The sequence below is a fragment of the Capricornis sumatraensis genome, chromosome 11 (assembly GCF_032405125.1).
Source record: "Capricornis sumatraensis isolate serow.1 chromosome 11, serow.2, whole genome shotgun sequence".
NCBI lineage: Eukaryota > Metazoa > Chordata > Mammalia > Artiodactyla > Bovidae > Capricornis > Capricornis sumatraensis.
Genome location: NC_091079.1, coordinates 1102045 through 1172876, shown reverse-complemented (window position 1 = coordinate 1172876; position 70832 = coordinate 1102045).

The following is a 70832-nucleotide window of genomic DNA, read 5'->3' as shown; positions in this document are numbered from 1 at the left end:
ACCTGCACACGTCTCTGCTGGGGAGAAGAGCACTAGGGAAATGACGTCTGTCAGACACCTTCTGCGTGCTCACCGACTCGGCCTCCGCGTGTGTGGGGCTGCAGACCCCAGCCAGGGGCCCTGTGAGGCTCTAGCTCTCCGTGCTGTGCTGAGTCTGGGCGGTCAAGCAGCCGCTGGAGGAGCCCTGCAGTTGCCCTCCCATTGCCTCTAATAGAGCCCTCACTGCTGGAGCGCTTGGCAGTGTGCAACCCACCGGCACCTAAGCCCTCCACAGGAACGCCTGGGAACTAGGTGCAAAGGCAAGGCAGGAGTGGAGCTGAGGCCAGGAAGGCGCCAGCAGCATCTCCCAGTCTCGCGCAGCCCGCCCCTTTCTGGACTGTAAGCCTATGTGCGAGGCAAGTCTGGGCAAGGCTCGCCCAGGACAGAGCAGCCTAACGCAAGCAACTCTGCCAGATCTGGACTCTGAGCAGAGCTGGAGCTCTGCCGTACTGGAGGAGCACTCGGCTCCGCCAAATCAGTGAATGCAGCCGCACACAGCAGGGCTGCCTTCTCTTCTCCCGAGGAAGCTGGCTTCCCGCATGCTGTCAACTAGGCTTCCAGGAGGGGCCCCCTGCGCCTCCCACAGGTCTTGGCTCAGGAGCTGCTTCCCTGAGCTGGGGCTGTGGACTGGAGCCCAGACACGCAGGGGCAGGCCCCAACCACCTACACACGTCACTGCTGGGGAGGAGAGCACTAGGGAAATGACGTATGTCAGGCACCTTCTGGGCGCTCCCGGAGTTCCCCTCCGGTGTGTGGGGCTGCAGACCCCAGCCAGGGGCCCTGTGAGCCATGTACTTTCCGTGCTGTGCTGAGTCTGGGCGGTCAGGCAAACGCAAGAGGCGACTTGCAGTAGTCCTCCTTTGCCTCTAATAGAGCCCTCACGGCTGGAGCGCTTGGCAGTGTGCAACCCACCGGCAACTAAGCCTTTCACAAGAACGCCTGGGGACTAGGTGCAAAGGCAAGGCAGGAGTGGATCTGAGGCCAGGAAGACGCCAATAGCATCTCCAACTCTCGCGCAGCCTACTCCTTCCTGGCCTGAAAGCCTAGCCGCGAGGCAAGTCTGGGCAAGGTTCGCCCAGGGCAGAGTAGCCTCACGCCAGCAGCTCTGCCAGATCTGGCCTTGAGCATAGCTGGAGCTCTGCCGTACTGGAGGGGCACTCGGCTCCGCCAAAGCAGTGAATGCAGCCGCACACAACAGGGCTGCTTTCTCTTCTCCCGAGGAGGCTCGCTTCCCTCATGCTGTAAACTAGGCTTCCAGGCCGGGCCCCCTGCGCCTCCCACAGGTCTTGGCTCAGGAGCTGCTTCCCTCAGCTGGGGCTGTGGACGGGAGCCCAGACACGCAGGGGCAGGCCCTAACCACCTGCACACGTCTCTGCTGGGGAGGAGAGCACTAGGGAAATGACGTCTGTCAGGCACCTTCTGGGCGCTCACCGAGTCAGCCTCCGCGTGTGTGGGGCTGCAGACCCCAGCCAGTGGCCCTGTGATCCTTGTGCTCTCCGTGCTGTGCTGAGTCTCGGCGGTCAAGCAACCGTAAGAATAGACATCCAGTTGCCCTCACGTTGCCTCTAATAGAGCCCTCACTGCTGGAGCGCTTGGCAGTGTGCAACCCACCGGCAACTAAGCCCTCCACAAGAACGCCTGGGGACTAGGTGCAAAGGCAAGGCAGGAGTGGAGCTGAGGCCAGGAAGGCGCCAGGAGCATCTCCCAGTCTCACGCAGCCCGCTCCTTTCTGGACTGGAAGCCTAACGTGAGGCAAGTCTGGGCAAGGCTCGCCCAGGGCAGAGCAGCCTCACGCCAGCAACTCTGCCAGATCGGGCCTCTGAGCAGAGCTGGAGCTCTGCCGTAATGGAGGGGCACTCGGATCCGCCAAAGCAATGATTGCAGCCGCACGCAGCTGGGCTGCCTCCGCTTCTCACAAGGAAGTTTGCTTCCCGCATGCTGTAAACTGGGCTTGCAGGCGGGGCCCCCTGCTCATTCCACAAGTCTTGGCTCAGGAGCTGCTTCCCTGAGCTGGGGCTGTGGACGGGAGCCCAGACACGCAGGGGCAGGCCCCAACCACCTGCACACGTCTCGGCTGGAGAGGAGAGCACTAGGGAAATGACGTCTGTCAGGTACCTTCTGGGCGCTCACCAAGTCAGCCTCCGGGTGTGTGGGGCTGCAGACCCCAGCCAGGGGCCCTGTGAGCCTTGGGCTCTCCGTGCTGTGCTGAGTCTGGGCGGTCAAGCAACCGCTGGAGGAGCCCTGCAGTTGCCCTCCCATTGCCTCTAATAGAGCCCTCACTGCTGGTGCGCTTGGCAGTGTGCAACCCACCGGCAACTAAGCCCTCCACAAGAACGCCTGGGGACTAGGTGCAAAGGCAAGGCAGGAGTGGAGCTGAGGCCAGGAAGGCGCCAGTAGCATCTCCCAGTCTCACGCAGCCCGCTCCTTTCAGGACTGGAAGCCTAACGTGCGGCAAGTCTGGGCAAGGCTCGCCCAGGGCAGAGCAGCCTCACGCCAGCAACTCTGCAGATCGGGCCTCTGAGCAGAGCTGGAGCTCTGCCGTAATGGAGGGGCACTCGACTCCGCCAAAGCAGTGATTGCCGCCGCACGCAGCTGGGCTGGCTCCTCTTCTCCCAATGAGGCTCGCTTTCCGCATTCTGTAAACTAGGCTTCCAGGCGGGGCCCCTTGCGCCTCCCACAGGTCTTGGCTGAGGAGCTGCTTCCATGAGCTGGGGCTGTGGACGGGAGGCCAGATACGCAGGGGCAGGCCCTAACCACCTGCACACGTCTCTGCTGGGGAGGAGAGCACTAGGGAAATGACGTCTGTCATGCACCTTCTGGGCGCTCACCGAGTCAGGCTCCGCGTGTGTAGGGCTGCAGACCCCAGCCAGTGGCCCTGTGATCCTTGTGCTCTCCGTGCTGTGCTAAGTCTCGGCGGTCAAGCAACCGTAAGAATAGACTTCCAGTTGCCCTCTCTTTGCCTCTAATAGAGCCCTCACTGCTGGAGCGCATGGCAGTGTGCAACCCACCGGCAACTAAGCCCTCCACAAGAACGCCTGGGGACTAGGTGCAAAGGCAAGGCAGGAGTGGAGCTGAGGCCAGGAAGGGGCCAGTAGCATCTCCCAGTCTCACGCAGCCCGCTCCTTTCTGGACTGGAAGCCTAACGTGAGGCAAGTCTGGGCAAGGCTCGCCCAGGGCAGAGCAGCCTCACGCCTGCAGCTCTGCCAGATCTGGCCTTGAGCAGAGCTGGAGCTCTGCTGTACTGGAGGCACACTCGGCTCTGCCAAAGCAGTGAATGCAGCCGCACACAGCAGGGCTGCCTTCTCTTCTCCCGAGGAGGCTAGCTTCCCGCATGCTGTAAACTAGGCTTCCAGGCGGGGCCCCCTGCGCCTCCCAAAGGTCTTGGCTCAGGAGCTGCTTCCCTGAGCTGGGGCTGTGGACGGGAGCCCAGACACGCAGGGGCAGGCCCCAACCACCTGCACACGTCTCGGCTGGAGAGTAGAGCACTAGGGAAATGACGTCTGTCAGGCACCTTCTGGGCGCTTCCAGAGTTCACCTCCGGTGTGTGGGGCTGCAGACCCCAGCCAGGGGCCCTGTGAGCCTTGTGCTCTCCGTGCTGTGCTGAGTCTGGGCGGTCAAGCAACCGCTGGAGGAGCCCTGCAGTTGCCCTCCCATTGCCTCTAATAGAGCCCTCACTGCTGGTGCGCTTGGCAGTGTGCAACCCACCGGCAACTAAGCCCTCCACATGAACGCCTGGGGACTAGGTGCAAAGGCAAGGCAGGAGTGGAGCTGAGGCCAGGAAGGCGCCAGTAGCATCTCCCAGTCTCACGCAGCCCGCTCCTTTCAGGACTGGAAGCCTAACGTGCGGCAAGTCTGGGCATGGCTCGCCCAGAGCAGAGCAGCCTCACGCCAGCAACTCTGCCAGATCGGGCCTCTGAGCAGAGCTGGAGCTCTGCCGTAATGGAGGGGCACTCGACTCCGCCAAAGCAGTGATTGCAGCCGCACGCAGCTGGGCTGGCTCCTCTTCTCCCAATGAGGCTCGCTTTCCGCATTCTGTAAACTAGGCTTCCAGGCGGGGCCCCTTGCGCCTCCCACAGGTCTTGGCTGAGGAGCTGCTTCCCTGAGCTGGGGCTGTGGACGGGAGCCCAGATACGCAGGGGCAGGCCCTAACCACCTGCACACGTCTCTGCTGGGGAGGAGAGCACTAGGGAAATGACGTCTGTCAGGCACCTTCTGGGCGCTCACCGAGTCAGCCTCCGCGTGTGTGGGGCTGCAGACCCCAGCCAGTGACCCTGTGATCCTTGTGCTCTCCGTGCTGTGCTGAGTCTCGGCGGTCAAGCAACCGTAAGAATAGACTTCCAGTTGCCCTCTCTTTGCCTCTAATAGAGCCCTCACTGCTGGAGCGCTTGGCAGTGTGCAACCCACCGGCAACTAAGCCCTCCACAAGAACGCCTGGGGACTAGGTGCAAAGGCAAGGCAGGAGTGGAGCTGAGGCCAGGAAGGTGCCAGTAGCATCTCCCAGTCTCGCGCAGCCCGCTCCTTTCTGGACTGGAAGCCTAACGCGAGGCAACTCTGGGCAAGGCTCGCCCAGGGCACAGCAGACTCACGCCAGCAACTATGAGAGATCGGGCCTTTGAGCAGAGCTGGAGCTCTGCCATACTGGAGGGGCACTCGGCTCCGCCAAAGTACTGATTGCAGCCGCACGCAGCTGGGCTGCCTTCTCTTGTACTGAGGAGGCTCGCTTCCGGCATGCTATAAACTGGGGTTCCAGGCGGGGGAGCCCAACGACTCCTACAGGTCTTAGCTGAGGAGCTGCTTCCCTGAGCTGGGGCTGTGGACGAGAGTCCAGACACTCAAGGGCAGGCCCCAACCACCTGCACACGTCTCTGCTGGGGAGGAGAGCACTAGGGAAATGACGTCTGGCAGGCACCTTCTGGGCGCTCCCAGAGTTCCCCTCCGGTGTGTGGGGCTGCAGACCCCAGCCAGGGGCCCTGTGAGCCTTGTGCTTTCCGTGCTGTGCAGAGTCTGGGCGGTCAAGCAAACGCAAGAGGCGACTTGCAGTAGCCCTCCCTTTGCCTTTAATAGAGCCCTCACTGCTGGAGCGCTAGGCACCGTGCAACCCACCGGCAACTAAGCCTTTCACAAGAACGCCTGGGGACTAGGTGCAAAGGCAAGGCAGGAGTGGAGCTGAGGCCAGGAAATCGCCAGTAGCATCTCCCAGTCTCACGCAGACCGCTCCTATCTGGACTGGAAGCCTAACGTGCGGCAAGTCTGGGCAAGGCTCGCCCAGGGCAGAGCAGCCTCACGCCAGCAACTCTGCCAGATCGGGCCTCTGAGCAGAGCTGGAGCTCTGCCGTAATGGAGGCGCACTCGGCTCCGCCAAAGCAGTGAATGCAGCAGCACACAGCAGGGCTGCCTTCTCTTCTCCCGAGGAGGCCCGCTTCCCGCATGCTGTAAACTAGGCTTCAAGGCGGGGCCACCTGCGCCTCCCACATGTTTTGGCTCAGGAGCTGCTTCCCTGAGCTGGGGCTGTGGACGGGAGTCCAGACACGCAGGGGCAGGCCCAAACCACCTGCACACGTCTCTGCTGGGGAGGAGAGCACTAGGGAAATGACGTCTGTCAGGCACCTTCTGGGCGCTCACCGAGTCAGCCTCCGCGTGTGTGGGGCTGCAGACCCCAGCCAGGGGCCCTGTGAGCCTTGTGCTCTCCGTGCTGTGCTGAGTCTGGGCGGTCAAGCAACCGCTGGAGGAGCCCTGCAGTTGCGCTCCCATTGCCTCTAATAGAGCCCACACTGTTGGAGCGCTTGGCAGTGTGAAACACACCGGCAACTAAGACGTCCACAAGAACGCCTGGGGACTAGGTGCAAAGGTAAGGCAGGAGTGGAGCTGAGGCCAGGAAGGCGCCAGTAGCATCTCCCAGTCTCGCGCAGCCCGCTCCTTTCTGGACAGGAATCCTACGCGAGGCAAGTCTGGGCAAGGCTCGCCCAGGGCACAGCAGCCTCACGCAAGCAACTCTGCCAGATCGGGCCTTTGAGCAGAGCTGGAGCTCTGCCGTACTGGAAGGGCACTCGGCTCCGCCCAAGCAGTGATTGCAGCCGCACGCAGCTGGGCTGCCTTCTCTTGTACTGAGGAGGCTCGCTTCCGGCACGCTATAAACTGGGCTTCCAGGCGGGGGCGCCCCGCGCCTCCTACAGGTCTTAGCTGAGGAGCTGCTTCCCTGAGCTGGGGCTGTGGACGGGAGCCCAGACCCGCAGGGGCAGGCCCCAAGCACCTGCACACGTCTCTGCTGTGGAGGAGAGCACTAGGGAAACGACGTCTGTCAGGCACCTTCTGGTCGCTCACCGAGTCAGTTTCCGCGTGTGTGGTGCTGCAGACCCCAGCCAGGGGCCCTGTGAGCCTTGTGCTCTCCGTGCTGTGCTGAGTCTGGGCGGTCAAGCAACCGCAAGAGGAAACTTGCAGATGCCCTCCCTTTGCCTCTAATAGAGCCCTCACTGCTGGAGCGCTTGGCAGTGTGCAACACACCGGCAACTAAGCCCTCCACAAGAACGCCTGGGGACTAGGTGCAAAGGCAAGGCAGGAGTGGAGCTGAGGCCAGGAAGGCGCCAGTAGCATCTCCCAGTCTCGCGCAGCCCGCTCCTTTCTGGACAGGAAGCCTATGCGAGGCAAGTCTGGGCAAGGCTCCCCCAGGACAGAGCAGCCTTACTCCAGCAACTCTGTCAGATCGGGCCTCTGAGCAGAGCTGGAGCTCTGCCGTACTGGAGGCGCACTCGGCTCTGGCAAAGCAGTGAATGCAGCCGCACACAGCAGGGATGCCTTCTTTTCTCCCGAGGAGGCTCGCTTCCCAAATGCTGTAAACTAGGCTTCCCGGTGGGGCCCCCTGCGCCTCCTACAGGTCTTGGCTCAGGAGCTGCTTCCCTGAGCTGGGGCTGTGGACGGGAGCCCAGACACGCAGGGGTAGGCCCCAACCACCTGCACACGTCTCTGCTGGACAAGAGAGCACTAGGGAAATGACGTCTGGCAGGCAACTTCTGGGCGCTCACCGAGTCAGCCTCCGCGTGTGTGGGGCTGCAGACCCCAGCCAGGGGCCCTGTGAGCCTTGTGCTCTCCGTGTTGTGCTGAGTCTGGGCGGTCAAGCAACCGCTGGAGGAGCCCTGCAGTAGCCCTCCCATTTCCTCTAATAGAGCCCTCACTGCTGGAGCGCTAGGCAGTGTGCAACCCACCGGCAACTAAGCCCTCCACAAGAACGCCTGGGGACTAGGTGCAAAGGCAAGGCAGGAGTGGAGCTGAGGCCAGGAAGGCGCCAGTAGCATCTCCCAGTCTCCCGCAGCCCGCTCCTTTCTGGACTGGAATCCGAGCCTCGAGGCAAGTCTGGGCAAGATTCGCCCAGGGCAGAGCAGCCTCACGCCAGCACTCTGACAGATCGGGCCTCTGAGCAGAGCTGGAGCTCTGCCGTACTGGAGGCACACTCGGCTCCGCCAAAGCAGTGAATGCAGCCGCACACAGCAGGGCTGCCTTCCCTTCTTCCGAGGAGGCTCGCTTCCCGCATGCTGTAAACTAGGCTTCCAGGCGGGGCCCCCTGCGCCTCCCACAGGTCTTGGCTCAGGAGCTGCTTCCCTGAGCTGGGGCTGTGGACGGGAGCCCAGACACGCAGGGGCCGGCCCAAACCACCTGCACACGTCTCTGCTGGGGAGGAGAGCAATAGGGAAATGACGTCTCTAAGGCACCTTCTGGGCGCTCACCGAATCAGACTCCGCGTGTGTGGGGCTGCAGACCCCAACCAGGGGCCCTGTGAGCCTTGTGCTCTCCGTGCTGTGCTGAGTCTGGGCGGTCAAGCAACCGTAAGAATTGACTTCCATTTGCCCTCACTTTGCCTCTAATAGAGCCCTCAAGCTGGAGCGCTTGGCAGTGTGCAACACACCGGCAACTAAGCCCTCCACAGGAACGCCTGGGGACTAAGTTGAAAGGCAAGGCAGGAGTGGAGCTGAATCCAGGAAGGCGCCAGGAGGATCTCCCAGTCTCGCGCAGCCCGCTCCTGTCTGGACTGGAAGCCTAACGCGAGGCAAGTCTGGGCAAGCCTCGCCCAGGGCACAGCAGCCTCACGCCAGCAACTCTGCCAGATCGGGCCTTTGAGCAGAGCTGGCGCTCTGCCGTACTGGAGGGGCACTCGGCTCCGCCAAAGTACTGATTGCAGCCGCACGCAGCTGGGCTGCCTTCTCTTGTACTGAGGAGGCTCGCTTCCGGCATGCTGTAAACTAGGCTTCCCGGCGGGGTCGCCCCGCGCCTGCTACAGGTCTTAGCTGAGGAGCTGCTTCCCTGAGCTGGGGCTGTGGAAGGGAGTCCAGACACTCAATGGCAGGCCCCAACCACCTGCACACGTCTCTGCTGGGGAGGAGAGCACTAGAGAAATGACGTCTGTCAGGCACTTTCTGGGCGCTCACCGAGTCAGCCTCCGCGTGTGTGGGGCTGTAGACCCCAGCCAGGAGCCCTGAGAGCCTTGTGATCTCCGTGCTGTGCTGAGTCTGGGCGGTCACGCAAACGCTGGAGGAGCCCTGTAGTTGCCCTCCCATTGCATCTAATAGTGCCCTCACTGCTGGAACGCTTAGCAGTGTGCAAGCCAGTGGCAACTAAACCCTCCACAAGAACGCCTGGAGACTAAGTGCAAAGGTAAGGCAAGAGTGGAGCTGAGGCCAGGAAGGCGCCAGTAGCATCTCGCAGTCTCACGCAGCCTGCTCCTTCCTGGACTGGAGGCCTAGTCACGAGGCAAGTCTGGGCAAGGCTCGCCCAGGGCAAAGCAGCCTCACGCCAGCAACTCAGCCCGATCGGGCCTCTGAGCGGAACTGGAGCTCTGCCGTACTGGAGGCGCTCTCGGCTCCGCCCAAGCAGTGATTGCAGCCGCACGCATCTGGGCTGCCTCCTCTTCTCCCAAGGAGGTTCGCTTCATGCATGCTGTGCACTAGGCTTCCAGGCGAGGTCGCCGCGCGCCCCCGTCAGGTCTTGGCTGAGGAGCTGCTTCCCTGAGCAGGGGCTGTGGACGGGAGCCCAGATATGCAGGGGCAGGCCCAAACCACCTGCACATTTCTCTGCTGGGGTGGGGAGCCCTAGGGAAATGACGTCTGTCAGGCACCTTCTGGGCGCTCACCGAGTCAGCCTCCGCGTGTGTGGGGCTGCAGACCCCAGCCAGGGGCCCTGTGAGCCTTGTGCTCTCCATGCTGTGCTGAGTCTGGGCGGTCAAGCAACCACTGGAGGCGCCCTGCAGTTGCACTCCCATTGCCTCTAATAGAGCCCTCACTGCTGGAGCGCTTGGCAGTGTGCAACCCACCGGCAACTAAGCCCTCCACAAGAACGCCTGGGGACTAGGTGCAAAGGCAAGGCAGGAGTGGAGCTGAGGCCAGGAAGGTGCCAGTAGCATCTCCCAGTCTCGCGCAGCCTGCTCCTTCCAGGACTGGAAGCCTAGCCGCGAGGCAAGTCTGGGCAAGGCTCGACCAGGGCAGAGCAGACTCACGCCAGCAACTCTGCCCGATCGGGCCTCTGAGCAGAGCTGGAGCTCTGCCGTAATGGAGGCGCACTCGGCTCTGGCAAAGCAGTGAATGCAGCCGCACACAGCAGGGCTGCCTTCTCTACTCCCGAGGAGGCTCGCGTCCCAAATGCTGTAAACTAGGCTTCCATGCTGGGCCCCCTGCGCCTCCTACAGGTCTTGGCTGAGGAGCTGCTTCCCTGAGCTGGGGCTGTGGACGGGAGCCCAGACACGCAGGGGCAGGCCCCAACCACTTGCACACGTCTCTGCTGGGGAGGAGAGCACTAGGGAAATGACGTCTGTCAGGCACCTTCTGGGCGCTCACCGAGTCAGCCTCCGCGTGTGTGGGGCTGCAGACCCCAGCCAGGGGCCCTGTGAGCCTTGTGCTCTCCGTGTTGTGCTGAGTCTGGGCGGTCAAGCAATCGCTGGAGGAGCCCTGCAGTTGCCCTCCCATTGCCTCTAATAGAGCCCTCACTGCTGGAGCGCTTGGCAGTGTGCAACCCACCGGCAACTAAGCCCTCGACAAGTACGCCTGGGGACTAGGTGCAAAGGTAAGGCAGGAGTGGAACTGAGGCCAGGAAGGCGCCAGTAGCATCTCCCAGTCTCGCGCAGCCTGCTCTTCCTGGAATGGAAACCTAGCCGCGAGGCAAGTCTGGGCAAGGCTCGCCCAGGGCAGAGCAGCCTCACGCCAGCAACTCTGCCAATTGGGACTCAGAGCAGAGCTGGAGCTCTGCCGTTCTGGAGTCGCACTCGGCTCCGCCAAAGCAGTCTATGCAGCCGCACACAGCAGGGCTGCCTTCTCTTCTCCCGAGGAGGCTCGCTTCCCGCAAGCTGTAAACTAGGCTTCCAGGCGGGGCCCCCTGCGCCTACCACAGGTCTTGGCTTAGGAGCTGCTTCCCTGAGCTGGGGCTGTGGACGAGAGCACAGACACGAAGGGGCAGGCCCCAAACACCTGCACACGTCTCTGCTGGGGAGAAGAGCACTAGGGAAATGACGTCTGTCAGGCACTTTCTGGGCGCTCACCGAGTCAGCCTCCCCGTGTGTGGGGCTGCAGACCCCAGCCAGGGGCCCTGTGAGCCTTGTGCTCTCCGTGCTGTGCTGAGTCTGGGCGGTCAAGCCACCGCTGGAGGAGCCCTGCAGTTGCCCTCCCATTGCCTCTAATAGAGCCCTCACTGCTGGATCTCTTGGCAGTGTGCAACCCACCGGCAACTAAGCCCTCCACAAGAACGCCTGGGGACTAAGTGCAAAGGCAAGGCAGGAGTGGAGCTGAGGCCAGGAAGGTGCCAGTAGCATCTCCTGGTCTAGCGCAGCCCACTCCTTTCTGGACTGGAAGCCTAACGTGAGGCAAGTTTGGGCAAGGCTCGCCCAGGGCAGAGCAGCCTCACGCCAGCAACTCTGCCAGATCGGGCCTCTGAGCAGAGCTGGAGCTCTGCCGTACTGGAGGGGCACTCGACTCCGCCAAAGCAGTGAATGCAGCCGCACACAGCAGGGCTGCCTTCTCTTCTCCCGAGGAGGCTCGCTTCCCACATGCTGTAACTAGACTTCCAGGCGGGGCCCCCTGCGCCTCCCACAGGTCTTGGCTCAGGAGCTGCTTCCCTGAGCTGGGGCTGTGGACGGGAGCCCAGACACGAAGGGGCAGGCCCAAACCACCTGCACACGTCTCTGCTGGGGAGGAGAGCATTAGGGAAATGACGTCTGTCAGGCATCTTCTGGGCGCTCACCGAGTCAGCCTCCGCGTGTGTGGGGCTGCAGACCCCAGCCAGGGGCCCTCTGAGCCTTGTGCTTTCCGTGCTGTGCTGAGTCTCGGCGGTCAGGCAACCGTAAGAATAGACTTCCAGTTGCCCTCACTTTGCCTCTAATAGAGCCCTCACTGCTGGAGCGCTTGTCAGTGTGCAACCCACCGGCAACTAAGCCCTCCACAAGAACGCCTGGGGACTAGGTACAAAGGCAAGGCAGGAGTGGACCTGAGGCCAGGAAGGCGCCAGTAGCATCTCCCAGTCTCGCGCAGCCCGCTCCTTTCTGGACTGGAAGCCTAACGCGAGGCAAGTCTGGGCAAGGCTCGCCCAGGGCACAGCAGCCTCACGCCAGCAACTATGAGAGATCGGGCCTTTGAGCAGAGATGGAGCTCTGCCGAACTGGAGGGGCACTCGGCTCCGCCAAAGTACTGATTGCAGCCGCACGCAGCTGGGCTGCCTTCTCTTGTACTGAGGAGGCTCGCTCCGGCATGCTATAAACTGGGCTTCCAGGCGGGGGCGCCCCGCGCCTCCTACAGGTCATAGCTGTGGAGCTGCTTCCCTGAGCTGGGGCTGTGGAAGGGAGTCCAGACACTCAAGGGCAGGCCCCAACCACCTGCACACGTCTCTGCTGGGGAGGAGAGCACTAGGGAAATGACGTTTGGCAGGCACCTTCTGGGCGCTCCCAGAGTTCCCCTCCGCTGTGTGGGGCTGCAGACCCCAGCCAGGGGCCCGGTGAGCCTTGTGCTTTCCGTGCTGTGCAGAGTCTGGGCGGTCAAGCAAACGCAAGAGGCGACTTGCAGTAGCCCTCCCTTTGCCTTTAAAGGAGCCCTCACTGCTGGAGCGCTTGGCAGTGTGCAACCCACCGGCAACTAAGCCTTTCACAAGAACGCCTGGGGACTAGGTGCAAAGGCAAGGCAGGAGTGGAGCTGAGGCCAGGAAGGCGCCAGTAGCATCTCCCAGTCTCACGCAGCCCGCTCCTATCTGGACTGGAAGCCTAACGTGCGGCAAGTCTGGGCAAGGCTCGCCCAGGGCAGAGCAGCCTCACGCCAGCAACTCTGCCAGATCGGGCCTCTGAGCAGAGATGGAGCTCTGCCGTACTGGAGGCGCACTCGGCTCCGCCAAAGCAGTGAATTCAGCCGCAGGCAGCAGGGCTGCCTTCTCGTCTCCCGAGGAGGCTCGCTTCCCGCATGCTGTAAACTAGGCTTCCAGGGGGGGCCCCCTGCGCCTCCCACAGGTCTTGGCTCAGGAGCTGCTTCCCTGAGCTGGGGCTGTGGACGGGAGCCCAAACACGCAGGGGCAGGCCCCAAGCACCGGCACACGTCTCTGCTGGGGACGAGAGCACTAGGGAAATGACGTCTGTCAGGAACCTTCTGGGCGCTCACTGAGTCAGCCTCCGCGTGTGTGGGGCTGCAGACCCCTGCCAGGGGCCCTGTGAGCCTTGTGCTTTCCGTGCTGTGCAGAGTCTGGGCGGTCAAGCAAACACAAGAGGCGACTTGCAGTAGCCCTCCCTTTGCCTCTAATAGAGCCCTCAATCTGGAGCGCTTGGCAGTGTGCAACCCACCGGCAACTAAGCCTTTCTCAAGAACGCCTGGGGACTAGGTGCAAAGGCAAGGCAGGAGTGGAGCTGAGGCCAGGAAGGCGCCAGTAGCATCTCCCAGTCTCACGCAGCTCGCTCCTATCTGGACTGGAAGCATAACGTGCGGCAAGTCTGGGCAAGGCTCGCCCAGGGCAGAGCAGCCTCACGCCAGCAACTCTGTCAGATCGGGCCTCTGAGCAGAGCTGGAGCTCTGCCGTAATGGAGGGGCACTCGACTCCGCCAAAGCAGTGATTGCAGCCGCACGCAGCTGGGCTGGCTCCTCTTCTCCCAATGAGGCTCGCTTTCCGCTTGCTGTAAACTAGGCTTCCATGCGAGGCCCCCTGCGCCTCCCACAGGTCTTGGCTGAGGAGCTACTTCCCTGAGCTGGGGCTGTGGACGGGAGCCCAGAAACGCAGGGGCAGGCCCTAACCACCTGCACACGTCTCTGCTGGGGAGGAGAGCACTAGGGAAATGACGTCTGTCAGGCTCCTTCTGGGCGCTCACCTAGTCAGCCTCCGCGTGTGTGGGGCTGCAGACCCCAGCCAGTGGCCCTGTGATCCTTGTGCTCTCCGTGCTGTGCTGAGTCTCGGCGGTCAACCAACCATAAGAATAGACTTCCAGTTGCCCTCACTTTGCCTCTAATAGAGCCCTCACTGCTGGAGCGCTTGGCAGTGTGCAACCCACCAGCAACTAAGCCCTCCACAAGAACGCCTGGGGACTAGGTGCAAAGGCAAGGCAGGAGTGGAGATGAGGCCAGGAAGGCGCCAGTAGCATCTCCCAGTCTCGCACAGCCCGCTCCTTTCTGGACTGGAAGCCTAACGCGAGGCAAGTCTGGGCAAGGCTCGCCCAGGGCACAGCAGCCTCACGCCAGCAACTATGAGAGATCGGGCCTTTGAGCAGAGCTGGAGCTCTGCCGTAATGGAGGGGCACTCGGCTCCGCCAAAGTACTGATTGCAGCCGCACGCAGCTGGGCTGCCTTCTCTTGTACTGAGGAGGCTCGCTTCCGGCATGCTATAAACTGGGCTTCCAGGCGGGGGCGCCCCGCGCCTCCTACAGGTCTTAGCTGAGGAGCTGCTTCCCTGAGCTGGGGCTGTGGAAGGGAGTCCAGACACTCAAGGGCAGGCCCCAACCACCTGCACACGTCTCTGCTGGGGAGGAGAGCACTAGGGAAATGACGTCTGGCAGGCACCTTCTGGGCGCTCCCAGAGTTCCCCTCCGGTGTGTGGGGCTGCAGACCCCAGCCAGGGGCCCTGTGAGCCTTGTGCTTTCCGTGCTGTGCAGAGTCTGGGGGGTCTAGTAAACGCAAGAGGCGACTTGCAGTAGCCCTCCCTTTGCCTTTAATAGAGCCCTCACTGCTGGAGCGCTTGGCAGTGTGCTTCCCACCGGCAACTAAGCCTTTGACAAGAACGCCTGGGGACTAGGTGCAAAGGCAAGGCAGGAGTGTAGCTGAGGCCAGGAAGGCGCCAGTAGCATCTCCCAGTCTCACGCAGCCCGCTCCTATCTGGACTGGAAGACTAACGTGCGGCAAGTCTGGGCAAGGCTCGCCCAGGGCAGAGCAGCATCACGCCAGCAACTCTGCCAGATCGGGCCTCTGAGCAGAGCTGGAGCTCTGCCGTACTGGAGGCGCACTCGGCTACGCCAAAGCAGTGAATGCAGCCGCACACAGCAGGGCTGCCTTCTCTTCTCCCGAGGAGGCTCGCTTCCCGCATGCTGTAAACTAGGCTTCCAGGCTGGGCCCCCTGCGCCTCCCACAGGTCTTGGCTCAGGAGCTGCTTCCCTGAGCTGGGGATGTGGACGGGAGCCCAGACACGCAGGGGCAGGACCCAGGCACCAGCACACGTCTCTGCTGGGGAGGAGAGCACTAGGAAAATGACGTCTGTCAGGCACTTTCTGGGCGCTCACCGAGTCAGTTTCCACGTGTGTGGGGCTGCAGACCCCAGCCAGGGGCCCTCTGAGCCTTGGGCTCTCCGTGCTGTGCTGAGTCTGGGCGGTCAAGCAACCGCTGGAGGAGCCCTGCAGTTGCCCTCCCATTGCCTCTAATAGAGCCCTCACTGCTGGAGCGCTTGGCAGTGTGCAACCCACCGGCAACTAAGCCCTCCACAAGAACGCCTGGGGACTAGGTGCAAAGGCAAGGCAGGAGTGGAGCTGAGGCCAGGAAGGCGCCAGTAGCATCTCCCAGTCTCGCGCAGCCCGCTCCTTCCTGGACTGGAAACCTATGTGTGAGGTAGGTCTGGGCAAGGCTCCCCCAGGACAGAGCAGCCTAACGCCAGCAACTCTGTCAGATCGGGCCTCTGAGCAGAGCTGGAGCTCTGCCGTACTGGAAGGGCACTCGGCTCCGCCAAAGCAGTGATTGCAGCCGCACGCATCTGGGCTGCCTTCTCTTCTACCGAGGAGGCTCTCTTCCCGCATGCTGTGCACTAGGCTTCTAGGCGGGGGCGCCCCGCTCCTCCTACAAGTCTTAGCTGAGGAGCTGCTTCCCTGAGCTGGGGCTGTGGAAGGGAGTCCAGACACTCAAGGGCAGGCCCCAACCACCTGCACACGTCTCTGCTGGGGAGGAGAGCACTAGGGAAATGACGTCTGTCAGGCACCTTCTGGGTGCTCCCGGAGTTCGCCTCCGGTGTGTGGGGCTGCAGACCCCAGCCAGGGGCCCTGTGAGCCTTGTGCTTTCCGTGCTGTGCTGAGTCTGGGCGGTCAAGCAAAACGCAAGAGGCGACTTGCAGTAGCGCTCCCTTTGCCTCTAATAGAGCCCTCACTGCTGGAGCGCTTGGCAGTGTGCAACACACCGGCAACTAAGCCCTCCACAAGAACGCCTGGGGACTAGGTGCAAAGGCAAGGCAGGAGTGGAGCTGAAGCCAGGAAGGCGCCAGTAGCATCTCCCAGTCTTGCACAGCATGCTCCTTCCTGGACTGGAAGACTAGCCGCGAGGCAAGTCTGGGCAAGGCTCGCCCAGGGCAGAGCAGCCTCACGCCAGCAGCTCTGCCAGATGGGGCCTCTGAGCAGAGATGGAGCTCTGCCGTACTGGAGGCGCACTCGGCTCCGCCAAAGCAGTGAATTCAGCCGCACGCAGCAGGGCTGCCTTCTCTTCTCCCGAGGAGGCTCGCTTCCCGCATGCTGTAAACTAGGCTTCCAGGCGGGGCCCCCTGCGCCTACCACAGGTCTTGGCTCAGGAGCTGCTTCCCTGAGCTGGGGCTGTGGACGGGAGCCCAGACACGCAGGGGCAGGCCCCAAGCACCGGCACACGTCTCTGCTGGGGAGGAGAGCACTAGGGAAATGACGTCTGTCAGGCACCTTCTGGGCGCTCACCGAGTCAGTTTCCGCGTGTGTGGGCCTGCAGACCCCAGCCAGGGGCCCTGTGAGCCTTGGGCTCTCCGTGCTGTGCTGAGTCTGGGCGGTCAAGCAACCGCTGGAGGAGCCCTGCAGTTGCCCTCCCATTGCCTCTAATAGAGCTCTCACTGCTGGAGCGCTTGGCAGTGTGCAACCCACCGGCAACTAAGCCCTCCACAAGAACGCCTGGGGACTAGGTGCAAAGGCAAGGCAGGAGTGGAGCTGAGGCCAGGAAGGCGCCAGTAGCATCTCCCAGTCTCGCGCAGCCCGCTCCTTCCTGGACTGGAAGCCTATGTGTGAGGCAAGTCTGGGCAAGGCTCGCCCAGGACAGAGCAGCCAAACGCCAGCAACTCTGTCAGATCGGGCCTCTGAGCAGAGCTGGAGCTCTGCCGTAATGGAGGCGCACTCGACTCCGCCAAAGCAGTGATTGCAGCCGCACGCAGCTGGGCTGCCTTCTCTTGTACTGAGAAGGCTCGCTTACGGCATGCTATAAACTGGGCTTCCAGGCGGGGGAGCCCCGCGCCTCCTACAGGTCTTAGCTGAGGTGCTGCTTCCCTGAGCTGGGGCTGTGGAAGGGAGTCCAGACACTCAAGGGCAGGCCCCAACCACCTGCACACGTCTCTGCTGGGGAGGAGAGCACTAGGGAAATGACGTCTGGCAGGCACCTTCTGGGCGCTCCCAGAGTTCCCCTCCGGTGTGTGGGGCTGCAGACCCCAGCCAGGGGCCCTGTGAGCCTTGTGCTTTCCGTGCTGTGCAGAGTCTGGGCGGTCAAGCAAACGCAAGAGGCGACTTGCAGTAGCCCTGCCTTTGCCTCTAATAGAGCCCTCACGCCTGGAGCGCTTGGCAGTGTGCAACCCACCGGCAACTAAGCCGTTCACAAGAACGCCTGGGGACTAGGTGCAAAGGCAAGGCAGGAGTGGAGCTGAGGCCAGGAAGGCGCGAGTAGCATCTCCCAGTCTCGCGCAGCCCGCTCCTTCCTGGACTGGAAGCCTATGTGTGAGGCAAGTCTGGGCAAGGCTCGCCCAGGACAGAGCAGCCTTACGCCAGCAACTCTGTCAGATCGGGCCTCTGAGCAGAGCTGGAGCTCTGCCGTACTGGAGGCGCACTCGGCTCCGCCAAAGCAGTGAATGCAGCCGCACACAGCAGGGCTGCCTTCTCTTCTCCGGAGGAGGCTCGCTTCCCGCATGCTGTAAATTAGGCTTCCAGGCGGGGCCACCTGCGCCTCCCACAGGTCTTGGCTCAGGAGCTGCTTCCCTGAGCTGGGGCTGTGGACGGGAGCCCAGACACGCAGGGGCAGGCCTCAAGCACTGGCACACGTCTCTGCTGGAGAGGAGAGCACTAGGGAAATGACGTCTGTCAGGCACCTTCTGGGCGCTCACCGAGTCAGCCTCCGCGTGTGTGGGGCTGCAGACCCCAGCCAGGGGACCTGTGAGCCTTGTGCTCTCCGTGTTGTGCTGAGTCTGGGCGGTCAAGCAACCGCTGGAGGAGCCCTGCAGTTGCCCTCCCATTACCACTAATAGAGCCCTCACTGCTGGAGCGCTTGGCAGTGTGCAACCCACCGGCAACTAAGCCCTCCACAAGAACGCCTGGGGACTAGGTGCAAAGGCAACGCCGGAGTGGAGCTGAGGCCAGGAAGGCGCCAGTAGCATCTCCCAGTCTCGCGCAGCCCGCTCCTTTCTGGACTGGAAGCCTAACGCGAGGCAAGTGTGGGCAAGGCTCACCCAGGGCACAGCAGCCTCACGCCAGCAACTCTGAGAGATCGGGCCTTTGAGCAGAGCTGGAGCTCTGCCGTACTGGAGGGGCACTCGGCTCCGCCAAAGTACTGATTGCAGCCGCACGCAGCTGGGCTGCCTTCTCTTGTACTGAGGAGGCTCGCTTCCAGCATGCTGTAATCTAGGCTTCCCGGCAGGGGTGCCCCGCGCCTCCTACAGGTCTTGGCTGAGGAGCTGCTTCCCTGAGCTGGGGCTGTGGAGAGGAGCCCAGACACGCAGGGGCAGGCCCCAACCACCTGCACACGTCTCTGCTGGGGAGGAGAGCACTAGGGAAATGACGTCTGTCAGGCACCTTCTTGGCGCTCCCGGAGTTCGTCTCCGGTGTGTGGGGCTGCAGACCCCAGCCAGGGGCCCTGTGAGCCTTGTGCTCTCCGTGCTGTGCTGAGTCTGGGCGGTTAAGTAACTGTAAGAATAGACTTCCAGTTGCCCTCACTTTGCCTCTAATAGAGCCCTCAAGCTGGAGCGCTTGGCAGTGTGCAACCCACTGGCAACTAAGCCCTCCACAAGAACGCCTCGGGACTAGGTGCAAAGGCAAGGCAGGAGTGGAGCTGAGGCCAGGAAGGCGCCAGTAGCATCTCCCAGTCTCGCGCAGCCCGCTCCTTTCTGGACTAGAAACCTAGCCGCGAGGCAAGTTTGGGCAAGGCTCGCCCAAGGCAGAGCAGCCTCACGCCAGCACTCTGCCAGATCGGGCCTCTGAGCAGAGATGGATCTCTGCCGTACTGGAGGCGAACTCGGCTCCGCCAAAGCAGTGAATGCAGCCGCACACAGCAGGGCTGCCTTCTCTTCTCCCGAGGAGGCTCGCTTCCCGCATGCTGTAAACTAGGCTTCCAGGCGGGGCCCCCTGCGCCTCCCACAGGTCTTGGCTCAGGAGCTGCTTCCCTGAGCTGGGGCTGTGGACGGGAGCCCAGACACGCAGGGGCAGGCCACAACCACCTGCACACGTCTCTACTGGGGAGGAGAGCACTAGGGAAATGACGTCTGTCAGGCACCTTCTGGGCGCTCCCGGAGTTTCCCTCCGGTGTGTGGGGCTGCAGACCCCAGCCAGGGGCCCTGTGAGCCTTGTACTTTCCGTGCTGTGCTGAGTCTGGGCGGTCAAGCAAACTCAAGAGGCGACTTGCAGTAGCCCTCCCTTTGCCTCTAATAGAGCCCTCACGGCTGGAACGCTTGGCAGTGTGCAACCCACCGGCAACTAAGCCCTCCACAAGAACGCCTGGGGAGTAGCTGCAAAGTCAAGGCAGGAGCTGAGCTGAGGCCAGGAAGGCCTCAGTAGCATCTCCCAGTCTCGCGCAGCCTTCTCCTTTATGGACTGGAAGCCTAGCCGCCAGGCAAATCTGGGCAAGTCTCCCAGGGCAGAGCAGCCTCACGCCAGCAACTCTGCCTGATCGGGCCTCTGAGCAGAGCTGGAGCTCTGCCGTACTGGAGGTGCACTCGGCTCCGCCAAAGCAGTGAATGCAGCCGCACACAGCAGGGCTGCCTCCTCTTCTCCCGAGGAGGCTCGCTTCCCGCATGCTGTAAACTAGGCTTCCAGGCGGCGCTCCCTGCGCCTCCCACAGGTCTTGGCTCAGAAGCAGCTTCCCTGAGCTGGGGCTGTGGACGGGAGCCCAGACACGCAGGGGCAGGCCCCAACCACCTGCACACGTCTCTGTTGGGGAGGAGAGCACTAGGGAAATGACGTCTGTCAGGCACCTTCTGGGCGCTCACTGAGTCAGCCTCCGCGTGTGTGGGGCTGCAGACCCAAGCCAGGGGCCCTGTGAGCCTTGTGCTTTCCGTGCTGTGCAGAGTCTGGGCGGTCAAGCAAACGCAAGAGGCGACTTGCAGTAGCCCTCCCTTTGCCTCTAATAGAGCCCTCAATCTGGAGCGCTTGGCAGTGTGCAACCCACCGGCAACTAAGCCTTTCTCAAGAACGCCTGGGGACTAGGTGCAAAGGCAAGGCAGGAGTGGAGCTGAGGCCAGGAAGGCGCCAGTAGCATCTCCCAGTCTCGCGCAGCCTGCTCCTTCCTGGACTGGAAGCCTACCGCGAGGCAAGTCTGGGCAAGGCTTGCCAAGGGCAGAGCAGCCTCAGGCCAGCAACTCTGCCAGATCGGGTCTCTGAGCAGAGCTGGAGCTCTGCCGTACTGGAGGCGCACTGGGCTCCGCCAAAGCAGTGAATGCAGCCGCACACAGCAGGGCTGCCTCCTCTTCTCCCGAGGAGGCTCGCTTCCCGCATGCTGTAAACTAGGCTTCCAGGCGGCGCTCCCTGCGCCTCCCACAGGTCTTGGCTCAGTAGCTGCTTCCCTGAGCTGGGGCTGTGGACGGGAGCCCAGACACGCAGGGGCAGGCCCCAACCACCTGCACACGTTTATGCTGGGGAGGAGAGCACTAGCGAAATGACGTCTGTCAGGCACCTTCTGGGCGCTCACCGAGTCAGCCTCCGCGTGTGTGGGGCTGCAGACCCCAGCCAGGGGCCCTGTGAGCCTTGTGCTCTCCGTGCTGTGCTGAGTCTGGGCGGTCAAGCAACCGCTGGAGGAGCCCTGCAGTTGCCCTCCCATTGCCTCTAATAGAGCCCTCACTGCTGGAGCGCTTGGCAGTGTGCAACCAACCGGCAACTAAGCCCTCCACAGGAACGCCTGGGGACTAGGTGCAAAGGCAAGGCAGGAGTGGAGCTGAGGCCAGGAAGGCGCCAGTAGCATCTCCCAGTCTCGCGCAACCTGCTCCTTCCTGGACTGGAAGCCTAGCCGCGAGGCAAGTCTGGGCAAGGCTCGCCCAGGGCAGAGCAGCCTCACGCCAGCAACTCTGCCAGATCGGGTCTCTGAGCAGAGCTGGATCTCGGCAGTCCTGGAGGCGCACTCGGCTCCGCCAAAGCAGTGAATGCAGCCGCACACAGCAGGGCTGCCTTCTCTTCTCCCAAGGAGGCTCGCTTCCCGCATGCTGTAAACTAGGCTTCCAAGCGGGGGGCTCTGCGCCTCCTACATGTCTTGGCTCAAGAGCAGCTTCGCTGAGCTGGGGCTGTGGACGGGAGCCCAGACACGCTGGGGCAGGCCCCAACCACCTGCACACGTCTCTGCTGGGGAGGAGAGCACTAGGGAAATGACGTCTGTCAGGCACCTTCTGGGCGCTCACCGAGTCAGCCTCCGCGTGTGTGGGGCTGCAGACCCCAGCCAGGGGCCCTGTGAGCCTTGTGCTCTCCGTGCTGTGCTGAGTCTGGGCGGTCAAGCAACCGTAAGAATAGACTTCCAATTGCCCTCACTTTGCCTCTAATAGTGCTCTCACTGCTGGAGCGCTTGGCAGTGTGCAACCCACCGACAACTAAGCCCTCCATAAGAACGCCTGGGGACTAGGTGCAAAGGCAAGGCAGGAGTGGAGCTGAGGCCAGGAAGGCGCCAGTAGCATCTCCCAGTCTCGCGCAGCCTGCTCCTTCCTGGACTGGAAGCCTAGCCGCGAGGCAAGTCTGGGCAAGGCTCGCCCAGGGCAGAGCAGCCTCACGCCAGCAACTCTGCCAGATCGGGCCTCTGAGCAGAGCTGGAGCTCTGCCGTACTGGAGGCCCACTCGGCTCCGCCAAAGCAGTGAATGCAGCCGCACACACCAGGGCTGCCTTCTCTTCTCCCGAGGAGGCTCGCTTCCCGCATGCTGTAAACTAGGCTTCCAGGCGGGGCCCCCTGCGCCTCCCACATGTCTTGGCTCAGGAGCTGCTTCCCTGAGCTGGGGCTGTGGACGGGAGCCCAGACACGCAGGGGCAGGCCCAAATCACTGCTCACGTCCTTGCTGGGGAGGAGAGCACTGGGAAATGACGTCTGTCAGGCACCTTCTGGGCGCTCACCGAGTCAGCCTCCGCGTGCGTGGGGCTGCAGACCCCAGCCAGGGGCCCTGTGATCCTTGTGCTCTCCGTGCTGTGCTGAGTCTGGGCGGTCAAGCAACCGCTGGAGGAGCCCTGCAGTTGCCCTCCCATTGCCTCTAATAGAGCCCTCACTGCTGGAGCGCTTGGCAGTGTGCAACCCAACGGCAACTAAGCCCTCCACAAGAACGCCTGGGGACTAGGTGCAAAGGCAAGGCAGGAGTGGAGCTGAGGCCAGGAAGGCGCCAGTAGGATCTCCCAGTCTCGCGCAGCCTGCTCCCTCCTGGATTGGAAGCCTAGCCGCGAGGCAAGTTGGGCAAGGCTCGCCCAGGGCATAGCAGCCTCACGCCAGCAACTCTGCCAGATCGGGCCTCTGAGCAGAGCTGGAGCTCTGCCGAACTGGAGGCGCACTAGGCTCCGCCAAAGCAGTGAATGCAGCCGCACACAGCAGGGCTGCCTTCTCTTCTCCCGAGGAGGCTCGCTTCCCGCATGCTGTAAACTAGGCTTGCAGGCGGGGCCCCCTGCGCCTCCCACATGTCTTGGCTAAGGAGCTGCTTCTCTGAGCTGGGGCTGTGGACGGGAGCCCAGACACGCAGGGGCAGGCCCCAACCACCTGCACACGTCTCTGCTGGGGAGGAGAGCACTCGGCAAATGACGTCTCTCAGGCACCTTCTGGGCGCTCACCGAGTCAGCCTCCGCGTGTGTGGGGCTGCAGACCCCAGCCAGGGACCCTGTGCGCCTTGTGCTCTCCGTGCTGTGCTGAGTCTGGGCGGTCAAGCAACCGCTGGAGTAGCCCTGCAGTTGCCCTCCCATTGCCTCTAATAGAGCCCTCACTGCTGGAGCGCTTGGCAGTGTGCAACCCACCGGCAACTAAGCCCTCCAAAAGAACGCCTGGGGACTACGTGCAAAGGCAAGGCAGGAGTGGAGCTGAGGCCAGGAAGGCGCCAGTAGCATCTCCCAGTCTCGCGCAGCCTGCTCCTTCCTGGACTGGAAGCCTAGCCGCGAGGCAAGTTTGGGCAAGGCTCGCCCAGGGCAGAGCAGCCTCACGCCAGCAACTCTGTAAGATCGGGCCTCTGAGCAGAGCTGGAGCTCTGCCGTACTGGAGGCGCACTAGGTTCCGCCAAAGCAGTGAATGCAGCCGCACACAGCAGGGCTGCCTTCTCTTCTCCCGAGGAGGCTCGCTTCGCGCATGCTGTAAACTAGGCTTCCAGGCGGGGCCCCCTGCGCCTCCCACAGGTCTTGGCTCAGGAGCTGCTTCTCTGAGCTGGGGCTGTGGACGGGAGCCCAGACACGCAGGGGCAGGCCCCAACCACCTGCACACGTCTCTGCTGGGGAGGAGAGCACTAGGGAAATGACGTCTGTCAGGCACCTTCTGGGCGCTCACCGACTCAGCCTCCTCGTGTGTGGGGCTGCAGACCCCAACTAGGGGCCCTGTGAGCCTTGTGCTCTCCGTGCTGTGCTGAGTCTGGGCGGTCAAGCAACCGTAAGAATAGACTTCCAGTTGCCCTCACTTTGCCTCTAATAGAGCCCTCACTGCTGGAGCGCTTGGCAGTGTGCAACCCACCGGCAACTAAGCCCTCCACAAGAACGCCGGGGGACTAGGTGCAAAGGCAAGGCAGGAGTGGAGCTGAGGCCAGGAAGGCGCCAGTAGCATCTCCCTGTCTCGCTCAGCCCGCTCCTTTCTGGACTGGAAGCCTAGCCTCGAGGCAAGTCTGGGCAAGGCTCGCCCAGGGCAGAGCAGCCTCACGCCAGCACTCTGCCAGATCAGGCCTCTGAGCAGAGCTGGAGCTATGCAGTATTGGAGGCTCACTCGTCTCCGCCCAAGCAGTGATTGCAGCCGCACGCATCTGGGCTGCCTCCTCTTCTCCCGAGGAGGCTCTCTTCTCGCATGCTGTAAACTAGGCTTCCAGGCGGGGCCCCCTGCGCCTCCCACAGGTCTTGGCTCAGGAGCTGCTTCCCTGAGCTGGGGCTGTGGACGGGAGCCCAGACACGCAGGGGCAGGCCCCAACCACCTGCACACGTCTCTGCTGGGGAGGAGAGCACTAGGGAAACTACGTCTGTCAGCCACCTTCTGGGCGCTCACGGATTCAGCCCCCGGTGTGTGGGGCTGCAGACTGCAGCCAGGGGCCCTGGGAATCTTGTGCTCTCCGCGCTGTGCTGAGTCTGGGAGGCCAAGCTACAGCTGGAGAAGCCCTGCAGTTGCCCTTCCCTTCCCTCTGACAGAGCTCGTATTGCTGGATCCCTTGGCCATGTGTCACTCACTATCCCCTAACCGCGAGTCCAAACCACGAACTCCACCCTGACTTCAAAACCCTATATCCCGAACCCAGAAACCGAATCCCGAGCTCCAGTCTCCAAACCGTGAACCTGAACCCTAACCCAACCCCGAACCCAAACACCGACCCCTAAATCCCAAACCCAAAGTCCATTCTCTAAAGCAAAACCCCAAAGCGCGAACCTCTAACCCTCAGCCGAACTCCATACCCCAAACCCCAAGCCCATAGTCAGAACCAGAAACCCCAAACTCCGAACCCCAAACCCCTAACCCAAACACCAAACCGTGTACCCCAACCCTTATACCGAATCCAAATCTCGAACCCCAAGGACAGAACTTCCAACCTGAATCAGGATCCCCTAACCCAAACCCATAGCTGAACCCCTAATCCAAACCCGAAAACCAAGCACCAAACCCCTAACCCATAACCTGAACTGCAAACCCCTACCTTAAAACACCAACCCCAATCACTAACCCCTAACCTGATCAGCGAACCCCTAAACCGAACCCCAATCCATGAATCCCGAACCTTGAGCCCCAAACCCCAAACCCCAAAGCCTGATGCCAAACCCAAAGCGCTAACCTCTAAACTGAATCGAAACCCCAAAACCTAAACCCTTGACCCCAAACTCCTAACTCATACCCCAAAGTCCAAACTGCAAAACCCTAACCGGAACCCCGTACCCCAAACAATGAACCACGTACCCCAAACCCCGAACCACATACCCCAAACATGGAACCCGAACCCCAAACCCCATACCCTGAATCCGAACCCCTATCCCAACTGCAAACCCCAAACCCCGAACCGGGAACCCCAAACCCCTAAACCGAACCGTGAACCCCTAACCCGAACCCGAACCCAAACCCTAACCCGAGCCCCAAACCCCAAACCCAAACCCCGACCCCCATACCCCAAACCGCAAACACTGATCCACGTAGCCCAAACCCCGAATCCATAACTCGAACCCCGAACCCCAAATCCAGAACCCAAACCCCGAACCCCAAACCGCTAACCCGAACCCCAAACCTAAACCCAAACCCAAACCGCACAGCCCTAATCCCTTACTGGAACCGCAAACCCCTAAACCGAACCCTAAACCCTGAACCAAAACCCCTAACCTGTACCCCACACCCCACACCCCGAACCCAAACCCAAACCCCTAACCCCAATCGCAAACCCCTAACCTGAACCCCAAAGCCCAACCGCGAACACCGAAACTGAACCCTAAAACCCGAAACCCAACCCCCAAAACCCAAACTCCAAACCCCTAACCCGAACCCCAAACCCCAAACCCCTAACCGGAACCCCAAACCTCAAACCCCAAACCGCACACCCCAAACCCCTAAGCCAAACCCCAAACCGCCAACCCCTAACTCCTAACCCGAACAGCGAAACTCTAAACTGCACCTCACACCCCCAACCCCAAACCATGAACCCAAACCCCCGAACCCCAAACCCCAAACCTCAAATCTCGACCCCCGAAACACAAACCTCACATACTGAACCCATAATCGGAACCTCGAACCCCAATCCCCGAACCCCAAACCCAAATCCCAAAACCCCCAAACCCCAACCCTGAACCCAAATCCCAAACCCATAACAGGAACCCCAAATCGCGAACCCCTGACCCAAATCCCAAACTCCAAACCCCAAACCCCTAAACCGCGAACCCCTAACCCGAACCCCAAACCCCAAACCCTAACCGCGAACCCCTAACCCAAACCCCAAACCCAAACCGCGAAGCCCAAACCCCAAACCCCTAACCCGAATCCCAAACCCAAAACCCTTAACCCCAATCCCAAACCCCCAACCCAAACCACAAACCCCAAACCCCTAACCCTAACCTCAAACCCCAAACCCGAACTGCGAACCCCTAACCCAAACCAAGAACCCCTAACCTGATCCCCAAACCCCAAACCCCAAACCCTTAACCCGATCCTCAAATCCCAAACCCGAACCGCGAACCCCTCACCCGAACCCCAAATCCCAAGCCCCTATGCTGGACCTTGAACCCCTAATCGGAACCCCAAACCCCAAACTAGAACCGCGAAGCCCTAACCCCAAACCCTGAACTCCAAACCCCAAACACGAACCGCGTACTGCAAACCCGAACCCTGAACTCTAACCCGAACCCGAATCCAAACCCTAAGAAGAGAGGGGATTCCCCGAACCCGAACTCTGAACCTGAACCCTAACAAGTTGAGGGGATGCCGGAATCCTAACCCTAACCCTCACAATAAAACTCTAAAGTAAAAAGAAACTTTTCTGCCCTAAGCCCCGCCCCTTGCGGTCCCCCACCCTAAAGGCAGAAGAGATAAGCCTGGGCTTGAACTTCTGACCCACGGAGCCGGATTGCCTGTTTACTTGGCTGTCCACCTAACCGCTATGCTACCCACATTCACGGGGTTAGAGGTTGCTCCCAGGCACTCTTCAAGCCTCGGCCCACCAGGGCAGGCTAATAAAGCACTATGGGCCCTATTAGCGCTCACTTTAAGCCATATCCCTAACACTAATGCCAACCCTAACTGTAACCCGAACCCTGACCCTGACCTGAACCCTAACCCAAATCCAAACTATAAGAAGAGGGGGGTCCCCGAATTCTAACCCTAACCCCGAACCTGAACTTGAACCCTAACAAGTGGGGGGGTTGCCCGAACCCTAACCCTAAACATAACAATAAACCTCTAAAATAAAAATAAACTTTTCTAGTCTAAGCCCCGCCTCTTGCGGTCCCCCGCCCCCTAAGAGCAAAAGGGTAACGTTGGAGACTTGAACTCCTGACTTACAGGCCACAGTCTGCCTGCTCCCCAGCCTGCCTAACCGCTACGCTACAGAGGCTTCCTGTTGCTGACAGCGCTCCCGGGCCCTCTTCAAGCCTCTGCCCGCCAGGGTCTGGTTCTGTAGAATATCATGGCTGTCCTAGGTCATCTTTGCTTTCTGTAGTCATAGTTTTATCCCAAAATCATAGACAGATCAGCTGAGAAAAAGCTTGGATTGCCTCGGTGGGGTGGATTTGCTTGTCCTGTGTTTCACCTGGAGGCAGTCGCGGTCCCGCCGGCCCGTCCTGGAAGGGGGCGTGGGGGCGGGGCGCACCGTGCGCGCGTCGGGGGCGGGGCGAACCTGGGCGGCTGGTCAGGAGCGCGGCTCACGTGAGCGGGTCTGGGGCGGGATGACCATGGCGGCGCGTCGGGGCCAGGGCTTCCCGGTTGTGCTCTCAGGGCTCGCCATCGCAGCTGGGAATGCTCGTTTCGTGGGCTCCTGGGTCCCCGTCGATCGGCAGCCAGCGAGCAGAGCGGAGGGCTGTGGACCACAGGTAAGGGAACTCGGACTCGGCGGAGCAGGGAACCATGTATTCTGCCCTCTTTGTTTGCAGTCTCGGAGCCGACTAACATGGCGGTCGCAGAAAAGCCTCGCCTTTGGGGCCAACGGTTTTACCGCTTTACCCCTTTGCATAAAGCTCAGACCCGCGCGGTTTTCCCAAGCAGCTTAGTGTATTGCTTCCTAAAGGCCTGGAGCGGATACCAGGCAGGAAGGCCAGGGGTCTCCAGACAGAGAAAATAGACTGCAAGTGTCAGACGTTTTTTTCTCTCTCTTAAGAGGCAGGAGGAGACAAAACAGTGTTGCATTTTTTTTTCTCCATCTTGATACAAATTTAAAAGGAGGTTTCTCGGAAAATTCTGTGTTGCCATGACAACTCCTGGCTCCACCTGAATTTAACTTTTCTCAAACCTTGAACTAAGCAATGCCTTTTTCTTATGGAAATGTTTGTCTTAAGGTATGGAAATGTTTGTCTTAAGTTATGTTAATGTACTATTTACCCAAGGCTCTGTCTTCAGGTCAGTTCCCCCTAAAGGCTCAGAAACGACTTGACAAACCAGTATGTTTACTCATACCTTGTTCTCTTAATCTATGTGAATGAAACTATATATTTGCTTGGAAATCTGCCTTTCTTCAAGATTCATGTCCATCATTTTATGGCCTGGGACGACTCATCTGCTGCCAGTGTTATCTCAATGCATGCTGTGGGTGAGGGGCCTGGTGCCATTCTCTGAGACATTGTCTTTTCTTTCATGCTAGTGGCTGTATAACATCTGGCTAAAGACTAGCAGGGGGTCCTCTTTCTTCCCCCTTTTAATGTCTACGTCAGCAGCTCTCTCGATCTCTTTTATACTTTAATAAAACTTTATAACAGAAAACCTCTGAGCCATCAAGCTTCGTCACTTGCCCTGGATGGAATTCTCCTCTGGAGGCCAAGAATGCTGGCATCTTTTGTGGTTTAGCAACCACCTTTCAGCCTTTTGTAATTCATATTGAATCTTCATTTCAGATTGAAGATGCATTCCACGGTATTGCCAACTGAAGTCTTCTCATCGCTATGGAGTATCTGTCCATGTCTTTAGGGTATTTTTCAGCAATCATGTATCATTTGCAGTGTGCCAGTCTTGTCAGCCTCATTCTGTCCATAGCAAAGTCTTTTATTAATGTTGACATGATTGAAAGGGAATTGTTTGTTTAACTTCCTTTTCAGATTGTTATTTGCTGGTGTATACAGATAACACTGTGTCATCGTTCATTTTTATCAGTTTGGACAGCTTGATAGTTGTCTTTAATTTCTTTAATTTCTCATAATTTAAGATGACCCTGGCTCATATTTTTACAGTCTCACCCCTAGTCTCAGTCATTTCTTCAAAGAACTGTCCCTTTTTTTAACATTACATTATTTTTGACTGTGCTGGGTCTTTATTGCTAGTTTGTCTAGTTGTAGTGAGCAGAGGCAACCCTCTAGTTGCTGTGCCATGGCTTCTCATTGCAGTGCTTTCTCTGTTTGCAGAACTTGGGCTCTGGAGCATGCAAACTTCAAGAGTTGTTCAAAGGCTTCGTTGTCCGTGGGCGTGTGGAATCTTCTACACAGGGATTGAACCCATGTTCCCTGCATCGGTAGGCAGATTCTTTACCACCGGGCCATCGGAGATGTTTTCTGTTCCCTTTTATTAGAGAATGATATTTAAAACATACATGTAGGAGCTCAATATGCTCAGCTGACAATACATGGATATATATATACATGTATTCCAGCTCACCTTTGAACATATTCAGTTAAAGGTAATTTGTGATGATGTCTCCAACCCGATCCACCACGACATGGACATTGTAACGTTTCCTTTTGTTTATCTGTAACTTTGCATTCCAATGGTAAGAAACCTGGCTTCCACCGCTTGTCATACACAGAATTCAGTGCTTGTCCCACGTGGTTACTGAAAAAAAACTGTCAGATTGTCTTTCAAAGGGGGCTCTGCGTGCATGGCACCAGTATCTTGAGGATGTTTTTGTATGATAGTTTACTATCTGTATACCCTCAGTGGCCAGGTGTCTATTTCAGTCGCTACCAATTATGAATGGGCTTGTTTGCTCTAGTGTTCTTGGACAATTCGAGTACAGTTTCTTTGTCAGATATGCCTTTTTTTAGGAAAAGAGTTTTATTTATTGTTGGCTGTGTTGCATCTTTGTGTGTGGGCTTTTCTCTAGTTTTGGTGAGCATGGGCCATAACTAGTGGTTTGCAGGCTTCTCACTGCAGTGTCTCCTCTTGTTGAGGGGCACAGGCTCACGGGCTTCAGTGGCTGCAGCATGTGAACTCAGCATCGTGGCTTCCAGGATCTAGAGCACAGGCTCGGCAGTTGTGGCACACAGACTCCATTGGATGTGGGATCTTCCCATCCTAGGGATCGCACATGCATCTCCAGCACTGGCAGGTGGATTCTTTACTATGGAACCACCAGGGCATATTTTAGATTCTCATTTTCCACACATGTATCTAGTGAAAGAGGCCAGGATCAAGAGGCATGGCAGCTGGGAATCCTCAGCCACAGCTCTGGTGTGCTATCCAAAGCTCTGGGGCCTTTGGTGAGCACCTCAGCTTCCCTGGGACTGTTTCCTGCCATCAGAAATGCCCTGCTTTTGGACTGTACCCACCAAGCTCCTCTGTCCCTGGAATTTCTGAGACCAGAGTACTGCAGGTGGTGCCATTTCCTTCTCTGCTGCTGCTGCTGTGTCGCTTCAGTCGTGCCTGACTGTGCGTGACCCCATAGACAGCAGCCTACCAGGCTCCTCTGTCCCCGGGATTCTCCAGGCCAGAACCCTGGAGTGGGCTGCCATGTCCTTCTCCAGTGCAGGAAAGTGAAAAGTGAAAGTGAAGTCACTCAGTGAAGTCGTGTCCGACTCTTAGTGACCCCAGGGTTGCAGCCTAATAGGCTCCTCTGTCCATGGGATTCTCCAGGCAATGGTACTGGAGCGGCTGCCATTGCCATTTCCTTCTCTACAAGATAGCGTTTTGAAGATATTTTCTCCTGGATATTGCTTTTGATGAAGGAAGGGGGATCCCTTCCAGGGCTTGAGAGTGAGTTCTTGTCTGACACTGGGCAATGAGTTGTCTGAGGAGAGGAGTGCTGTCCAAGCGAGAGGCTTTATTGGGAAGGGCTGCCGGGGTGGAGGGCAGGAGGGTGAGGGAAACGGAGAGAACCACTCTGTCACGTGGCTCACAGTCTCAGGTTTTATGGTCATTGGGTTCATTTCTGGTTTGTCTCTTGCCAGGCATTCTGAATTGGGATCCTTCTTGGGGGCACACCCACCACTCAGCCGAGATGGATTCCAGCGAAGTGGATCCTGGGAGGTTGGTAGGACCTCTGAACTGGAGCCTCCCATCACCTGACCTCTCCAGAATTCTGCTTGGTGGTAGCTTGTTCGTTCCTTGTTCCTTCCCAGGACCTCCTGTTGTAAGATGACTCCTGCAAGTGTTTTCTTTTCTCTGTCGCCTGGCCAGGGTGGGTGGTCCGTGGTTCATTTAACCGTTTGTTTTTGGTTCTCTCGAGTAAGGTCCTCCACAGGGTAAATGTATGAAATGATAAAAGGCAATGTTTTAAATAATTTATATTCATAATTTGGTAAGTTGCCTTTTTGTGTGTATGTTAGACCTGATCACCAGACCAAAGTTCATGTAGAACTTTTGTAGTTTTCTAAAATTTCTATAGTTTTTAAAATGGAGTTACCTTGTTGCAAAGTTTGTGTTTATGTTCATATTTTTTTAAAGAGTTATTACTTTTTAGTTGATTGATCATTGCTTTACAATATTGGTTTGATTTGTCATGCATCCACATTAGGTGTACCTATGTCCTCTTGCTCTTGAATCTCCCTCCCACCTCGCACCCATTCCCACTTCTCTAGGTTACTCCTGAGTCCCAGTTTGAGTTCCCTGAATCATACAGCAAATTCCCATTGGTTGTCTATTTACAAATGTTGGTGTACCTGCATCCATGCTGCGCTCTCCATTCATCTCACCCTCTCCTTCTTGTTCCCCACCCTCGTCTGTAAGTCTGTTCTCCATGTCTGGATCTCCATTGCTGCTCTGTGAACAGACTCGTCAGTACCATCCTTCTAGATTCCATGTTTTTCTCTCTTTGACTGACTCCCTCCCCTTTATTAGAACAGACTCAAATGTGTTCCTTTTTATGGCTGCATTCCATACAGGCTCTGATTGTTCCTTAGCCATGTTTTGCGGAGGGTCTTGGGGCTATTCTGCTCCATTTCAGTTTGGGCTTCCAGTCTGAGTGCTCGCAGCAGAGCTGCTTCTGGGTGAGCCCTCTGAGGTCTGTGAGCGCCGGGCTGCCCGCTCTTCTCTTGTGGCCCGCAGGGGGCGCCAAACCCCCTTCTGACCCGCGGGCACAGGACGCTTTGCCTTTAGACTCTGCTCCGTGAGCAGCTGGCGGGAGCTTTGTCTCCTCAGGACCATCAGGGCTCAGGCTTCTGGATAACAGGGCTGCATCCAGGCTGAGAGGAGCAGGGTTGCCTCAGTGCCCACCAGCAGGGAGGCGCTGCCAGAGCGAAAAATGAGGACGGAGTAGACGTTTCCTGTGTCCAGCTGAGGGCTGACTGGAGGTCCATCTCAGAGGACTCAGGGGGAAAGAGCTCCGTGTGCAAAACGGTGGGTTTTTAGTTAGATTTGCGTTAGATGATGTAGAGGATGAACACTGATGTTCTTCCGTGTAGGTGGCCGTTTTCCTGTCACTGTTTCTTGAGAAGACTGTCCTTTCCTCTTTGCTCGTTCCTGGTTTGATTTTCAGGAATTGACCATGTACATGTGGGTTCGTTTCTGGGCTCTCTCTTCTCTCCTGGAGTCCATGTGTCTGTGTTCCTGCCAGTTCCTCACTGTGGTGGTCACTCCAGCTCCGTGATGTAGTTTGAAGAGGGATAGGAAGATGCCTCCAGCTGTGTTCCTCTTTCTCAGAGTCTTTTTGGCCATTTAAGGTCCTGTTCAACATTAGCAGTCTAATATTAGGACTATTTCTATTTCTGTGAAAAATGCCGTCGAATATTATTTTGTGATTGCAGTCACTGTATTTGTTGATGACTTTGGTTGGAATGGACCTTTTAATTCCTCATTGTTCCAGTGCATGAGCGTGGGATAATTTTCTGTGTATTTGTGTTTTCTTTGGTTTCTTTATGAGTGCTTTCTAGTTTTCTGACTACTGGTCTTTCATGTTCTTGATTAAGTTTGTTGCTAGATGTTTTATTTAAGTGGGATTTTCTTAATTTTTTTTTCTGATTGTTATTAGTGTATAGAAATGCAAGTGATTTTTGGACTGTAAATGGTAGTATTTTATAGGATTGTAAATTGATCCGAAATGATTCAGCTTTACTGAATGTAGTCTAACAACTTTTTGTGAAGTTATGTGGAACATTTTATCTGTCAAATCTGTTTCTCCTGCAGTAGGTCATCCAGAGGACCCAAGACATGGTGGTTACTAATAGACTTCCCACAGTACTTCTTCATTCCACGTGGACTCCTTCAAGGGCAGTGAGCATCGCAGCTTCCCTTGAACTTCGTCTGGGTAAGTCTTGGCCTGTGTAAGAAAGTTTCCTGCCTGTCTACTCTAAATGTCTTTTGTGGTATTGGCATGGTTGTTTTGAAACCTAGTATACTTTCCAGTCATTTAAAATGTACAGAAAATGCCTAGCAATGGGAACAAGTGCTAGCATTTGCCACATCATCTAAAATACTCTCTGTCTTTTATCCAAAATGGGTACCTTCTGCAGAACCAGCACATAATCTCCAAAATCAGGAAATCATATGGTATCTACATTATAATGTAATCCACAGCCCCGCTTCCACTTTTAGCAATCGTTCAAGTGTATGAATATATCTTTTGTTTCCATCTTCGTCCTTTTTCCTTTATTTAGAGTGTTACTGAGATTTTCAGTTATTTGGACAAACTTGATGGATTGAAAGCAGACATGGTGAACAAGGGTTCTGGGTGTCCTTTTCTATGTGGATTTTTTTTTTCACTGAAGATGGCTTTAATATTTCTTCATGTTGTAACATGTATGAATCCTGCATTCTTTCTCCCCCCATAGTAATTAAATAATGTGCCATTTACCATTGAGATATTTGTAAGCATACAGTGTTGTAGCAGACAACCTTTTCTTGTTTTGCAAACCAGTTTATTAATGTGCACCTTGTGCGTGCTTTGGAGAAACTCAGGAAACTGAGTCAGTGACTGAAATGGCCCAAGATATCACCTTAGATTCCATCTTCATCTAAAAACAAAACAGGCACTTCCTGGTGGTCCAATGGCTGAGACTGGACACTCCCAAAGAAGGAGGCCCAGGTTCATTCCCTGCTCCAAGAAGTAGATCTCCCATGCCACAGTGGAGAATTTGCATGCTGTAGCTAAATATCTGGCTTGCCTCAAGGAAGGTTGACTTGACGCAGCCAAATTAAAAAAGAAACAAATATTTTAAAAATGCAACCAAAGGAAAGGAAGGGTATGGTTGTTGTGCAGATTTACGGCTTAGCTTTCCCTATGGATAGAAAAGAAAAAAGAGTTTCAGAAGACTGTGTCTCATCCTTCTATCTGGCATATAGAGAGGATTCTTTTGAAATGAGATTTCTCTGGTAAATGTGACTCACAGAAGAGTTGTCTTGAACTTGGGTTTCAGAGATGATCATGTGTCCTCTAAAAAAATAAAAGTTAATTGGGTCCAACTAATTCTCATGCTGAGGTGGTATATTTTGTGGTAGCATCTGCTCCCCTTCACTTTGGATGTATCCCCATTTGTTTACACTGTCATCTACTGAAGACATCCTGATCTTTGAAAGTGTTTAGTTATTACAAGTAGAGCTGTTGTATATAATCATGCGATACGTTTTGTCTGGATGTTTTCAAAGCTGTTTAGTAAGTGCTAGACATGTAGTATTCAGGTCACAGGTGAGCCTTGTTTAGCTGTGGAAAAATCCAGCTATGTTTCTCTGTGGCATGCGGGATCTTCTGGGGTAAGGGATCGAACTAGAGTGTCTTGCAGCCACCGGAGAAGCTGTGCCCTACCCCCCCTTTTTTGAGTTTACTGGATCTAATAGGTGTGCAGTGCTACCTCCCTGTTATTTTAGTTTGTCATTTCCTCGTGATATGTGATTTTGAGTCTTTTTGATAGGCTTATTTACTATCTTGATATTTCTGTAGGCCAGGTGTTTAGGTGTATACATTGTTTACGAGATTGTTCTAGGTTTTTTGGTATATTTGGAGTACAATCCTTTATCAGATATGTATTTTATCAATATATTTTCCTGTGGCTTGTGTTTAAGTTTTGTGAATAAGGTTTTTCACAGTTTAAATTTCTAATGGTTTAAAGTTGAGGTGATATATGTTTTATATCCTTTTTGGGATAGACTTTAGTGTGTCGTTGTTGTTGTTACATTTTATAAGCAGAAGTGAGGTACTGTAGATACAGTTTTAAGCTAAGCTGAGGTACCATAGATACAGTTTTGCCTTTTGTCTGTTGAGAAGTTTGAGTGAGTTTGGTGTACACTGTAACATTATGTCTACATTCATTTGACTGGATATAGCTTCCAATTATTTGTCTAATTGGTTTTGGAGATAATCACGGGAAGTCAGTTTTTCCAAGGGAAACTGAGGTGCATGAAACATGAACTCTTTTCGATCGGTCGGAATCACTTTCTGCTATTTCTGACGGATTTGACTCGTTTGGATATCTCATATGAGTAGAATCACAGAACGTTTGTCTTTTTCTTGGTCTGGTTTATTTCACTGAATCTAATGACCATAAGGTCTGTCCACATTGTCGCATTGTCAGAATTACTGACTTAGAAGGGCCGAATCAGATTCCATTGTGTGTATACCACAGTTTGTTTATGGAATTGGCTGCCATGGACACTTAGATTACTTCTGTTTGTTTGGCAGTGTGAATCATGCCATTGTGGGTATGACTGAAGAAGAATCCATTTTTTCAGCCCCCTTTCCCAAACCATTTGGGTACATAGCATGAATAGGATTCGAACTATGTATTTATTCCGTGTGTTCCTTTTGGAGTCATTTCTGTAATGTCTTGCAGAGTGGCAGCACCATTTCATGTACTTTTTTGTATGGGGGAATACCGTTCAAGCTTCTGAATATACCTTGTGTTGCATATTCAGTCTCCCACCAACGGACACTTGAATGAGTTCTACCTTTGAGCTATTGTGAATGTCACTGTGAATATTTGTGTACCAGTTTTTGTTTAAATTATGAACAAATACATTACTATATATAAAAGAAGCCACAAGGACCTACTGTACAGTTTAGGAAACTATTAAATATCTTATGATAATGTATCATGGAAGAGAATCTCAAAAGGAATATATGAAAAGCACATAGTAAGCATGATATTTAGTGTGCCAACAGTATGAGTTATCATAGCACTGCTCAATGTGTATTTATACATGTCACTAAAATATCCACATCTGTAAGGATATTATAAAAAATTATATTAAAAATCAAGAATTCAAACAGAGAATAAATAAACTTCCTGCCATTGCTCCTCCTCCTTTATACACTAATACTACCTGTAACACTCATCGTATAAGTGCTGGACTAGCAATTGACATTCTTGTAAACCGAGAGATTGTGAAGGTGTAAGGAAATATAACTCATTGAATTCCTTAATGAAGGATTGTAGAACTCTATGTCCATGAAGCGAATGAAATTCCGTTTTATTGAGCCACATTCTTACTAGAGTGATGAGCTTCCACCCCACCCAACGTTAGTTCACAATGAAACCCTGCCGTCCTCTGGCCTCAATGTCTGCTTCCTGCTACCGAGAAAGAAAAGATGAGGAAGTCCTGACCAAACCGATGCTATTTTTCTTTTTCTGCTTTGTATTTTATCGCAGGGCTTGGCAAAAAGAGGGCCCAACCTGTTTTCAGAGTTCCATCCCGAGGGTTCCTCCGGCATGTTCCCTGTGTTGACAAACTGCTGATTATTTTCAACAAAGGACAATGATCTGCACTTCACTATCTGTTGCTTGAGCTGGAATAGCAGGCGTCCCTTGCAGTGCAGTCCTTCATGCTGAAGTAGGCATCCCTGAAGCAATAGTGTAAGAGGAACACATTTATCATGTAGACATCACATCCCATGCATTTGTAGTAATTTTTCAGTTATACCCATCATCATCGGAGGAACTGACTTGTCCCAGTAACAACGAGAGTACCCAGTATAACAGTTCCTTGACTTATGAGTATTTCCTATGAGTACCCTTATGAGTACTTCTTCCAATGTTGTTTCTCCTACTTTGGTCATGAACAGTAGGAGCTGATGGCAGTGGTCCTTGAAATGTATGTCGATTCCAGGTGGCGCAGTTGATAAATAAATAATCTGCCTACCAGTGCAGGAGGTGGAAGTGATGTGGGTTTGATCCCTGGTTCAGGAAGATAACAATTCATACACATGTTTTATGTGAACAAGTTGGATACTCATGAGTTTTTCTCTTCTGTATACAGAAAAGCAAATGCCGTTCAAGGACACTGAAAGAACCCTGATTTCGAAAATCAGATCTGTATTGTGAGCAATGCTTAGATATCCATGAGTCGAAGCATAGTATTATGCCTATCATCCTTGTATTTCCCTCGGTGAAATATGTTGAGGAAAACTCTTCATTCGTGGTCTAGATTCACGAAGAAGCTAAATAGCACTCATCCTTTACGTTGACAACTGTGGATTTAAATCTCCTGTGAATCCTATGTGACAACCACACATACCAACATGAGTTATTAGTATTATTTCAATATTTTTAGTCCTATTGTATGTCAACTAAAAAAAAAAATCAACATATAATTGTACATGAAGTCCAGACATAAAATCAGTGCAAATACACAATGTTCCATCCTTTGAGAAAGGGAGAAAAACATCTCTGTGCTTAGCCTATTGCATTTTTATGTATTAGATCCTTAAGTAGTTTATTCACCACACCCTATGAATGATTCACAGATCTTCAGAGAAGAAAGGATCATTTCTCTTAAACAATGAGTAGTTCAACTCTTCTCAAAGCAAAGTCATAAGTGAGTCTAATTTTGCGTGAGACCATGAAAACTCAGTGTTTTCATTATGCTTGTGCTTATGATGGGAGGAGGTCTGAGAAGGCACTTCTGAAGGTTTCTTCATACCAGTCGTTCTCATATGTATCGAGTCTTTAAAGGTCGAATCACCGAGGTGTTGCTTCTACACTTGGACTAGGCTGAGTAGCAGCATTCCCTTTCTACCTAAGTGCAGTAGACGTGTTCCCAACCTGTCTGTCTTCTGTCCTCTGGAGTATGTATTGCTTGAGCTCACCACAGCCTAGTAGATGGAAATCGTCAGGATATTCTGGAAACCCTTTTTATTTCAGTCTGTTCAGGAGGTTACCACTGCTGCAAACCTCTGGATTTTACCACGCACTTTTCACAACCTCAGAGGAAGAATCCAAGTCAACACTCGTGACGGCCACGGGCTTCCATGGCCTATCCATGATTGTTGGCTTTGCTTTCATAATCATCCTGTTTCTTACACCAACTAAACTGTCACTGTATTTTTTTATGATCATTTTATCTTTGATGGTTTTTAGATCTATTATGGATTTTCCTTTTTATCTTCACTTATCGGTGAGGGTCTTATGTTAGTAGAAGTTACGACAACTGACTTCCAGTCAGTTAGCTGTGGCAGAACAGAAAAAAGAATGACCCACTGTACGTTATTAATATTATGTATCAATATACTATTCGTTTCTATTGTTTGCAGTCATCCAATTCCAAGTTTCCGAAATAAACTTTCCGAAAAATCACATCCTTTCGAATGTCCGTTTGACTGAATAGGAGCACGGAAATGTTATTCCATAAAATTGTTTACAGTCTCCATTCCGTTCCTCCTGTTTGATGTAGATATTGGCCTTTGGTTCTATCACTAGCTTTGCAAGTAAAAACAAAAAATTAATTAGAGCTCGTATGGTAATTTTACTGTTAGCAATAAGTTTAGCATAAAATGAACACAGAAGAGGTTACAGTAGACCAAATATGAAAGTCAGTTTAAAAGAAAACGTCGTGGTGAATGTTTACAGTAGGAATATAGTTATGAAGTTCCTTTATTATTATTCTATCCTTTCCGTCTCTTTTGCAGGGGTGTGAATGTACAGATTCCAGTACTATGGCTGCAGTGAATAATAGTATCATTATTCTTGAGAGCAACTCTACTAAGTCTTCACGCTCATGTCACTCAAGGTTTTTTAATACCTATTATGTTAGTCGTGTTCGTTGTTTGTGAAGTCACATAAGTTGCATTCATTCACGCAATGGTATCAAACATCTATGGCATCAATTATAGATGTGACTCGATAGCGAATGTGAATCCATTTCACTGTGACAAGTTATTATTGTAGATATTCTATTCATGCCAGTAACAAAGCTGTGCAGAAATCATACAATGTTTATTAAGAAAATAAGATTTACTAATTTGTTTTATTATTCTATTTCTTTTAAACAGATTGAATGACAACAGGCACAACTTTTCATTCACTTGTATGACTATGAGCAGTTTGACCAAGTTGAAGAAGATGACTCGTTTGTAGTCTTCCCCATCAGCTCATTCCATCTACTGGCTTTAAAATCATTTAGTACAGAGCTCACCGTCTAGGTGTTCATCCAGTGTTTTGTTTGCGTATCATGCAGGATCATTTTAAAAGGAAAAGTATGTGTGTATGAGTTAGAGCTCTGATCCCAAGAGTCCATGTAGAAGCTTCCCCTGAGAAATGTATCATTTTGGCACCAATGCTACTGAAATGTGTGAATGTGGCCTACCACACGTCCCAATAAGTGTAAACAGCTTCACATGCTACTTATTTGAAACGACCAGTACTTATGACATTCCATTCATCTGAGGACTCAATATGGCCAACTTAGGCTGTGTTTGCCAAACAGACTTTGAAGCATTCTTCACACAGTCCTTCATCAACGCCAGTTTTCAGATCAAATAAACCCTTGCTCCGTGAAGTTTGTGAACACATACACTCATGTTTTGTTTGAGATTTTAAAGTCATTCTTCAGTTTTGTTGGAGGAATGGTTCTGTATATGCCCCGTGGATCCCCAAATCCACTGATGTTCATGTGTCTTGGGGCTTCCCAGGTGGTTCCAGTGGTAAAGAGCATGCGGAACATACCCATGCAGGAGACATAGGAGATATGGATTCGATCCCTGGGGCAGGAAGATCTCCTGAGGGAGAGCATGGCAACCCACTCCAGTATCCTTGCCTAGAGAATCTCATGGAGAGAGGAGCCTGGTGGGGCCTAGTCCATACGATCCCAAAGAGTTGGACACAATGTAAGTGAGTTAGCACAGCACACGATTCATTGTCAGAGCTAATATAATGGAGATGACATGAAAAGAAGCACCAGCGGGCGAAAGTCAATATCCATCACTTTTCAACTTTGGAATGTATTGTGATATTTTAGATCCATATTTGTATGACTTGATAGTTGGCGAATCGATGCGTATGAAGGCCTGATTGTGTTATATGTATGTTGAGGGAAGATATATTTTTATGTGGTTTGACATATGGGTCCCATTTCATTCGTAGACATCTGCATACTCATCACTGAATCATCATTTGTTTTGAAAAGACCATTGTTTGGAAAGGTTGTTGTCTAACCATGAAAGATGCTTGAATTCTTGGGCTCCTTAGAGGAAGAATTCAAGCCGGGGCCAGTGATGAGGCTTGATCACTCAGAGCTTTTGTGTCGCAACGTTTTATGAAAGTATAAAAGAGAGAAAGCTTCTGACATAGACATCAGAAGGGGGCAGAAAGAGTGCCCCCTACTCATCTTTAGCTGGATGTTATCTAGCTACTAGCAGTCTACTCATTAGAGAAAGGAATGGCAGCAGACCCCTCACCCACAAGACATATGGAGATGACCGTGGCACCAGGTGAGTCATCCTGGGCCATAAAACGATTGATATGAGCAAATACATAGCTTCATTCACATAGATCAGGAGAACCATGTATGAGTAAAGCATATTGGTTTGTCAAGTCAGTTCTGAGCCTTTGGGCAGAACCTACTTGAAGATAGAGTCTAGGGTCAATACATAGTACATTCACATAGCTTAAGGCAAACCTTTCCATAAGAAAAATGCCTTGGTCAGCTCAAAGTATGAGAAAAGTGAAGTTCAGGTGGAACCAGGTGTCATTATAGCAACACAGAATTATAAGAGAAAACCTCTTTTTAAATTTGTATCAAGAAGGGGAAAGAAGAGAACAGCTTGTTTCCTCCTGCCTCGGAAGTGACAGATAACAACTGTCTGACACTTGCACCCCGTCTCCTCCCTTTGGAGACCCCTGGCCTTCCTTGCGGTTACCCTCTCAGTTTCATTCATTGAGTGTTTTCTGCCTTGTGAAACATTGGGCATAGCAGTATGTGTTTATTTAGGGGCATTTCATCCAATTTCATGTAAATGCGTATGTGAATTAGAAAGTTTGACATGCTGTTGCTTTGTATACCGATTGGGAAATGTGAGCCTCCAGGTTTAATTTAGTATTTCATGTTCATTTTAGGGGTACAAAGAAAAATAATATGACTGCTAAGATCAGCTTTCGTATTTTTTGCCAAATATGAATTGAGATCACATCGATCGGAGATGAGTCTGTGCATGAAAGCCCTAATAACTAAAGTTAATTGACTTCACTACCATGGGATGTTTTCCTATCTATTGAGGATTTACTTCATGTATTTCGATTTTAACTTTCTGTCTTACAGCCTTGTTTGTAGATCAAAGCTATTTGAAATTGTCATCTGGTTTTCAATGGCTTGTGAGGTTATTCATGAGTGGTTTATGAAACCGAATGGAGTGTACGTAGCCATACTTTGTTGTCATTCTATGAATTTGAAGAATGTCTGAAGCATGTCTGCAGTTATGCCTTAAAGATTCACACAATTGATGTCCAATATTAAACTCAATAGACTTGTTTTCAATGTGTAGTTTCCTATGCCTACGTCTCTCCTTATGGATTTGGGTAGAACTTGTATTGGAACACTGAAAAATCTCTATCAACCGTGCTGACCTTCTTTCTGGTGGTCATCATTAAGATTTTCATGCTCACTGTCACTTTGTGCAATGATATGGATCCTAGTGGAAACAGGTGCTGTTCATCCTACTTTTGTGAAGATTGAATTCATCGTAGAAAGTGGAATGTGTTGAAATATTTATGGTATAAATATATCTTGTGTATATAATTACCCAGATTACTGCTGCGTATTTGACTGCTAAGTTATGAAATGTATGAGATAGATGTGATCCATCAATGGCGATTGGATACGTGGTGGAGAGGTATTTTGGTGATGCAAGAGATTTAAATGATGTGATCACAGTATGTATACTCCTTTTCTGTGGATAATGGATCTTGGATCCATGTTTGAAACATTACGACCTTGTCTTTTGTTATGCATGGGACGTGTCAAAAACGAAGATGAGGCGGGTACGTGCTTCAAGGGTAAGTATAGGGTTGAGGGCGTGACTATGATGTGGGTTCGGTTTAGGATGTGGATAGGGTGTCGGGTTAGGGTGGGGTGAAGGTTAGAGTTTGGGGAATAGCCCCCACCATGTTAGGGTGAGGGTGAGGGTGAGGGCAACGGTTCAGGGTGAGGGTGAGGGCCTCATCGCTGGTAAAGGATTGTCCTCCAAATATGCCCTTCCTTTCCCTCGAACTGAGCTCTCACTGCTGGAGCCCTTGGCAGTGTGGAACACACCAGCCCCTAAAACGTCCGCAAGGACGCCTGGGGCCTAGGTGCAAAGGCAAGGCAGGAGCGGAGCTGAGGCCAGGAAGGCGCCAGTGGCGTTTCCCAGCCGCGCGCAGCCTGCTCCTTCCTGGGCACTACGATTAGCGGCCAGGCAAACCTGGGCAAGGCTCGCCCAGAGCGCAGCAGCCTCGCGCCAGGAACTATGCCAGATCGGGCCTCTGAGCAGAGCTGAAGCTCTGCCTTACTGGAGACGCACTAGGCTCCCCCCAACCAGGGCTGGCAGCTGCAGGCAATTGGGCTGCCTCATCTTCCCCCAAGGAGGCTCGCTTCCGTGCATGCTGTGCACTCGCCTTCCAGGCGGTGCCGCCCCTCGCCTCCTGCAGGTCTTGGCTCAGGGGCTACTTCCCACGAGCTGGGACTGTGGGCGGGATCCCAGACACGCAGGGGCAGGCCCCAACCACCTGCACACATCTCTGCTGGGGAGGAGAGTGCTAGGGAACCTAGGTCTGTCAGGCACCTGCTGGGCGCCCACGGAGTGTGTCTCCGGGTCTGGGGGCTGCAAACGCCAGCCAGGGTCCCTGGCTGCCTGGTGCTCTCCGTGTGGCGCTGAGTCTGGGCAGTCAAGATACAGCTGAAGGAGCTCTGCAGTTGCCCTTCCCTTCCCTCTGACAGAGATCTCATTGCTGGAGCCCTTCTGAGTCTGGAACCCACCGGCCCCTAACCCCTCCACAACGACGCCTGGGGCCTAGGTGCAAAGTAAAGGCAGGAGGGGAGCTGAGGCCAGGAAGGCGCCAGTGGCGTCTCCAAGCCTCGCGCAGCCTGCTCCTTCCTGGGAAGGAAGCCTAGCCGCGAGGCAAGTCTGGCCAAAGCTCGCCCAGGGCAGAGCAGCCTCGCGCCAGGACCTCTGCCAGATCGGGCCTCTGAGCACAGCTGGAGCTCTGCCGTACTGGAGGCGCACTCGGTTCCGTCCAAGCAGGGCTTGCAGCCACACGCGGCTGGGCTGCCTAGTCTTCCCCCGAGGAGGCTCGCCTCCCCGCTTGCTGTGCACTCGCTTCCAGCCGGGGACGCCCCGCGCCTCCTGCAGGTCTTGGCTCAGGGGCTGCTTCCTCGGAGCTGGGACTGTGGGCGGGATCCCAGACACGCAGGGGCAGGCCCCAGCCACTGGCACACGTCTCTGCTGGGGAGGAGAGCTCTAGGGAACCTACGTCTGTAAGGCCCCTGCTGGGCGCCCACAGAGTCAGCCTCTGGGAGTGCGGAGCCGCAGACCCCAGCCAGGGGCCCTGGGAGCCTGGTGCTCTCCGTGCAGCGCTGAGTCTGGGCGGCCAAGCAACCGCTGGAGGAGCCCTGCACTTGCCCTTCCCTTTCCTCTGACAGAGCTGGTACTGCTGGAGCCCTTGGCTGTGTGGCACTTACTAGCCCCTCACCGCGACTCCAAACCCCGAAGTCGACCCTGACCTCAAAACCCTATATCCCGAACCCGTAAACTAAACGCCGAGCTCCAATCCCCAAACCGTGAATCTGAACCGTGATACCGTAACCCTAACCCAACCCCAAACCCCAACACCGACCCTTAAAGCCCAAACCCAAACTTCAATCTCCAAACCCAAATCCCAAACCACAAACCTCTAAGCCCTAAGCCGAATCCCAACCGCCAAACCCCTAAGCTGAACCTTGAACCCCTAATCGGAACCCCAAACCCCAAACTAGAACCACGAACCCCTAACCCCAAACCCTGAACGCCAAACCCCAAACACGAACCCTGAATCCGAATCCGAACCCTAAGAAGAGAGGGGATTCCCCGAACCCGAACTCTGATCCTGAACCCTAACAAGTTGGGGGGATGCCGGAACCCTAAACCTAACCCTCACAATAAAACTCTCAAATAAAAATAAACTTTTCTGGTCTAAGCCCTGCCTCTTGCGGTCCCCCGCCCCCTAAAAGCGAAAGGGTTAAATGGGGGACTTGAACTCCTGACTCGCAGGCCACAATCTGCCTGCTCACCAGCCCACGTAACCACTACGCTACAGAGGCTTGCTCTTGCTGACAGGGCTCCCGGCCCCTCTTCAAGCCTCTGCCCGCCAGGGTCTGGTTCTGTAGAATATCATGGCTGTCCTAGGTCATCTTTGCTTTCTGTAGTCATAGTTTTATCCCAAAATCATAGACAGATCAGCTGAGAAAAAGCTTGGATTGGCTCGGTGGGGTGGATTTGCTTGTCCTGTGTTTCACCTGGAGGCAGTCGCGGTCCCGCCGGCCCGTCCTGGAAGGGGGCGTGGGGGCGGGGCGAACCTGGGCGGCTGGTCAGGAGCGCGGCTCACGTGAGCGGGTCTGGGGCGGGATGACCATGGCGGCGCGTCGGGGCCAGGGGTTCCCGGTTGTGCTCTCAGGGCTCGCCATCGCAGCTGGGAATGCTCGTTTCGTGGGCTCCTGGGTCCCCGTCGATCGGCAGCCAGCGAGCAGAGCGGAGGGCTGTGGACCACAGGTAAGGGAACTCGGACTCGGCGGAGCAGGGAACCATGCATTCTGCCCTCTTTGTTTGCAGTCTCGGAGCCGACTAACATGGCGGTCGCAGAAAAGCCTCGCCTTTGGGGCCAACGGTTTTACCGCTTTACCCCTTTGCATAAAGCTTAGACCCGCGCGGTTTTCCCAAGCAGCCTATGTATTGCTTCCTACACGCCTGGAGAGGATACCAGGCAGGAAGGCCAGGGGTCTCCAGACAGAGAAGATAGACTGCAAGTGTCAGACGTTTTTTTCTCTCTCTTAAGAGGCAGGAGGAGACAAAAGAGTGTTGCATTTTTTTTTCTCCATCTTGATACAAATTTAAAAAGAGGTTTCTCTGAAAATTCTGTGTTGCCATGACAACTGGCTCCACCTGAATGTCACTTTTCTCAAACCTTGAACTAAGCAATGCCTTTTCCTTATGGAAACGTTTGTCTTAAGGTATGTTAATGTACTAGGTATTCACCCAAGGCTCTGTCTTCAGGTCAGTTCCCCCTAAAGCCTCAGAAACGACTTGACAAACCAGCATGTTTTACTCATACCTTGTTCTCTTAATCTATGTGAATGAAACTATATGTGTGCTTGGAAATCTGCCTTTCTTCAAGATTCATGTCCATCATTTTATGGCCTGGGATGACTCATCTGCTGCCAGTGTTATCTCAATGCATGCTGTGGGTGAGGGGCCTGGTGCCATTCTCTGAGACATTGTCTTTCTTTCATTAGCAGACTGCTAGTGGCTGTATAACATCTGGCTAAAGACTAGCAGGGGGTCCTCTTTCTTCCCCCTTTTAATGTCTACGTCAGCAGCTCTCTCGATCTCTTTTATACTTTAATAAAACTTTATAACAGAAAACCTCTGAGCCATCAAGCTTCCTCACTTGCCCTGGATGGAATTCTCCTCTGGAGGCCAAGAATGCTGGCATCTTTTGTGGTTTAGTAACCACCTTTCAGCCTTTTGTAATTCATATTGAATCTTCATTTCAGATTGAAGATGCATTCCACGGTATTGCCAACTGAAGTCTTCTCATCGCTATGGAGTATCTGTCCATGTCTTTAGGGTATTTTTCAGCAATCATGTATCATTTCCAGTGTGCCAGTCTTGTCATCCTCATTCCGTCCATAGCAAAGTCCTTTATTAATGCTGACATGATTGAAAGGGAATTGTTTGCTTAAATTCCTTTTCAGATTGTTATTTTGCTGGTGTATACAGATAACACTGTGTCATCATTCATTTGTATCAGTTTGGACAGCTTGTTAGTTGTCTTTAGTTTCTTTAATTTCTCATAATTTAAGATGACCCTGGCTCATATATTTACAGTCTCACCCCTAGTCTCAGTCATTTCTTCAAAGAACTGTCCTTTTTTTTTTTTAAACATTACATTATTTTTGACTGTGCTGGGTCTTTATTGCTGGTTTGTCTAGTTGTAGTGAGCAGAGGCTACCCCCTAGTTAGTTGCTGTGCCATGGCTTCTCATTGCAGTGCTTTCTCTGTTTGCAGAACTTGGGCTCTGGAGCATGCAAACTTCAAGAGTTGTTCAAGGGCTTCGTTGCCCCTGGGCGTGTGGAATCTTCTACACAGGAATTGAACCCGTGTTCCCTGCATCGGTAGGCAGATTCTTTACCACCGGGCCATCGGAGATGTTTTCTGTTCCCTTTTATTAGAGAATGATATTTAAAACATACATGTAGGAGCTCAATATGCTCAGCTGACAATACATGGATATATATATACATGTATTCCAGCTCGCCTTTGAACTTATTCAGTTAAAGGTAATTTGTGATGATGTCTCCAACCCGATCCGCCACGACATGGGCAGTGTAACGTGTCCTTTTGTTTATCTGTAACTTTGCATTCCAATGGTAAGAAACCTGGCTTCCACCGCTTGTCATACCCAGAATTCAGTGCTTGTCCCACGTGGTTACTGAAAAAAAACTGTCAGATTGTCTTTCAAAGGGGGCTCTGCGTGCATGGCACCAGTATCTTGAAGATGTTTTTGTATGATAGTTTACTATCAGTATACCCTCAGTGGCCAGGTGTCTATTTCAGTCACTACCAGTTATGAATGGGCCCGTTTGCTCTAGTGTTCTTGGACAATTTGAGTACAGTTTCTTTGTCAGATATGCATTTTTTTAGGAAAACAGTTTTATTTATTGTTGGCTGTGTTGCATCTTTGTGTGAGGGCTTTTCTCTAGTTTTGGTGAGCATGGGCCATAACTAGTGGTTTGCAGGCTTCTCACTGCAGTGTCTCCTCTTGTTGAGGGGCACCGGCTCACGGGCTTCAGTGGCTGCAGCATGTGAACTCGGCATCGTGGCTTCCAGGATGTAGAGCACAGGCTGGGCAGTTGTGGCACACGGGCTCCAGAGGATGTGGGATCTTCCCATCCTAGGGATCGCACATGCATCTCCAGCACTGGCAGGTGGATTCTTTACTATGGAACCACCAGGGCATATTCTAGATTCTCGTTTTCCACACATGTATCTAGTGAAAGAGGCCAGGATCAAGAGGCATGGCAGCTGGGAATCCTCAGCCACAGCTCTGGTGTGCTATCCAAAGCTCTGGGGCCTTTGGTGAGCAGCTCAGCTTCCCTGGGACTGTTTCCTGCCGTCAGAAATGCCCTGCTTTTGGACTGTAGCCCACCAAGCTCCTCTGTCCCTGGGATTTGTGAGACCAGAGTACTGCAGGTGGTGCCATTTCCTTCTCTGCTGCTGCTGCTGCGTCGCTTCAGTCGTGCCTGACTCTGCGCGACCCCAGAGACAGCAGCCTACCAGGCTCCTCTGTCCCTGGGATTCTCCAGGCAAGAACCCTGGAGCGGGTTGCCATGTCCTTCTCCAGTGCAGGAAAGTGAAAAGTGAAAGTGAAGTCACTCAGTGAAGTCGTGTCCGACTCTTAGTGACCCCGGGGTTGCAGCCTACCAGGCTCCTGTATCCGTGGGATTCTCCAGGCAATGGTACTGGAGCGGGCTGCCATTGCCTTCTCTGATTTCCTTCTCTGCAAGATAGCGTTTTGAAGATATTTTCTCCTGGATATTGCTTTTGATGAAGGAAGGGGGATCCCTTCCAGGGCTTGAGAGTGAGTTCTTGTCTGACACTGGGCAATGAGTTGCCTGAGGAGAGGAGTGCTGTCCAAGCAAGAGGCTTTCTTGGGAAGGGCTGCCGGGGTGGAGGGCAGGAGGGTGAGGGAAACGGAGAGAACCACTCCGTCACGTGGCTCACAGTCTCAGGTTTTATGCTCATCGGGTTCATTTCTGGTTTGTCTCTTGCCAGGCACTCTGAACTGGGATCCTTCTTGGGGGCACACGCATCATTCAGCTGAGATGGATTCCAGCGAAGTGGATCCTGGGAGGTTGGTAGGACCTCTGAACTGGAGCCTCCCATCTCCTGACCTCTCCAGAATTCTGGTTGGTGGTAGCTTGTTCGTTCCTTGTTCCTTCCCAGGACCTCCTGTTGTAAGATGACTCCTGCAAGTGTTTTCTTTTCTCTGTCGCCTGGCCAGGGTGGGTGGTCTGTGGTTCATTTAACCGTTTGTTTTTGGTTCTCTCGAGTAAGGTCCTCCACAGGGTAAATGTATGAAATGATAAAAGGCAATGTTTTAAATAATTTATATTCATAATTTGGTAAGTTGGCTTTTTTTGTGTATGTTAGACCTGATCCCCAGACCGAAGGTCATGTAGAACTTTTGTAGTTTTCTGAAATTTCTATAGTTTTTTAAATGGAATTACCTTGTTGCAAAGTTTGTGTTTATGTTCATATTTTTTTAAACAGTTATTTCTTTTTAGTTCATTGATCCTTGCTTTACAATATTGGTTGGATGTGTCATACATCCACATGAATTAACCATAGGTGTACCTATGTCCTCTTGCTCTTGAATCTCCCTCCCACCTCGCACCCATTCCCACCTCTCTAGGTTACTCCTGAGCCCCACTTTGAGTTCCCTGAATCATACAGCAAATTCCCATTGGTTGTCTATTTACAAATGTTGGTGTACCTGCATCCATGCTGCTCTCTCCATTCAGCTCACTCTCTCCCTCTTGTTCCCCACCCTCGTCTGTAAGTCTGTTCCCTATGTCTGCACCTCCATTGCTGCTCTGTGAACAGACTCGTCAGTACCATCCTTCTAGATTCCATGTTTTTCTCTCTTTGACTGACTTCCCTCCCCTTTATTAGAACAGACTCAAATGTGTTCCTTTTTATGGCTGCATTCCATACAGGCTCTGATTGTTCCTTAGCCATGTTTTGCGGAGGGTCATGGGGCTATTCTGCTCCATTTCAGTTTGGGCTTCCAGTCTGAGTGCTCGCAGCAGAGCTGCTTCTGGGTGAGCCCTCTGAGGTCTGTGAGCGCCGGGCTGCCCGCTCTTCTCTTGTGGCCCGCAGGGGGCGCCAAACCCCCCTCTGACCCGCGGGCGCAGGACGCTTTGCCTTTAGACTCTGCTCCGTGAGCAGCTGGCGGGAGCTTTGTCTCCTCAGGACCATCAGGGCTCAGGCTTCTGGATAACAGGGCTGCATCCAGGCTGAGAGGAGCAGGGTTGCCTCAGTGCCCACCAGCAGGGAGGCGCTGCCAGAGCGAAAAATGAGGACCGAGTAGACGTTTCCTGTGTCCAGCTGAGGGCTGACTGGAGGTCCATCTCAGAGGACTCAGGGGGAAAGAGCTCCGTGTGCAAAACGGTGGGTTTTTAGTTAGATTTGCGTTAGATGATGTAGAGGATGAACACTGATGTTCTTCCGTGTAGGTGGCCGTTTTCCTGTCACTGTTTCTTGAGAAGACTGTCCTTTCCTTTTCGCTCGTTCCTGGTTTGATTTTCAGGAATTGACCATGTACACGTGGGTTCGTTTCTGGGCTCTCTCTTCTCTTCCTGGAGTCCATGTGTCTGTGTTCCTGCCAGTTCCTCACTGTGGTGGTCACTCCAGGTCCGTGATGTAGTTTGAAGAGGGATAGGAAGATGCCTCCAGCTGTGTTCCTCTTTCTCAGAGTCTTTTTGGCCGTTTAAGGTCCTGTTCAACATTAGCAGGCTAATATTAGGACTATTTCTATTTCTGTGAAAAATGCCATTGAATATTATTTTGTGATTGCAGTCAGTGTATTTGTTGATGACTTTGGTTGGAATGGACCTTTTAATTCCTCACTGTTCCAGTGCATGAGCGTGGAATAGTTTTCTGTGTATTTGTGTTTTCTTTGGTTTCTTTATCAGTGCTTTCTAGTTTTCTGACTACTGGTCTTTTATGTTCTTGATTAAGTTTGTTGCTAGATGTTTTATTTAAGTGGGATTTTCTTAATTTTTTTTTTCTGATTGTTATTAGTGTATAGAAATGCAAGTGATTTTTGGACTGTAAATGGTAGTATTTTATAGGATTGTAAATTGATCCGAAATGATTCAGCTTTACTGAATGTAGTCTAACAACTTTTTGTGAAGTTATGTGGAACATTTTATCTGTCAAATCTGTTTCTCCTGCAGTAGGTCATCCAGAGGACCCAAGACATGGTGGTTACTAATAGACTTCCCACAGTACTTCTTCATTCCACGTGGACTCCTTCAAGGGCAGTGAGCATCGCAGCTTCCCTTGAACTTCGTCTGGGTAAGTCTTGGCCTGTGTAAGAAAGTTTCCTGCCTGTCTACTCTAAATGTCTTTTGTGGTATTGGCATGGTTGTTTTGAAACCTAGTATACTTTCCAGTCATTTAAAATGTACAGAAAATGCCTAGCAATGGGAACAAGTGCTAGCATTTGCCACATCATCTAAAATACTCTCTGTCTTTTATCCAAAATGGGTACCTTCTGCAGAACCAGCACATAATCTCCAAAATCAGGAAATCATATGGTATCTACATTATAATGTAATCCACAGCCCCGCTTCCACTTTTAGCAATTGTTCAAGTGTATGAATATATCTTTTGTTTCCATCTTCATCCTTTTTCCTTTATTTAGAGTGTTACTGAGATTTTCGGTTATTTGGACAAACTTGATGGATTGAAAGCAGACATGGTGAACAAGGGTTCTGGGTGGCCTTTTCTTTGTGGATTTTTTTTTTTCACTGAAGATGGCTTTAATATTTCTTCATGTTGTAACATGTATGAATCCTGCATTCTTTCTCCCCCCATAGTAAATAAATAATATGCCATTTACCATTGAGATATTTGTAAGCATACAGTGTTGTAGCAGACAACCTTTTCTTGTTTTGCAAACCAGTTTATTAATGTGCACCTTGTGCGTGCTTTGGAGAAACTCAGGAAACTGAGTCAGTGACTGAAATGGCCCAAGATATCACCTTAGATTCCATCTTCATCTAAAAACAAAACAGGCACTTCCTGGTGGTCCAGTGGCTGAGACTGGACACTCCCAAAGAAGGAGGCCCGGGTTCATTCCCTGCTCCAAGAAGTAGATCTCCCATGCCACAATGGAGAATTTGCATGCTGTAGCTAAATATCTGGCTTGCCTCAAGGAAGGTTGACCTGGCGCAGCCAAATTAAAAAAGAAACAAATATTTTAAAAATACAACCAAAGGAAAGGAAGGGTATGGTTGTTGTGCAGATTTACGGCTTAGCTTTCCCTATGGATAGAAAAGAAAAAAGAGTTTCAGAAGACTGTGTCTCATCCTTCTATCTGGCATATAGAGAGGATTCCTTTGAAATGAGATTTCTGTAGTAAATGTGACTCACAGAAGAGTTGTCTTGAACTTGGGTTTCAGAGATGATCATGTGTCCTCTAAAAAAATAAAAGTTAATTGGGTCCAACTAATTCTCATGCTGAGGTGGTATATTTTGTGGTAGCACTTGCTCCCCTTCACTTTGGATGTATCCCCATTTGTTTACACTGTCATCTACTGAAGACATCCTGATCTTTGAAAGTGTTTAGTTATTACAAGTAGAGCTGTTGTATATAATCATGCGATATGTTTTGTCTGGACGTTTGCAAAGCTGTTTAGTAAGTGCTAGACATGTAGTATTCAGGTCAGAGGTGAGCCTTGCTTAGCTGTGGAAAAATCCAGCTATGTTTCTCTGTGGCATGTGGGATCTTCTGGGGTAAGGGATCGAACTAGAGTGTCTTGCAGCCACCGGAGAAGCTGTGCCCTACCCCCTTTTTTTGAGTTTACTGGATCTAATAGGTGTGCAGTGCTACCTCACTGTTGTTTTAGTTTGTCATTTCCTCGTGATATGTGATTTTGAGTCTTTTTGATAGGCTTATTTACTATCTTGATATTTTTGTAGGCCAGGTGTTTAGGTGTATACATTGTTTACGAGATTGTTCTAGGTTTTTTGGTATATTTAGAGTACAATCCTTTATCAGATATGTATTTTATAGATATATTTTCCTGTGGCTTGTGTTTAAGTTTGTGAATAAGGTTTTTCACGGTTTAAATTTCTAATTGTTTAAAGTTGATGTGATATATGTTTTATATCCTTTTTTGGATAGACTTTACTGTGTTGTTGCTGTTGTTACATTTTAAAAGCAGAAGTGAGGTACTATAGATACAGTTTCAAGCTAAGCTGAGGTACCATAGATACAGTTTTGCCTTTTGTCTGTTGAGAAGTTTCAGTGAGTTTGGTGTACACTGTAACATTACGTCTACGTTCATTTGACTGGATATAGCTTCCAATTATTTGCCTAATTGGTTTTGGAGATATCACAGGAAGTCAGTTTTTCCAAGGGAAACTGAGGTGCATGAAACATGAACTCTCTTCGATCGGTCGGAATCACTTTCTGCTATTTCTGATGGATTTGACTCGTTTGGATATCTCATATGAGTGGAATCACAGAACGTTTGTCTTTTTCTTGGTCTGGTTTATTTCACTTAATCTAATGACCATAAGGTTTGTCCACATTGTCGCATTGTCAGAATTACTGACTTTGAAGGGCCGAATCAGATTCCATTGTGGGTATACCACAGTTTGTTTATGGAATTGGCTGCCATGGACACTTAGATTACTTCTGTTTGTTTGCCAGTGTGAATCATGCTGTTGTCAGTATGACTGAAGAAGTATCCATTTTTTCAGCCCCCTTTCTCAATCCTTTTGGGTACATAGCATGAATTGGAATCGAACTATGTATTTATTCCATGTGTTCCTTTTGGAGTCATTTCTGTAATGTCTTGCAGAGTGGCAGCACCATTTCATGTACTTTTTTGTATGGTGGAATACCGTTCAAGCTTCTGAATATACCTTGTGTGGCATATTCAGTCTCCCACCAACGGACACTTGAATGAGTTCTACCTTTGAGCTATTGTGAATGTCACTGTGAATATCTGTGTACCAGTTTTTGTTTGAATTATGAACAAATACATTCCTATATGTAAAAGAAGCCACAAGGACCTACTGTACAGTTTAGGAAACTATTAAATATCTTATGATAATGTATCATGGAAGAGAATCTCAAAAGGAATATATGAAAAGCACATAGTAAGCATGATATTTATTGTGCCAACACTATGAGTTATCATAGCACCACTCAACGTGTATTTATACATGTCACTAAAATATCCACATCTGTAAGGATGTTATAAAAAATTATATAAAAAATCAAGAATTCAAACAGAGAATAAATAAACTTCCTGCCATTGCTCCTCCTCCTTTATACACTAATACTACCTGTAACGCTCATCGTATAAGTGCTGGACTAGCAGTTGACATTCTTGTAAACCGAGAGATTGTGAAGGTGTAAGGAAATGTAACTCATTGAATTCCTTAATGAAGGATTGTAGAACTCTATGTCCATGAAGCGAATGAAATTCCGTTTTATTGAGCCACATTCTTACTAGAGTGATGAGCTTCCACCCCACCCAACGTTAGTTCACAATGAAACCCTGCCGTCCTCTGGCCTCAATGTCTGCTTCCTGCTACCGAGAAAGAAAAGATGAGGAAGTCCTGACCAAACCGATGCTATTTTTCTTTTTCTGATTTGTATTTTATAGCAGGGCTTGGCAAAAAGAGGGCCCAACCTGTTTTCAGAGTTCCATCCCGAGGGTTCCTCCGGCATGTTCCCTGTGTTGACAAACTGCTGATTATTTTCAACAAAGGACAATGATCTGCACTTCACTATCTGTTGCTTGAGCTGGAATAGCAGGCGTCCCTTGCAGTGCAGTCCTTCATGCTGAAGTAGGCATCCCTGAAGCAATAGTGTAAGAGGAACACATTTATCATGTAGACATCGCATCGCATGCATTTGTAGTAATTTTTCAGTTATACCCATCATCATCGGAGGAACTGACTTGTCCGAGTAATAACGAGAGTACCCCGTATAACAGTTCCTTGACTTACGAGTACTTCCTATGAGTACCCTTTTGAGTACTTCTTCCAATGTTGTTTCTCCTACTTTGGTCATGAACAGTAGAAGCTGATGGCAGTGGTCCTTGAAATGTATGTCGATTCCCAGGTGGCGCAGTTGATAAATAAATAATCTGCCTACCAGTGCAGGAGGTGGAAGTGATGTGGGTTTGATCCCTGTTTCAGGAAGGTAACAATTCATACACATGTTTTATGTGAACAAGTTTGATACTCAGGAGTTTTTTTCCTCTGTATACAGAAAAACAAATGCTGTTCAAGGACACTGAAAGAACCCTGATTTCGAAAATCAGATTTGTATTGTGAGCAATGCTTAGATATCCATGAGTCGAAGCATAGTATTATGCCTATCATCCTTGTATTTCCCTCAGTGAAATATGTTGAGGAAAACTCTTCATTCATGGTCTAGATTCACGAAGAAGCTAAATAGCATTCATCCTTTACGTTGACAACTGTGAATTTAAATCTCCTGTGAATCCTATGTGACAACCACACATACCAACATGAGTTATTAGTATTATATCAATATTTTTAGTCCTATTGTATGTCAACTAAAAAAATCACTGTATAATTGTACATGAAGTCAAAACATAAAATCAGTGCAAATACAAAATGTTCCATCCTTTGAGAAAGGGAGAAAAACATCTCTGTGCTTAGCCTATTGCATTTTTATGTATTAGATCCTTAAGTAGTTTATTCACCACACCCTATGAATGATTCACAGATCTTCAGAGAAGAAAGGATCATTTCTCTTTAACAATGAGTAGTTCAACTCTTCTCAAATCAAAGTCATAAGTGAGTCTAATTTTGTGTGAGACCACGAAAACTCAGTGTTTTCATTATGCTTGTGCTTATGATGGGAGGAGGTCTGAGAAGGCACTTCTGAAGGTTTCTTCATACCAGTCGTTCTCATATGTATCGAGTCTTTAAAGGTCGAATCACCGAGGTGTTGCTTCTACACTTGGACTAGGCTGAGTAGCAACATTCCCTTTCTCCCTAAGTGCAGTAGACGTGTTCCCAACCTGTCTGTCTTCTGTCCTCTGGAGTATGTATTGCTTGAGCTCACCACAGCCTAGTAGATGGAAATCGTCAGGATATTCTGGAAACCCTTTTTATTTCAGTCTGTTCAGGAGGTTACCACTGCTGCAAACCTCTGGATTTTACCATGCACTTTTAACAACCTGAGATGAAGGATCCAAGTCAATAGTCATGACAGCCACGGGCTTCCATGGCCTATCCATGATTGTTGGCTTTGCTTTCATAATCATCCTGTTTCTTATACCAACTAAACTGTCAGTGTATTTTTTTATTACCATTCTATCTGTGATGGGTTTTCGATCTATTATAGATTTTCCTATATATCTTCACTTATCGGTGAGGGTCTTATGTTAGTAGTAGTTACGACAACTGACTTCCAGTCAGTTAGCTGTGGCAGAATAGAAAAAAGAATGACCCAGTGTATATTATTAATATTATGTATCAATATATTATTCGTTTTATTGTTTGCAGTCATCCACTTCCAAGTTTCTGAAATAAACTGTCAGAAAAATCACATCCTTTTGAATGTCCGTTTGACTGAGTAGGAGCACGGAAATGTTATTCCATAAAATTGTTTACAGTTTCCATTCCGTTCCTCCTGTTTGATGTAGATATTGGCCTTTTGTTCTATCACTAGCTTTGCAAGTAAAAGAAAATTAATTAGAGCCCGTATGGTAATTTTACTGTTAGCAATAAGTTTAGCATAAAATGAACACAGAAGAGGTTACAGTAGACCAAATATGAAAGTCAGTTTAAAAGAAAACGTCGTGTTGAATGTTTACAGTAGGAATATAGTTATGAAGTTCCTTTATTATTATTCTATCCTTTCCGTCTCTTTTGCAGGGGTGTGAATGTAATAGTATCATTATTCTTGAGAGCAACTCTACTAAGTTTTCATGCTCATGTCACTCAAGGTTTTTTAATAGCTATTATGTTAGTCGTGTTTGTAGTTTGTGAAGTCACATAAGTTGCATTCATTCAAGCAATAGTATCAAACAGCTATGGCATCAATTATAGATGTGACTCGATAGTGAATGTGAATCCATTTCACTGTGACAAGTTATTATTGTAGATATTCTATTCATGCCAGTAACAAAGCTGTGCAGAAATCATACAATGTTTATTAAGAAAATAAGATTTACTAATTTGTTGTATTATTCTATTTCTTTTAAACAGATTGAATGACAACAGGCTCAACTTTTCATTCACTTGTATGACTATGAGCAGTTTGACCAAGTTGAAGAAGAGTTAGAGCTCTGATCCCAAGAGTCCATGTAGAAGCTCCCCCTGAGAAATGTATCGTTTTTGCACCAATGCTACTGAAATGTGTGAATGTGGCATACCACGTATCCCAATAAGTGTAAACAGCTTCACATGCTACTTACTTGAAACGACCAGTACTCATGACATTCCATTCATCTGAGGACTAAATATAGCCAACTTAGGCTGTGTTTGCCAAATAGACTTTGAAGCATTCTTCACACAGTCCTTCATCGATGCCAGTTTTCAGATCGAAGAAACCCTTGCTCCGTGAAGTTTGTGAACACATATACTCATGTTTTGTTTGAGATTTTAAAGTCATTCTTCAGTTTTGTTGGAGGAATGTTTCTGTATATGCCCAGTGGGGCTTCCCCGGTGGTTCTAGTGGTAAAGAACATGCGGAACATACCCATGCAGGAGACATAGGAGATATGGATTCGATCCCTGGGGCAGGAAGATCTCCTGAGGGAGAGCATGGCAACCCACTCCAGTATCCTTGCCTAGAGAATCTCATGGAGAGAGGAGCCTGGTGGGGCCTAGTCCATATGATCCCAAAGAGTTGGACACAATGTAAGTGACTTAGCACAGCACATGCTTCATTGTCATAGCTAATATAATGGAGATGACATAAAAAGAAGCACCAGTGGGCGAAAGTCAATATCCATCACTTTTCAACTTTGGAATGTATTGTGATATTTTAGGTCCATATTTGTATGACTTGATAGTTGGCGAATCGATGCATATGAAGGCCTGATTGTGTTATATGTATGTTGAGGGAAGATATATTTTTATGTGGTTTGACATATGGGTCCCATTTCATTCGTAGACATCTGCATACTCATCACTTATCATCATTTTTTTTTTGAAAAGACCATTGCTTTTAAAGGTTGTTGTCTAACCAGGAAAGATGCTTGAATTCTTGGGCTCCTTAGAGGAAGAATTCAACCCGGGGCCAGAGATGAGGCTTGATCACTCAGATCTTTTGTGTCGCAACGTTTTATGAAAGTATAAAAGAGAGAAAGCTTCTGACATAGACATCAGAAGGGGGCAGAAAGAGTGCCCCCCTACTCATCTTTAGCTGGATATTATCTAGCTACTAGCAGTCTACTCATTAGAGAAAGGAATGGCAGCAGACCCCTCACCCACAAGATATATGGAGATGACCGTGGCACCAGGTCAGTCATCCTGGGCCATAAAATGATTGATATGAGCAAATAGATAGCTTCATTCACATAGATCAGGAGAACCATGTATGAGTAAAGCTAATTGGTTTGTCAAGTCAGTTCTGAGCCTTTAGGCAGAACCTCCTTGAAGATAGAGTCTAGGGTAAATACATAGTACATTCACATAGCTTAAGGCAAACCTTTCCATAAGAAAAATGCCTTGGTCAGCTCAAAGTATGAGAAAAGTGAAGTTCAGGTGGAACCAGGTGTCATTATAGCAACACAGAATTGTAAGAGAAAACCTCTTTTTAAATTTGTATCGAGAAGGGGAAGAAAGAACAGCCTGTTTCCTCCTGCTTCGGAAGTGACAGATAACAACTGTCTGACACTTGCACCCCGTTTCCTCCCTTTGGAGACCCCTGGCCTTCCTTGCGGTTACCCTCTCAGTTTCATTCATTGAGTGTTTTCTGCCTTGTGAAACATTGGGCATAGCAGTATGTGTTAATTTAGGGGTATTTCATCCAATTTCATGTAAATGCATATGTGAATTAGAAAGTTTGACATGCCGTTGCTTTGTATACCGATTGGGAAATGTGAGTCTCCAAGTTTAATTTAGTTTTTCATGTTCATTTTTTCTTTTTAGGGGTACAAAGAAAAATAATATGACTGTTAAGATCAGCTTTCGTATATTTTGCCAAATATGAATTGAGATCACATCGATCGGAGATGAGTCTGTGCATGAAAGCCCTAATAACTAATGTTAATTGACTTCACTACCATGGGATGTTTTCCTATCTATTGAGGATTTACTTCATGTATTTCGATTTTAACTTTCTGTCTTACAGCCTTGTTTGTAGATCAAAGCTATTTGAAATTGTCATCTGGTTTTCAATGGCTTGTGAGGTTATTCATGAGTGGTTTATAAAACCGAATGGATTGTACATAGCCATACTTTGTGGTCATTTTATGAATTTGAAGAATGTCTGAAGCATGTCTACAGTTATGCCTTAAAGATTCACACAATTGATGTCCAATATTTATCTCAATAGACTTGCTTTCAATGTGTAGTTTCCTATGCGTACGTCTCTCCTTATGGATTTGGGTAGAACTTGTATTGGAACACTGAAAAATCTGTGATATCAACCGTGCTGACCTTCTTTCTGGTGGTCATCATTAAGATTTTCACGCTCACTGTCACTTTGTGCAATGATATGGATCCTAGTGGAAACAGGTGCTGTTCATCCTACTTTTGTGAAGATTGAATTCATCGTAGAAAGTGGAATGTGTTGAAATATTTATGGTATAAATATATCTTGTGTATATAATTACCCAGATTACTGCTGCGTATTTGATTGCTAAGTTATGAAATGTATGAGATAGATGTGATCCATCAATGGCGATTGGATACGTGGTGGAGAGGTATTTTGGTGATGCAAGAGATTTAAATGATGTGATCAGAGTATGTATATTCTTTTTATGTGGATAATGGGTCTTGGATCCATGTTTGAAACATTACGACCTTGTCTTTTGTTATGCATGGGAAGTGTCAAAAATGAAGATGAGGTGGGTACGTGCTTCAAGGGTAAGTATAGGGTTGAGGGCGTGACTATGATGTGGGTTAGGTTTAGGATGTGGATAGGGTGTCGGGTTAGGGTAGGGTGCCGGGGGCCAGCGTGAGGAACTCCGCCCATGGCAAAGGTCATGAGGAAGAAGGCTTGGCATATGCAAAGGCGTGATCAAGCCTCAGGAAACCCCCTGTTCCTGAGCATCTACCCCAAAACCAGACTCTGTTTTATGCTCTCACCTACACCTCTGACTTTACAGGGGGCTCTCCCCAATAACCGTTTCTCTCAGAGAAGGAGTAAACGTGCAGCTCCAAGGCAATACAAATTCTTGGGCGTGACAAGAGTGTTTCAGCTTACGGACTGCTCTGAAGGTTATCTAGCCCACCTGTATAGGTTAGTCCGGCCACATGTGAATTACAGCCTCCCAATCTGAGAGGCACGAGATGTTTTAGACTTACTAAAGGCAAATTATTTTGGGGAGTTAGAAATTATTAGTATAATGGGTTGGTTAGGAATTATATTGGTGAAGTGTTTTTTCATTTGTTGTGTCAATAATTGCTGCTAATTCCCTGCTCTGGGTGGGACAAGGATGTCTCAGGTCAAACCTCTCTGCTGACAGACTAGCTTGTGTGACAGGATTATCCATACTCCTGCCACATGATTGTTTACTACCTCTTAACCATAAACAGCACAGAGTTTTGGAGAGTCTTAATTAGCATAGGGCTTTTTCTTGTTGAGTCAATGATTGCCGCCAGGCCTCCATATCCTTAGGCACTTGGGAATATATTAATCAATGTATTTGGAATATAGAAAAGGAAATACAGTAGTTTTTGATGTTAGCAATACTAGACTTTTTAGCTAAAGGATTTTCTCTTTTGTAATAGACCACTGGACTTTGCTATAAATCACTGTATCCTTGCTATGTAAGAATGTAACTTTATCATATCTTAAGACTAAATAGATCTTAAGGGGAGCATTGGTGAAAGGATTTTCATTTGTTGGGCTGATGTTTGCTGCTAAATCTCCATGTTCCCTACCCTTCTAATGAATATAACTAACATATAGGAGAAATAAGTATTAACCTTTAAGATGAATCCTGTTAACCTTGGGTTACGTAAATTCCTTTCTTGATTGTAACTCACTACACCCACACCCTATAGGAATGCAGCTTTATTTGGAGGGTGGTGCCTGGTTTGAGAAAAAACACACTTGGAAAAAATAAGTTTTTTGGTTATCAGAAAGAAAGGATCATAAAATGTCAGCAGGTCTCACTCATGGCCAGAAGATGATGTAATATCCCTAAGACCTTTTTTTATACATTTATGTGAAGCACGTGATTTTGATAAAGGTCAGGACTGCTGACCCCCACGTGACACTGTATTCATCCCTATGTGTAACAAAAGGTATATAAGCAAACCCAAAAATAAAGAAATCGGATCAGTTTCCGGAAAGACTGATTCCCCCATGTCACTTCTTTCTTGCTCCCATTTTTCTGGCTGAATTCCCATCTGGAGCATGGATGCTATTCCACGTAATCTAAGTTATTCAGCCTCCTTTTCTCCACTAATCTTCCTACTGCATTAACCATTTCTAATCTCTCTATATCTGTGATTAAATATGTATTTTTCTAAAGATGCCGGCTCTGCCCCCAACTTCAAATCACCCTGGATCCACCGGGGCTGGACCCCGGCAGTAGGATTAAGGTTAGAGTTTGGGGAAGAGCCCCCCAACGTGTTAGGGTGAGGGGTGAGGCGTGAGGGTTCAGGGTCAGGGTTCGGGGTGAGGGTTCAGGCTGAGGGTGTGGGCCTCATATCTGATAAAGGATTGTTATCCAAATATACCCTTCGCTTCCCTCGAACAGAGCTCTCACTGCTGGAGCCCTTGGCAGTGTGAAACACACCAGCCCCTAAAACCTCCACAAGGATGCCTGGGGCCTAGGTGCAAAGGCAAGGCAGGAGCGGAGCTGAGGCCAGGAAGGCGCCAGTGGTGTCTCCGAGCCTCGCGCAGCCTACTCCTTCCTGGGAACTAACGTTAGCAGCGAGGCAAGTCTGGGCAACGCTCGCCCAGAGCAGAGCACCCTCACGCCAGGAACTCTGCCAGATCGGGCCTCTGAGCAGAGCTGCAGCTCTGCAGTAGTGGAGGCGCACTCGACTCCGCCCAAACTGGGCTTGCAGCTGCACGCGGTTGGGCTGCCTCATTTCCCCCGAGGAGGCTCGTTTCCCCTCATGCTGCGCACTCGGCTTCCAGGCAGGGGCCTCCTGCTTCTCCTACAGGTCTTACCTCAGGGGCTGCTTCCCCTGAGCTGGGGCTGTGGGCGGGAGCCCAGACACGCAGGGGCAGGCCCCAACCACCTGCACACGACTCTGCTGGGGACGAGAGCGCTAGGGAATATACATCTGTCAGGCACTTGTTGGGCGCCCACGGAGTGAGTCTCCGAGTCTGGGGACTGCAGATCCCAGCCAGGGGCCCTGGGTGTATGGTGCTCTCCGTGCGGCACATGTCTGGGCAGCCAAGCAACAACTGAAGGAGCCCAGCAGTTGCCCTTCCATTCCCTCTGACAGAGCTCTTACTGCTCTAGCCCATGGCAATGTGAAACCCACCGGCCCCTAACTCGTCCCCAAGAACGCCAGGGGCCTACCTGCAAAGGCAAGGCAGGATCAGAGCTGAGGCAAGGAAAGCGTCCGTGGGGTATACCAGCCCCGCACAGCCTGCTCCTTTATGGGCAAGAGCCTAGCAGCGAGGCACGTCTCGGCAAGGCTCGCCCAGGGCAGAGCAGCCTCGCTCCAGGAACTCTGCCATATCGGGCCTCTGAGTAGACCTGGAGATATACCCTAGAGGAGGCGCACTTGACTCTCACCAACCAGGGCTTGTAGCGGCAGGCGGCTGTGCTGCCTCATCTACCTCCGAGGAGGCTCCATTCCCCACATGCTGTGCACTCCGATTCCAGGCGAGCCGACCCTCGCTTCCTGCAGGTTTGGCATATGGTCTGCATTCCCTGAGCTGGGTTGTGGGCAGGACCTCAGAGACGCAAGTGCAGGCCCCAACGACCTGCACACCTCTCTGCTGGGGAGGAGAGCACAAGGAAATGACATCTGTCAGGCAACTTCTGGGCGCTCACAGAGTTCGCCTGCGGTGTGTGGGGCTGCAGGCCGCAGCCACGGGCCCTGTGAGCCTTGTGCTCTCTGTGCTGTGCCGACCGGCAACTAAGCCCTCCACAGGAACGCCTGGGGACAAGGTGCAAAGGCAAGGCAGGAATGGAGCTGAGGCCAGGAAGGCGCCAGTAGCATCTCCCAGTCTCGCGCAGCCTGCTCCTTCCTGGACTGGAAGCCTAGCCGCGAGGCAAGTCTGGGCAAGGCTCGCCCAGGGCAGAGCAGCCTCACGCCAGCAACTCTGCCAGATCGGGCCTCTGAGCAGAGCTGGAGCTCTGCCGTACTGGAGGCGCACTCGGCTCCACCAAAGCAGTGAATGCAGCCGCACACAGCAGGGCTGCCTTCTCTTCTCCCGAGGAGGCTCGCTTCCCCGCATGCTGTAAACTAGGCTTCCAGGCGGGGCCCCCTGCGCCTCCCACAGGTTTTGGCTCAGGAGCTGCTTCCCTGAGCTGGAGCTGTGGACGGGAGCCCAGACACGCAGGGGAAGGCCCCAACCACCTGCACACGTCTCTGCTGGGGAGGAGAGCACTAGGGAAATGACGTCTGTCAGGCACCTTCTGGGCGCTCACCGAGTCAGCCTCCGCGTGTGTGGGGCTGCAGACCCCAGCCAGGGGCCCTGTGAGCCTTGTGCTCTTCATGCTGTGCTGAGTCTGGGCGGTCAAGCAACCGCTGGAGGAGCCCTGCAGTTGCCCTCCCATTGCCTCTAATAGAGCCCTCACTGCAGGAGCGCTTGGCAGTGTGCAACCCACCGGCAACTAAGCCCTCCGCAAGAACGCCTGGGGACTAGGTGCAAAGGCAAGGCAGGAGTGGAGCTGGGGCCAGGAAGGCGCCAGTAGCATCTCCCAGTCTCGCGCAGCCTGCTCCTTCATGGACTGGAAGCCTAGCCGCGTGGCAAATCTGGGCAAGTCTCCCAGGGCAGAGCAGCCTCACGCCAGCAACTCTGCCTGATCGGGCCTCTGAGCAGAGCTGGAGCTCTGCCGTACTGGAGGCGCACTCGGCTCCGCCAAAGCAGTGAATGCAGCCGCACACAGCAGGGCTGCCTCCTCTTCTCCCAAGGAGGCTCGCTTCCTGCATGCTGTAAACTAGGCTTGCAGGCAGCGCTCCCTGCGCCTCCCACAAGTCTAGGCTCAGGAGCTGCTTCCCTGAGCTGGGGCTGTGGAAGGGAGCCCAGAGACGCAGGGTCAAAAACAAACCAACTGCACACGTCTCTGCTGGGGAGGAGACCACTAGGGAAATGACGTCTGTCAGGCACCTTCTGGGCGCTCACCGAGTCAGCGCCCGCGTGTGTGGGGCTGCAGACCCCAGCCAGGGGCCCTGTGAGCCTTGTGCTCTCCGTGCTTTGCTGAGTCTGCGAGGTCAAGCAACCGTAAGAGTAGACTTCCAGTTGCCCTCACATTGCCTCTAATAGAGCCCTCAAGCTGGAGCGCTTGGCAGTGTGCAACCCACCGGAAACTAAGCCCTCCACAAGAACGCCTGGGGACTAGGTGCAAAGGCAAGGCAGGAGTGGAGCTGAGGCCAGGAAGGCGCCAGTAGCATCTCCCAGTCTCGCGCAGCCTGCTCCTTCCTGGACTGGAAGCCTAGCCGCGAGGCAAGTCTGGGCAAGGCTCGCCCAGGGCAAAGCAGCCTCACGCCAGCAACTCTGCCAGATCGGGCCTCTGAGCAGAGCTGGAGCTCTGCCGTACTGGAGGGGCACTCGGCTCCGCCAAAGCAGTGAATGCAGCCACACACAGCAGGGCTGCCTTCTCTTCTCCCAAGGAGGCTCGCTTCCGGCAGGCTGTAAACTAGGCTTCCAGGCGGGGCCCCCTGCGCCTCCCACAGGTCTTGGCTCAGGAGCTGCTTCCCTGAGCTGGGGCTGTGGACGGGAGCCCAGACACGCAGGGGCAGGCCCCAACCACCTGCACACGTCTCTGCTGGAGAGGAGAGCACTAGGGAAATGACGTCTGTCAGGCACCTTCTGGGCGCTCACCGAGTCAGCCTCCGCGTGTGTGGGGCTGCAGACCCCAGCCAGGGGCCCTGTGAGCCTTGTGCTCTCCGTGCTGTGCTGAGTCTGGGCGGTCAAGCTACCACTGGAGGAGCCCTGCAGTTGACCTCCCATTGCCTCTAATAGAGCCCTCACTACTGGATCGCTTGGCAGTGTGCAACCCACCGGCAAAAAAGTCCTCCACAAGAACGCCTGAGGACTAGGTGCAAAGGCATGGCAGGAGTGGAGCTGAGGCCAGGAAGGCGCAAGTAGCATCTCCCAGTCTCGCGCAGCCTGCTCCTTCATGGACTGGAAGCCTAGCCGCGAGGCAAATCTGGGCAAGTCTCCCAGGGCAGAGCAGCCTCACGCCAGCACTCTGCCAGATCGGGCCTCTGAGCAGAGCTGGAGCTCTGCCGTACTGGAGGCGCACTCAGCTCCGCCAAAGCAGTGAATGCAGCCGCACTCAGCAGGGCTGCCTTCTCTTCTCCCGAGGAGGCTCGCTTCCCGCATGCTGTAAACTAGGGTTCCAGGCGGGGCCCCCTACGCCTCCCACAGGTCTTGGCTCAGGAGCTGCTTCCTGAGCTGGGGCTGTGGATGGGAGCCCAGGCACGCAGGGGCAGGCCCCAACCACCTGCACACGTCTCTGCTGGGGAGGAGAGCACTAGGGAAATGACGTCTGTCAGGCACCTTCTGGGCGCTCACCGAGTCAGCCTCCGCGTGTGTGGGGCTGCAGACCCCAGCCAGGGGCCCTGTGAGCCTTGTGCTCTCCGTGCTGTGCTGAGTCTGGGCGGTCAAGCAACTGCTGGAGGAGCCCTGCAATTGCCCTCCCATTGCCTCTAATAGAGTCCTCACTGCTGGAGCACTTGGCAGTGTGCAACCCAGCGGCAACTAAGCCCTCCACAAGAAGGCCTGGGGACTATGTGCAAAGGCAAGGCAGGAGTGGAGCTGAGGCCAGGAAGGCGCCAGTAGCATCTCCCAGTCTCGCGCAGCCCGCTCCTTTCTGGACTAGAAGCCTAGCCGCGAGGCAAGTCTGGGCAAGGCTCGCCCAGGGCAGAGGAGCCTCACGCCAGCACTCTGCCAGATCGGGCCTCTGAGCAGAGCTGGAGCTCTGCCGTACTGGAGGTGCACTTGGCTCCACCAAAGCAGTGATTGCAGCCGCATGCATCTGGGCTGCCTCCTCTTCTCCCAAGGAGGCTCGCTTCCCGCATGCTGTGCACTAGGCTTCCAGGCGGGGGCGCCCCGCGCCTCCTACAGGTCTTGGCTGAGAAGCTGCTTCCCTGAGCTGGGGCTGGACGGGAGCCCAGACACGCAGGGGCAGGCCCCAACTACCTGCACACGTCTCTGCTGGGGAGGAGAGCTCTAGGGAAATGACGTCTGTCAGGCACCTACTGGGCGCTCACCGAGTCAGCCTCCGCGTGTGTGGGGCTGCAGACCCCAGCCAGGGGCCCTGTGAGCCTTGTGCTCTCTGTGCTGTGCTGAGTCTGGGCGGTCAAGCAACCGCTGGAGGAGCCCTGCAGTTGCCCTCCCATTGACTCTAATGGAGTCCTCACTGCTGGAGCGCTTGGCAGTGTGCAACCCACCGGCAACTAAGCCCTCCACAAGAACGCCTGGGGACTAGGTGCAAAGGCAAGGCAGGAGTGGAGCTGAGGCCAGGAAGGCGCCAGTAGCATCTCCCAGTCTTGCGCTGCCTGCTCCTTCCTGGACTGGAAGCCTAGCCGCGAGGCAAGTCTGGGCAAGGCTCGCCCAGGGCAGAGGAGCCTCACGCTAGAACTCTGCCAGATCGGGCCTCTGAGCAGAGCTGGAGCTCTGCCGTACTGGAGGTGCACTTGGCTCCACCAAAGCAGTGATTGCAGCCGCACGCATCTGGGCTGCCTCCTCTTCTCCCAAGGAGGCTCGCTTCCCGCATGCTGTGCACTAGGCTTCCAGGCGGGGGCGCCCCGCGCCTCCTACAGGTCTTGGCTGAGGAGCTGCTTCCCTGAGCTGGGCCTGTGGACGGGAGCCCAGACACGCAGGGTCAGGAACAAACCATCTGCACACGTCTCTGCTGGGGAGGAGAGCACTAGGGAAATGACGTCTGTCAGGCACCTTCTGGGCGCTCACCGAGTCAGCCTCCGCGTGTGTGGGGCTGCAGACCCAAGCCAGGGGCCCTGTGAGCCTTGTGCTCTCCGTGCTGTGCTGAGTCTGGGCGGTCAAGCAACCGTAAGAATAGACTTCCAGTTGCCCTCACTTTGCCTCTAATAGAGCCCTCAAGCTGGAGCGCTTGGCAGTGTGCAACCCACTGGCAACTAAGCCCTCCACAAGAACGCCTGGGGACTAGGTGCAAAGGCAAACCAGGAGTTGAGCTGAGGCCAGGAAGGCGCCAGTAGCATCTCCCAGTCTCGCGCAGCCCGCTCCTTTCTGGACTGGAAGCCTAGCCGCGAGGCAAGTCTGGGCAAAGCTCGCCCAGGGCAGAGCAGCCTCACGCAAGCACTCTGCCAGATCGGGCCTCTGAGCAGAGCTGGAGCTCTGCCGTACTGGAGGCGAACTCGGCTCCGCCCAAGCAGTGATTGCAGCCCTATGCATCTGGGCTGCCTCCTCTTCTCCCAGGAGGCTCGCTTCCCGCATGCTGTGCACGAGGCTTCCAGGCGGGGGCGCCCCGCGCCTCCTACACGTCTTGGCTGAGGAGCTGCTTCCCTGAGCTGGGGCTGTGGACGGGAGCCCAGACACGCAGGGGCAGGCCCCAACCACCTGCACACATCTCTGCTGGGGAGGAGAGCACTAGGGAAATGACGTCTGTCAGGCACCTTCTGAGCGCTCACCGAGTCAGCCTCCGCGTGTGTGGGGCTGCAGACCCAAGCCAGGGGCCCTGTGAGCCTTGTGCTCTCCGTGCTGTGCTGAGTCTGGGCGGTCAAGCAACCGTAAGAATAGACTTCCAGTTGGCCTCACTTTGCCTCTAATAGAGCCCTCAAGCTGGAGCGCTTGGCAGTGTGCAACCCACCGGCAACTAAGCCCTCCACAAGAACGCCTGGGAACTAGGTGCAAAGGCAAGGCAGGATTGGAGCTGAGGCTAGGAAAGCGCCAGTAGCATCTCCCAGTCTCGCGCAGCCTGCTCCTTCCTGGACTGGAAGCCTAGCCAGGAGGCAAGTCTGGGCAAGGCTCGCCCAGTGCTGAGCAGCCTCACGCCAGCACTCTGCCAGATCGGGCCTCTGAGCAGAGCTGGAGCTCTGCCGTACTGGAGGCGCACTCAGCTCCGCCAAAGCAGTGAATGCAGCCGCACTCAGCAGGGCTGCCTTCTCTTCTCCCGAGGAGGCTCGCTTCCCGCATGCTGTAAACTAGGCTTCCAGGCGGGGCCCCCTACGCCTCCCACAGGTCTTGGCTCAGGAGCTGCTTCCTGAGCTGGGGCTGTGGATGGGAGCCCAGGCACGCAGGGGCAGGCCCCAACCACCTGCACACGTCTCTGCTGGGGAGGAGAGCACTAGGGAAATGACGTCTGTCAGGCACCTTCTGGGCGCTCACCGAGTCAGCCTCCGCGTGTGTGGGGCTGCAGACCCCAGCGAGGGGCCCTGTGAGCCTTGTGCTCTCCGTGCTGTGCTGAGTCTGGGCGGTCAAGCAACCGCTGAAGGAGCCCTGCAATTGCCCTCCCATTGCCTCTAATAGAGTCCTCACTGCTGGAGCGCTTGGCAGTGTGCAACCCACCGGCAACTAAGCCCTCCACAAGAACGCCTGGGGACTAGGTGCAAAGGCAAGGCAGGAGTGGAGCTGAGGCCAGGAAGGCGCCACTAGCATCTCCCAGTATCGCGCAGCCTGCTCCTTCCTGGACTGGAAGCCTAGCCGAGAGGCAAGTCTGGGCAAGGCTCGCCCAGGGTAGAGCAGCCTCACGCCAGCAACTCTGCCTGATCGGGCCTCTGAGCAGAGCTGGAGCTCTGCCGTACTGGAGGCGCACTCGGCTCCGCCAAAGCAGTGAATGCAGCCGCACACAGCAGGGCTGCCTTCTCTTCTCCCGAGGAGGCTCGCTTCCCGCATGCTGTAAACTAGGCTTCCAGGCGGGGCCCCCTGCGCCTCCCACAGGTCTTGGCTCAGGAGCTGCTTCCCTGAGTTGGGGCTGTGGACGGGAGCCCAGACACGCAGGGGCAGGCCCCAACCACCTGCACACGTCTCTGCTGGGGAGGAGAGCACTAGGGAAATGACGTCTGTCAGGCACCTTCTGGGCGCTCACCGAGTCAGCCTCCGCGTGTGTGGGGCTGCAGACCCCAGCCAGGGGCCCTGTGAGCCTTGTGCTCTCCGTGCTGTGCTGAGTCTGGGCGGTCAAGTAACCGTAAGAATAGACTTCCAGTTGCCTTCACATTGCATCTAATAGAGCCCTCAAGCTGGAGCGCTTGGCAGTGTGCAACCCACCGGCAACTAAGCCCTCCACAAGAACGCCTGGGGACTAGGTGCAAAGGCAAGGCAGGAGTGGAGCTGAGGCCAGGAAGGCGCCAGTAGCATCTCCCAGTCTTGCGCAGCCTGCTCCTTCCTGGACCTGAAGCCTAGCCGCGAGGCAAGTCTGGGCAAGGCTCGCCCAGGGCAGAGCAGCCTCACGCCAGCACTCTGCCAGATCGGGCCTCTGAGCAGAGCTGGAGCTCTGCCGTACTGGAGGTGCACTCGGCTCCAACAAAGCAGTGATTGCATCCGCACGCATCTGTGCTGCCTCCTCTTCTCCCAAGGAGGCATGCTTCCCGCATGCTGTGCACTAGGCTTCCAGGCGGGGGCGCCCCGCGCCTCCTACAGGTCTTGGCTGGTAAGCTGCTTCCCTGAGCTGGGGCTGTGGACGGGAGCCCAGACACGCAGGGGCAGGCCCAAACCACCTGCACACGTCTCTGCTGGGGAGGAGAGCACTAGGGAAATGACGTCTGTCAGGCACCTTCTGGGCGCTCACCGAGTCAGCCTCCGCGTGTGTGGGGCTGCAGACCCCAGCCAGGGGCCCTGTGAGCCTTGTGCTCTCCGTGCTGTGCTGAGTCTGGGCGGTCAAGCAACCGCTGCAGGAGCCCTGCAGTTGCCCTCCCATTGCCTCTAATAGAGCCCTCACTTCTGGAGCGCTTGGCAGTGTGCAACCCACCGGCAACTAAGCCCTCCACAAGAAGGCCTGGGGACTAGGTGCAAAGGCAAGGCAGGAGTGGAGCTGAGGCCAGGAAGGCGCCAGTAGCATCTCCCAGTCTCGCGCAGCCTGCTCCTTCCTTGACTGGAAGCCTAGCCTCGAGGCAAGTCTGGGCAAGGCTCGCCCAGGGCAGAGCAGCCTCACGCCAGCAACTCTGCCAGATCGGGCCTCTGAGCAGAGCTGGAGCTCTGCTGTACTGGAGGCGCACTCGGCTCCGCCAAAGCAGTGAATGCAGCCGCACACAGCAGGGCTGCCTTCTCTTCTCCCGAGGAGGCTCGCTTCCCGCATGCTGTAAACTAGGCTTCCACGCGGGTCCCCCTGCACCTCCCACAGGTCTTATTTCAGGAGCTGCTTCCCTGAGCTGGGGCTGTGGACGGGAACCCAGACACGCAGGGGCAGGCCCAAAACACCTGCACACGTCTCTGCTGGGGAGGTGAGCACTAGAGAAATGACGTCTGTCAGGCACCTTCTGGGCGCTCACCGAGTCAGCCTCCGTGTGTGTGGGGCTGCAGACCCCAGCCAGGGGCCCTGTGAGCCTTGTGGTCTCCGTGCTGTGCTGAGTCTGGGCGGTCAAGCAACCGTAAGAATAGACTTCCAGTTGCCCTCACTTTGCCTCTAATAGAGCCCTCAAGCTGGAGCGCTTGGCAGTGTGCAACCCAGTGGCAACTAAGCCCTCCACAACAACGCCTGGGGACTAGGTGCAAAGGCAAGGCAGGAGTGGAGCTGAGGCCAGGAAGGCGCCAGTAGCACCTCCCAGTCTCGCGCAGCCTGCTCCTTCCTGGACTGGAAGCCTAGCCACGAGGCAAGTCTGGGCAAGGCTCGCCCAGGGCAAAGCAGCCTCACGCCAGCAACTCTGCCAGATCGGGCCTCTGAGCAGAGCTGGAGCTCTGCCGTACTGGAGGCGCACTCGGCTCCGCCAAAGCAGTGAATGCAGCCGCACACAGCAGGGCTGCCTTCTCTTCTCCCAAGGAGGCTCGCTTCCGGCATGCTGTAAACTAGGCTTCCAGGTGGGGCCCCCTGCGCCTCCCACAGGTCTTGGCTCAGTAGCTGCTTCCCTGAGCTGGGGCTGTGGACGGGAGCCCAGACACGCAGGGGCAGGCCCCAACCACCTGCACACGTCTCTGCTGGGGAGGAGAGCACTAGGGAAATAACGTCTGTCAGGCACCTTCTGGGCGCTCACCGAGTCAGCCTCCGGGTGTGTGGGGCTGCAGACCCCATCCAGGGGCCCTGTGAGCCTTGTTCTCTCCGTGCTGTGCTGAGTCTTGGCGGTCAAGCAACCGTAAGAATAGACTTCCAGTTGCCCTCACTTTGCCTCTACTAGAGCCCTCAAGCTGGAGCGCTTGGCAGTGTGCAACCCACCGGCAACTAAGCCTTCCACAAGAACGCCTGGGGACTAGGTGCAAAGGCAAGGCAGGAGTGGAGCTGAGGCCAGGAAGGCGCCAGTAGCATCTCCCAGTCTTGCGCAGCCTGCTCCTTCCTGGACCTGAAGCCTAGCCGCGAGGCAAGTCTGGGCAAGGCTCGCCCAGGGCAGAGCAGCCTCACGCCAGCACTCTGCCAGATCGGGCCTCTGAGCAGAGCTGGAGCTCTGCCGTCCTGGAGGTGCACTTGGCTCCACCAAAGCAGTGATTGCATCCGCACGCATCTGTGCTGCCTCCTCTTCTCCCAAGGAGGCTTGATTCCCGCATGCTGTGCACTAGGCTTCAAGGCGG